Consider the following 72,089-nt stretch of genomic DNA (forward strand, 5'->3'; position numbering starts at 1 on the left):
TGGTACCCAGGGTGGAGGAGAGGAGACTCTCCTCCACGGACTGGGCACCATATAATTGGTCAAAAAGAAAGAATTAAAATAAAAAATAGTCCTATACTCACCCTCTGATGGCCGCCGAAGTGTTCCCGCCTCTCCGGTGCATGCTCTCCCTTCGGTTCCTATAGATGGTGTGGTTCAGGACCTGTGACGTCACTGTCTGGTGATTGGTCGCGTGACCGCTCATGTGACTCACGCGACCAATCACAAGCCGCGACGTCATCACAGGTCCTGAACCACACCGGCATCTATAGGAACGGACGCCGCTGAGGAGATCGTCTGGGTGAGTATAACCATTTTTTATTTTTTTTATTATTTTTAAACATTCTTTTACTATTGATGCTGCATAAGCAGCATCTATAGTAACAAGTTGGTCACACTTGTCAAACACTATGTTTGACAAGTGTGACCAACCTGTCAGTCAGTTATCCAAGCGATGCTACAGATCGCTTGGAAAACTTTAGCATTCTGCAAGCTAATTACGCTTGGAGAATGCTAAAAAACACAAAAAAAAGGGAAAAAAAAATGCAAAAAAAAATAAAAATGCGGATTTCTTGCAGAAAATTTCCGGTTTTCTTCAGGAAATTTCTGCAAGAAATCCGGACGTGTGCACATACCCTCAATGTTCAGTGGATGAGGCTGGGTGCTTGCTTGTTGTTTTGCTCTGTAACCCAAAGTTTTATAGACTCCACTGTGCCACAGATACAAGGATTTGATCACTACATATTGCATTAACTTGCACCGTTGTGGCAGGCCAGGTCCGATGGGCGTCGCGGTCCGGCACCTCCCATCTTCATACGATGACGTCCTCTTCCTTGTCACAGCTCCTGCACAAGCGTACCGATTTGCTCTGTAGTGCGCAGGCGCCGGATAGCTCAGAGAGGCCCTGCGCACTGCAGTACTTTACGTTGCCCTCAGAGCAAATCGGTACGCTTGTGCAGGAGCCGTGACAGGAAGGAAGAGGACGTCATCGTATGAAGATAGGAGGTGCTGGACGGGACCGCAACGCCCATCGGACCGGACCGCCACTGGGTGAGCATAATCAACTTGTTTTTCCTCATCTTTCAGGATTCCACGGGGGGCTACAGAATGCTGTAGATAAGCCCCTAATGGCGGTGGCCGCAGGTTATATACAAAAAAAATGAGGTGACAGATTCCCTTTAATGTGAATCCAGCATTACAGTACTTGTACAACCATGTACAAACTGATGGAAAGTTAAGCCTTCGTTTATCATTTGAGGGCTACATTAAAGGGGATATTTGTGACTTTAGAAAAAGTGCCCAAGCACTAACAAGCAGTTAATTGCTACCTACCTACCTGCTTTGCCAGTCATTCCAGGCTGACATGTCACAGACTTCCGCTGATGTCACGTCAGAGCAGCTGCTTTTCCTGCTGACAGAGCGGGACTACTGGCGTCATGCAGATTTCACAATGGCTTCCCGTCTGCCTTATTGGGCTGTCAAATCAGCATGATGGCATTAGACCCGCCTTGTCAGCAGTTAAAGAAACAGCAGCTCTGGTGACAGGAGAAGTTGAAGTTCTGGCAGGAGCGGTTAATAATGTTTTGAAACACTTCATCCGGCCATAGTCGACTACTAGAATGGCAAACCCACTAAACGCTGTAATTAGTGGAGTCACTATATAGTGGAGATTATGACTGCATCTGACTTCTCTATATCTAAGCATAGTGACGTACAACCAATTGTATGCGCATGCAGAAAACAAAGAAAAGAAACTAGCATAGTAATTAAAGACAATTGTATATACATATACAGTTCAAAGTGGGAACAATAGTATTTAGAGTTCATGATTAAAGTGGTCAAGTTTGTTTTTTGGCACATTGACAGTGCTGGTATTGCCCTTTGTAGTCTACCTCTCCAACAGAATGAAACCTACTACACAAACAGCAGAAACGGGAGTAAAGCCAATACACAAAGAAGCACAGAGCCCATTATAGTAGCAGAACAAGTCACCTCTACTTCTCAGTACAAAAGAGCTCCGATGCGATGCTGAAAAATATTAACGTGTAAAGTGAGACATTGCAGTAGTTACAGTACATCCATACCCCTCACACCACACATCTAAGAAGTTCAAGGGAACCTGTCAGGCGAATCATGCTGCCCAAACCGGCTGAGCCCATAGGCAATTGACCGATTCCTCATACATGCTCTCGGAAACGCTGGAGCATTTCAAAGAGTATCAGGTTGTTATTGAGCACGCAAGGCTTCCATTAGTGTGGCCTGCCTCTGGGCTACATTAATCACCCGACAGCTTTATTTTAATGAGAACCTACAAGAAAAAAAAGTTATGCCCTATATTTCACTACTGATTTATGTTGTCAAGGACTCCTTTTCTTCACATGTACAGTACTGGTAGGAAAACAAATTTGCAATGATTTTCAATGTTCTTGGAATGTGCACATTGTGGAAGGAAACAGACAGCAGAAAAACAAAGGTGCACATGGAAACAAGGCGTAAAGAAGCGTGATACAAGCCAGAATTTGACCAAAATCCTAGATTCTGCAAAGTAGCCCCTTTTCACTCTGACAGCTTTACATACCCTTGACATTCTCTCAAGACGCCTCATCCTGTTGTCACCGGGAACAGCTTCAAGATAACAGGTAGGCCTAGTCAAAAAGTTCATTTGTTGAATCTCTGTCCCTCAGATTTGTTCGTCAGTGTTGGTACACCTTTGCATACTATAGTGATGAGCCCTATTTTACAACAGTTCTAGCACAGACAACTAGCAGATGCACCTCAAAAATCAACTGTTCAGGGAGGAAAGCAAGAAGTGGCCTTTGAGGTCAACTTGCCCAAGGAAGCCATTAATTTTGTTCACAAGTTAGGGGTCAAGCAACAAAAGATTAAAAAGAAGATCAGCAGAAATCTGTAATATAGTCTGACAAGTCAAAATTTGCTACCAACCACCTTGTCTTCATGAGATGAAGTGAACAGAAGTTTCTACATGTGTGGTGCTCACCATGAAGTGAGAGGTGTGACGTGGGGGTATTTTGCTGGTGGCACTTAATTTATTCCATATTCAAGGGCCACTTACTCAGCATGGCCACCACAGCATTCTGCAACACCTCATCTGGATTTCAATTTGTGGAATCATTTGTGTTGCAATAGGACAAAGACCTAAAACATACATCAAGGCTATGTAAGGGCTGTAAGCAAGAAAGTGAGGTATGGAGTTCAGCATCAGATGATATGGCCTTAACAATCACCCAACCTCAGCCAGAACAGAGATGGTGTTGGACGAGTAGGACTGCAGAGTGATGGCAAAGTCAAGTGCTCAGAAACGTCTGGGAACTCCTTAAGACTGTTGGAAGCCATTCCAGGTGAATATCTGGCAAAGCTGCTTGCGAGAGTGCAAAGCTGTAAGCGTAAAAGGGAGTACATTGAGGAACATAAGGTTTAACATGTTTTTTTTACTTATTTTCATGTGTGTTCCTTTGTGGTTTTGCTGCCTTCATTCTGAATTTACAACATGCACAGTCCAAAAAAAAGCATAAATAGTCATGTCCATACTGGTTAGGTGCCTGTACATATTAGTGGTTTTATCTAAAAAAAAAAAAAAAAAAGAAGTCAGGAGGTATGTGCACTTCGCTTTACAGCCCATGTACAAGATGCCGGTGTATCCTGCCATGTGGGCCAATCAGGCAAATGACCCAACCAGGAGAGATGCACTACTTCAATGAAATCATTTGCATGGGGTGAATACAATTTAAGAAAGGTACAGGACAGGTTTAGAAAAGTTCTTAAACATTAGAAGGCTGTGGTGGTGCTTCAGGGTGGATTTTGTCCACATAGGTTCCCATTAGTGCTTTTAAAATAAATGCTTATGGAGACCACCCATTCACCAAAGATGGCTACCCAGTGATTGTTACAGATACAGCTCTGAAAAGTTATTAACCCACCATAAATTAAAAAAGGCGTATACTACTGCAACCTGTAGATACCCTGAACGGACACCTGTGCCTGTACCCCCTACAGTTTACTAGCCCTCACCTACACAAGAGGCAATAACTGGTATATCTTATGTACATGTCCTAGGAGAAGAGTGATGCAAGTACATGCGCTCATAGCACTTAGCCCCAATGACAGGAATTTGCAAGAGATGAAGGGGAAGGTGGCGGAATAAAACTTGCGAATATATAAAAACCTGATACCTGATCTAAGAAGTCTGTCGATCCTTTCTATGCTGGGTGACTGCATGCGGACGCGGGGGCTTCCAGGTGTTGAGGTTTCGGAGCTCACATCTGTGGAGTCCTCCAGAGACATGAAGAGCAGCTCCTTCACACACTTGTGACAGATGCTGTGCTGACATGGTAAGATCAGTGGATGCGTGTACAACTCCTTACAAGCAGGACACAAAAGCTCACGCTCGATATTTTTTATGGCGACCTGGAGAATGGGGAAAATAAAATAAATTTAAAATCATGAGTCACCTTTTCATACTGTATCTAGAAACTGCAAATTATGTGAAGTAGAGAAAAAAAAAAATCCACCACCCCATATATACAAATATTCATTTTTACCCATTTTCAGAATTTATCCTTATATTGTTTAGACTACTTCCAAAACACTTAAAATGATCCCTACCCAAAAGGCAAACATTATATAATAGAAATACTCGGAAGATTATACATACTAAATTGGGACTTAACGCCAAAGTTAATCATTTACGGTACATTTTTGGTTTCTTAATCCCCATGTTTTCCTCCAGTACAATAACACCACCTATACTCATCTCTGGCTCTCCTGAGGCACGATTCCAGCAACCAATCAGTGCTGACGTCACTCACATCTTTCAGGCTAATCAAGACCCCCGGAGGAAGCAAGAGCAGCCACAGCTATAACTTCACTTTCATTTTTTGCTTATGGTACCAGATGCAGTTATGACCAACAAATTCATCAAGATGGCTTTTTTCCTGCCATAAATTCAGGACCTGTACTCTCGGTCCTGCCAGCACTTTCTCCCTCTTCCAAAATGGCCGCTAAGTGGTGCGCATGCGCAGTGAGCCTCCCGGCGGGCCGCGCCTCCAATGGCATCTTTAATCAGCGACGCCCAGACTGTCTGACGTCACGTGGATATTTCCCCTCTCTGGGCGCCTCTGAGATTGCCGGAAGGAGCGCGACACTGCTGGTGGAGCTCTCCTGCATGCGCTGCAACACACAGCGGTAATCAGCAGCAGCTGTGATAATGATATAAAAAACCCCATGTTTTATCCACATTCACATAGCCTCCCGAGGAAGCGATCAACGCGAAACGTGCGTCGGGGCTTCATTTTTGTGGACACTCTGCATTGAAGACAGCACATATGGGTAAGCTCAGCTTATGGTTCATGGCTTAGCCACATTATATACTATTATTTTCTCCGGGCATTTTGCAATAGGTGCAGGGGGCAGCGGTTACTAGGGTGTTCCCTCCAATGAGGTGTCTTGGTCATTGTACCTTAAATTCCCCTGTTTCCTCTTACGTGTGCCTGCACTCTGCACTTTACTGCCCGGACTAGGGTGAATATATATAGTAATCATAGTCTCACCATTATACCCTTGGTACACTTTATGTGCTTACTTCTATGCAGATGTCTTATGAGTCATACACCTTGTTCTCAAATCACCATTGTCATTCTTTTTGTATTGTACCAATAAATTTACCATTTTTTGCATAACTATCGATTATGCCTTGTATTTCTTGTCTTGGGGCATTATGCTCTCTTGTATTTATTTAGTCCATGATGTGGGAGTTTGGTCCCCCCCCTCTTTCCAATGGTGTGCAATGGGCACACCGTGTAGAAGGGATTTTTTCATTAGTTATATCCGCAAGGTTGGTGTATATTACAAATTAATATTGTTACTGTGTATTTTCACAGCGTCTCCTACCGATCGTATGGATCATAGAGCCCGTGAGAAACAGTGGCTCACTAAATTGGATGAGGTATTTGGTGATGACTCAAGCGTGGTTTTTAACTCAAGAGAAACAGAGGATTCTGTAACTAGATTGAAATCTTTATTTAATAAGAAAACGCGCCTGTGGTGGAACAGGGCATTCCTGGAACGTTACCTAGCCAAGGGTCTGATCCCAAGGGGATTAAGGGTACAAGTTTTTCCTTCTTTTACTGTAGAGGATGAATGCCTCAGAAAGGAATGGGAAGGACTGTCCACAAACTGTTCGAGAGGTTATATGGAACTACTGGTTAAATCAAATACTAACTCCTTACAAGAGGTGGAGAAGGAGATTAGCTCTCTACAAGAGTCCCTATATAACACCCTGTCGGTGACCGCTAAAAACAAACTTAATGATGAATTGGAGGGGGACTTTGTGAAATGGGAGAAGGATATCGTCACATCAAAAACTAAGAAATATCAAAGAGATGTGATGGATTATAAGAATAACCATGTGTATAGGTGGAGGAAGAAACAATCTATCCAATCAAAACCACCAATACACCGTAATTCCTTCTCATCCATATCATCGATGGAAGAGGAAGCAGCCAGTAGCAGCCAAACGAACAGTGTATACACTGAAAGGTTGGGAGTGGGGAAAGCAGGGAGCCGTAAAGGCAAGAATAAACGTTGGGTTACCCCACCCCAATCTGTGGAGAAAAAAATCTAAACCCACGAATCCCCTAGAGGTAATCAATCTGTCAGACCATGTGCTATCAAAAGATCAATTGAATGTTTTAAGTTTAGGATTAACCTTTGTCCCGACTAACAAATTCAATTACTTCACAGCCATGAAAGATACACAATTGTTTCTAAGGAAGGTCCTCCTACGTAAATTACACTCTAAGGGCCCCGTCTCACACAGCGACGCTGCAGCGATACAGACAACGATGCTGATCGCTGCAGCGTCGCTGTTTTGTCGCTGTGTGGTCGCTGGGGAGCTGTCACACAGACAGCTCTCTCCAGCGACCATCGATCAGGGGAACGACTTCGGCATCGTTGAAACTGTCTTCAACGATGCCGAAGTCCCCCTGCAGCACCCGGGTAACCAGGGTAAACATCGGGTTACTAAGCGCAGGGCCGCGCTTAGTAACCCGATGTTTACCCTGGTTACCAAAAAAACAAACACTACATACTCACCATCTGTTGCCCGTCAGGTCCCTTGCCGTCTGCTTCCTGCTCCGACTGAGCCGCCGTACAGTGAGAGCAGAGCGCAGTGGTGACTGCTGTGATCTGCTCTCACCTTACGGCGGCAGTCAGAGCAGGAAGCAGACGCCAAGGGACCTGACGGGCAACAGATGGTGAGTATGTACTGTTTGTTTTTTTTGGTAACCAGGGTAAACATCAGGTTACTAAGCGCGGCCCTGCGCTTAGTAACCCGATGTTTACCCTGGTTACCAGTGAAGACATCGCTGGATCGGTGTCACACACACCGATTCAGCGATGTCAGCGGGACCTCAACGACCAAAAAAGGTCCAGGCCATTCCGACACGACCAGCGATCTCGCAGCAGGGGCCTGATCGCTGGTACGTGTCACACATAGCGAGATCGCTACTGAGGTCGCTGTTGCGTCACAAAACTTGTGACTCAGCAGCGATCTCGCTAGCGATCTCGCTATGTGAGACGGGGCCTTAAGCCTCTGGACACCTTCACACCTGAGACTACTCTGGAACAGGAGGCACTATCTGCTTTAGAAGAACTTGCAGGAGAGACGGATTCATCGGTTACAGGTACCTTCCCTACCTCTGTCGTGCGTAAATGTACCACATTCCCCCCCTTCTCACTCTGTCCCCAGATTGACATTTTCAATAAATTAGTGCTGGAGGACCTTAAGAAAATCCCGAGTGATAAGAGGGGTAACAATCTTACACCTGCACAATGTAGGGCCTTGAAGGAATTGAGGTCTATGCAGGACATTGTTATAAAACCTGCAGACAAGGGGGGGAATGTGGTCATTTGGCCGACAGTCAAGTATGAGAGGGAGGCCTTCCGTCAGCTGAGGGACCGTGAGTCTTATACATCCCTCACATGTAGTCCTCTGTCTGGTTTCTCAAAGATTTTGTTTGAGATTCTTGATCGGGCCCTGACACGAGGCATTATATCTAAGAAAGTATTTGAAGGTCTTTTTGTAGAAAATCCGGTGATCCCTACCCTTTACCTCCTACCAAAGGTCCACAAGGATCCATTGGAGCCTGACGTCCGATTGTCTCTGGCATAGGAGGGCTATGCGACCCGGTTTGCAAATTTATTGAATTTTATCTGCACCCACTAGTAGAGTCGCTGCCCTCCTATGTCAGGGACACTACGGACGTCCTAAGAAAACTGGATGGTCTTACCCTTGAGCCAGATATGATTTTTGCCACCATTGACGTGGAATCTCTTTATACCAGCATTAAGCATGTTGATGGGCTGGAGGCAGCGGAGTTCTTCTTGGGCATGAGCAACCTTGACCCCTTGATGCGGGCCCTGATCCTGGAGCTACTCCACTTCATCTTAACACATAATTTCTTTTTATTTAAAGACCGGTATTTTTTACAGAACCGTGGCACTGCCATGGGCGCGGCGTGTGCGCCCTCGTACGCTAACCTCTTCCTTGGCCTTTGGGAAAGGGAGGTTTTTGGGGAGGACGCATACGCCGCTTCCCATGTGCAGTGCTGGTATCGTTATATTGATGATGTGTTGTTGATTTGGCAGGGTCCCGAGCCGGCTCTCTTGGATTTCATCCATGGGCTTAATCAGAACACTCGTAACATCCGACTCCCCCACCGTATAGCCACTAGTGATATAGATTTTTTGGATATTAAAATTATAAGATGCGAGGATGGTGTGATACAGACTGACGTATTCCGCAAGGAAACGTCGGTTAATGCTTTATTACACTCAAATTCAGCACATACAAGATCTACTATTAGGGCTATTCCGGTGGGTCAATTTTTGAGAATGAAGAGAGTCTGCTCTGAGGATGGAATCTTTGAGCGCCAGGCTCGGGACCTTGCTGGTCGGTTCCAGGATCGGGGCTACAGCAGAAGGACTATCAAGAAGGGCTATTTACGTGCCAAGAGTTCTTCGAGAGACCAGCTGCTCTGCAGACCTCCCGGAGTCACCCCCTATAAGAGAGAACAACCTCTTAGGTTCATCTCCACCTTTAACAACAGGTGGGATGACATTCGGGAGGTTCTGCAGAGACACTGGTCTGTTTTGAAAACAGAGCCCACCCTGAATAAAATTCTGTCGGAACGCCCCCTCCTTACAGCCAGAAGGGGTAAGAGCTTAAAAGATCAGTTGGTCAAGAGCCACTACGTTCCTGCTCCCTCTAGAATATTTGACTCAGGACCACAGAGAGTAGGTTGTTTTCCTTGTGGTTCTTGTAAAGCCTGTAGTAACATCATCAGAGCTACTTCTTTTTCTGCGGCGGGGGGGGGGGGGGGGGGGGTAGAGATTACCGGATCACAAGTTATATATCATGCAGCACCACCTACGTGGTATATTATGCCACTTGTGCGTGTAATTTAATCTACATAGGCCTTACATCCCGGGAGCTTCGTGTCAGGGTCCGAGAACATGTTACGGACATCATGGCAGCTAGGGATGTGGATAATGTCTTGGAGCTTAAAACAATTCCAAGACATTATAAATTATACCATAATTGTAATCCTGATACATTCAAGGTACGGGGTATTGACCGGGTCCACTCAGGAAGTAGGGGTGGTGACCTCAAATGCACCCTAGCACAAGTTGAGTGCCGCTGGATAGTGACCCTGGGGACTAGGCCCCAAACGGCTTAAATGAGAAACTATCCTTCGTTCCGTATTTATAGGCGCTCACATTAGTTTAATATATGTTCCTCTGTCTCAACTTGTTTTAAACTTTGTGGTTTTAATAATTGTTTTTTCCCCCTTTTTCTCTTATATTGATTTTCTAGTCTGTATCATACTCATACCCTCTGGCTGGGGATGCGACTGATTATTTCATTTATGTGGAGGTGGCTGTTTTTGTGCTGGGAGGACTTCTTTTGGAATAAACACCTTAAAGGGGAAGTGGCAGCAGTCCTAGCTTCAACCGCATCCTTTAAGTATGATGGACCACGCTGGGATATACATCTGGACATTTATGTGATGCATTTGCACCTTAATATCAAGTGGTTCTCATTTGTTTCTGCTAAAATATGTACACAATTGATGTAATGTCCTTTTTTCATACTTCACCTGTACTCTCGGTCCTGCCAGCACTTTCTCCCTCTTCCAAAATGGCCGCTAAGTGGTGCGCATGCGCAGTGAGCCTCCCGGCGGGCCGCGCCTCCAATGGCATCTTTAATCAGCGAAGCCCAGACTGTCTGACGTCACGGGGATATTTCCCCTCTCTGGGCGCCTCTGAGATTGCCGGAAGGAGCGCGACACTGCTGGTGGAGCTCTCCCGCATGCGCTGCAACACACAGCGGTAATCAGCAGCAGCTGTGATAATGATATAAAAAACCCCATGTTTTATCCACATTCACATAGCCTCCCGAGGAAGCGATCAACGCGAAACGTGCGTCGGGGCTTCATTTTTGTGGACACTCTGCATTGAAGACAGCACATATGGGTAAGCTCAGCTTATGGTTCATGGCTTAGCCACATTATATACTATTATTTTCTCTGGGCATTTTGCAATAGGTGCAGGGGGCAGCGGTTACTAGGGTGTTCCCTCCAATGAGGTGTCTTGGTCATTGTACCTTAAATTCCCCCGTTTCCTCTTACGTGTGCCTGCACTCTGCACTTTACTGCCCGGACTAGGGTGAATATATGTAGTAATCATAGTCTCACCATTATACCCTTGGTACACTATGTGCTTACTTCTATGCAGGTGTCTTATGAGTCATACACCTTGTTCTCAAATCACCATTGTCATTCTTTTTGTATTGTACCAATAAATTTACCATTTTTTGCATAACTATCGATTATGCCTTGTATTTCTTGTCTTGGGGCATTATGCTCTCTTGTATTTATTTAGTCCATGATGTGGGAGTTTGGTCCCCCCCCCTTTCCAATGGTGTGCAATGGGCACACCGTGTAGAAGGGATTTTTTCATTAGTTATATCCGCAAGGTTGGTGTATATTACACATAAATTCAGGGCTGTGGAGTCTGAATAGGACAATACAGTATGAGCTGTAAATGATTCCATAAAAATTTGGGAAAGTTATGAAATGTCCTATAAATGTTTGTTCTGTTCCTGATCCAAGGATGTCGGCTTTTAGTGGAGATGAATCTGTGCTGCACTTCATGCACATGCTCAGTAATGACCAGTGCTGGGGAGTTGAGAGTCAGGGACATTGAGGAGTCGGAGGATTGGATTACTGCCTCCACAGACCTGCCTAAACTGCTTTAATACCATTCGCAAAAATACACACAAAAAAAATATAAAATTTATATATATATATATATATATATATATATATATATATATATATATATATATATATATATATATATATTATATATATATATAGTCAGGAAAAACCATCTGAAATAACTCAACGTCGTCCAAAAAAAAAACAGGAAAAAAAATTGCAAATATAATAAATTGGGTGCAAAAAGAAAAAAAAAAGTTCCCACAAACAATGATGAATCAGAGCCCAAGTACAAGTGCTTCTCACCAAATTAGAATATCAAAAATTAAAATTTGAGTTCCTAAATACAAAGATAAACTCATACAGAGTCATTACAAACGGTGATCTATTTCAAGTGTTTATTTCTGTTAATGTTGATGATTATGGCTTACAGCCAATGAAAACTCTTAAGTCATTATCTCAGTAAATTAGAACAAAAAAAAAAAAAAAAAAAAACACCTGCAAAGGCCAAAAAGTCATAGTTACTCACAGATAACGGTGTTTCTCAGAGCCCATGACAGCACTACGGAGAGAGGGGATCCGCCCTTCAGGGACAGGAAACCTACAGATAAAAGGGCGGTACCTCTCCCTCACATCAGTTGGTTTACAGAGCATTGGAGGACCTCCAGGTTAGTTACAACAGAGAAAAAAACCATATTATAAAATTTCTTAAAAAAGGAACCCCGTGCCTAGACTATATTATATAAATCATATGTAATTAAAGGTGCTCACCGCACTCGTAATGGGAGGGAATAAGCGAGTGCGGTCATGGGCTCCGAGAACACAGTTATCGGTGAGTAACTGACTCTCGGTCCCCCATGACAGCACTACGGAGAGAATTGCAGAGACTAAGCTTAGGGAGGGACCACCGCCTCAAGAACCCTTCGACCGAAGGTCAAGTCAGACACAGAGGCTAGATTTAATCTATAGTGTCTAAAAAAGGTTGACGGTGATGACCAGGTGGCCGCCTTATAGATTTGTTCTATTGATACCTCTGACCTCTCAGCCCATGAGGTAGCTAACTGCTCTTGTGGAATGCGCTCTTATACCATCCGGGATCGCATTCCCCGTGGATGAATATGCCAACGCTGTTGCCTCTTTTATCCACCTTGCCAAAGTACCTTTAGATGCCCGGAATCCTTTTCTGGGACCCTGAAAACAGACAAAGCAAGCCTTCCTTCCTATACTCCCTGGTGGAGTCTAGGTATTGGACTAGGCATCTTCTGACATCTAGATTATGGAAGTTCTGCTCTCTCATTTCTGGGGTTCGGGCAGAAGGACGGCAGGGATATTTCTTGTGACCTATGGAATTTTGATGCCTCTTTTGGCAAATAGGCCGGGTCAGGTCTAAGTGACTCTCATCCATTATTTTCGTAGAGGGTGGGTTAGAGGATAAGGCTTGAATATCGCTTATTCTGCGCGCAGATGTTAAGGCTACCAGAAGAATGGTCTTAAGCGATAGTGTTTTAATGGGAATCATGTCTATGGGTTCAAATGGAGGACTAGATAAAACGCCGAGAGGACTAAATTTAAGTCCCATGGGGGCATCTTTTGGGTAACTACAGGTTTTGCTCTTGTTACCGCTTTAATGAATCTTATTATCCACGGGTTAGCTGCAATATTCTGGTTATAGAGTGCTCCCAGGGCTGCTATCTGTACCTTAAGAGTACTAACCGCTAACCCCTGTTCCAGACCTTTTTGTAGGAACTCAAGTATTTTATTAATTGAGGGTCCCTCCTGGATTTTTACTTTGGAGACACAAGAATTTTTTCCATGTTTTCCCATATATTTTAGTAGTAACAGGTTTTCTACATTTTAACAATGTTGCAACTAAGTTGTCTGAGAAGCCCCTTTCTTTTAATAGTCCCCGTTCAAAAGCCAGGCTGTCAAATGCAAGTTCGTCTCCTGTGGGTGGAAGATCGGTCCTTGCTGTAGTAAGTCTGGCAAATTCTGAGACAGATAGCATCCTTAGCCAGGAAAACCATATCCTCCTTTGGCCAGAACGGGGCAATAAGGATCATTTTTGTTTTGTCCTCTCCGACTTTCCGAATGACTGCCGGAATCAGAATGATTGGCAGAAAAGCGTATGTCAGCTTGTGTGTCCATGGGATCAGAAAGGCATCCAGAGCCTGGGGATTCCCTTCCGGGCTTAGTAAGCAAAATTTGCTTACTTTTTTGTTTTTGCAATTGGCGAACAAGTCTATTGTTGGGGTTCCCCACATTCCCGTGATCTGGTTGTAGACAGACTGATTCAGGGACCACTCGCCTTGTTTCAACTGGGTTCGACTCAAGTAATCTGCTTTCTCGTTTTTTGAACCCTGAATATGTAGCGCAGAAAGGGATAGTAGATTTTTTTCCGCAAGGCTGATAATTTTGGCGGAGGAGACCTTGTTCCTCCCTGGTGATTTATATATGCTACTGTTACTATGTTGTCCGAGAAAATTCGGACATGATGTCCCGGAATGTAGGTTAGGAAAGATAGAAGAGCACGATGCACCGCCCAAAGTTTTTTGGTTTGAGGATGCTGACCGTTCCTGAATTGACCAGTTGCCCTGAGCCACTCTGTCTTCCATGTGGGCCCCCCACCCCCTGGGACTCGCATCGGTTATTACCCGAGATATTTTTGGTACCCAAGGAATTCCTTTTGAAATATTCTGGTTCTTTCCCCACCAGAGAAGGGAATGAATAACAGAGGAATTTAGAATGACCCCGCTTTCCAAATTGTATTTTAATATTAACTGCCATTCTAGTATGTGCCACTGAAGCTCCCTTGTGTGGAATTGTGCGAAAGGTATCGCCGGCAGGCATGAAGATAGAGAGCCCAGCAGTGACATTGCCCTCCTTAGAGTCATGGAGGGGTTTTGTAGGGTCTGTGCTATCATGGTTAGTATTTTGTCTTTTTTGGGGCCCGGGAGTCGGCATTCTTGAACCTGGGAGTCTAACGTCAGTCCTAGGAACTCCTGTACTTGACAGGGTTCCAACTTTGATTTTTTTATATTTATGAGCCAACCCAAGTCCGTTAGAATAGACATTACCCGGTCTTTGTTGTCTGCAACTTTGAGCCGAGTCGCTTGCAATAAGAAAATCGTCCAAGTAAGGGACTATGATAATGTTTTGTTCCCTTATGTGGGCCATCATTTCCGCTACTATTTTCGTGAATATTCGCGGAGCAATTGAGATCCCGAACGGGAGGGCCCTGTACTGGAAGTTTCTTATTTTTCCCCTCTATGGAGACCGCCATCCTGAGAAATTTTTGAGATTGTTCATGGATGGGCACATGGTAGTATGCGTCGGTTAGGTCCATCACGACCATGTAGCAATTTGGGAAAATAATTTTTATTGTAGACTTTGTTTCCATTTTGAACTTGTGATTTCTTACATAATTGTTTAAGTTTCTTAAGTTTATAATCGTCCGAAAGGACCTGTCGGGTTTCGGTACTAGAAACAGAGGGAAGAAAAACCCTTCTTCCATTTCTTGAGGGGAGATTTCCTGTTGTGAATTCTGTTCTCGAACTCCCTCCGGTGGTTATGAATGGTACTTCGGCGAGTTCTGTCCATGGACTCCCTCTGGTGGCTGTGAGTGGAGCTGCTGGTTCTGAGGTTCTGTCCTCAGCTGACCTCGTTTAGTCCTAGGCTGGCTGCTCTATTTAACTCCACTTAGATCGTTACTTGATGCCAGCTGTCAATGTCCTAGTACTGGTTCAGTTTGCTCTTGGATCTTTCAGATGACCTGTCTACTCCAGCAAAAGCTAAGTCCCTGCTAGCTTATTTGTTTACCACTGTTTTTCTTGTCCAGCTTGCTATCATGATTCTGCCTGGCTAGCTGGAAGCTCTGGGATGCAGAGTGGCACCTCCACGCCGTGAGTCGGTGTGGGGGTCTCTTTTGCACACTCTGCGTGGTTTTTTGGTAGTTTTTTATGCTGACCGCAGAGATAACTAAACAGACTTGAGGATAGAAAAGGTAAGTCTGGCCTCCTTTGCTGAAACCTATTTCATTCCTGTGTTTGTGACTTCCATCTTAACTCACAGTCAATACGTGTGGGGGGCTGCCTATTTCTTTGGGGAATTTCTCTGAGGCAAGTTAGGCCTTATTTTCTATCTTTAGGGGTAGTTAGCTCTTAGGCTGTGAAGAGGCGTCTAGGCAGAGTCAGGTACGCTCCACGGCTATTTCTAGTTGTGATAGGATTAGGGGTTGCGGTCAGCAGAGCTCCCACTTCCCAGAGCTGGTCCTGTATTACTAGTTTGCTCATCAGGTCATTCCTAGTGCTCCTAACCATCAGGTCATCATAACAATTTCCTGAATTACGGATTTCTGCAGTAGGGAAATAATTTCCTTCTCTAATGCCGCTTGATCTGCTGCCGAAGACCTTGTTTTTGTCACTATGTAATTTCAGGGGGGGAGAGAAAATCTATTTTTAGACCGGATTGTATGAGTTTTAAAATCCAGGTGTTGTTGGATATTTTCTTCCAGGCAGGAAGAAAAGAGGTGAGCCTTCCCCCCACCGTAGGGAAAATGTCATTTGGAGGGCTTTTTGTCACGGGAGGTGTTGCCAAAATGGTAACCTCTATCTCGTCTTCTCCCTTCTTCCCATTTATTCTGTTCTCTGGGAGGTCTCCGACGAAAAAATTTTCGGTTCCGAAAGGACTGTTTAAATGGGGCTGGTCCCAGATTTGGAAACCTTTTTGTCTCCAGCTTTCTGGAGGATGTCATCCAGGGTTTCCCCAAATAAGAAATTCCCCTCACATGGGATAGAACACAATTTCACCTTTGTTCGGAGGTCCCCTGGCCAGCTCTTAAGCCATAGGGTTCTTCTAGCTGCATAGGGGAGGGCAGCGACCTTGGATGTTAAACGTACCGAGTCCGCTGAGGAGTCCGCTAGGAACGCTGCTGCTGCCCTAATTGCAGGGATTGAGTCTAGCAATTTACTCCTGGGTGACCCATCCTTAATCTGGCTTTCCAGCTGGTCAACCCACACCATCAAAGACCTGGAGGTGCAGGTCGCTGCAACTGCAGGTCTCAAGCTACCCCCCAGCCGATTCCCATGCCCCTTTAAGAAAGGTATCCGCTTTCTTATCTAAAGGGTCTTTGAGGGTACCCATATCCTCAAACGGGAGCGCAAATTTTTTCGAGGCTTTGGCCACTGCTACGTCCAATTTTGGTGCCTTGTCCCAAGAAGTGGACGCCTCGTCCTCAAAGGGATATTTTCTTTTAAGCGAGGGCACTGAAGAATTTCTCCTGTCCGGTTTCTCCCATTCTTTTTTGATCAGTGTCTGGACATTGGAATTTAATGGAAAAGTTCTCTGCTTTTTTTGTCCCAGACCTCCGAACATTATATCTTGAGCCGTTTTATCGGGTCTGGGATCCTCAACCCCCATAGTGGCTCTGACGGCTTTTACTAGAGCGTCCACTTCCTCTAGTGGGAAGCAATGACGGCCCAAATCTTCATCGGAGGAAGATAGGGAGGATTTAGAATCGTCAGAATCCACGTCCTCAGATGAGGATCGGACAGAGTGGGAATATACCGTCTCCTTCACCTTATCCTTCCCTTTTTTGGAAGATAACAGGGCATTCTGAACTTCAGATCTAATTATAGTTTTAAGTTCAGATGCGAAATCAGGGGTTTCTTCACACAATAAACGCTGAATGCAAGATTTACAAAGCTTTTTGCTCCATGTTACCGGCAAAGCTTTGCTACAGGTGGGGCAGGCCCTATTTTTCTTTTTCTCCAGGCTCTTACCCTAGTAAGGGAGAAGAGGGAACCCCATTATAAAATATGTACTTTCACGGAGATCACACCATTCGGATGTGGAGGCAGGTACCGGTTCTGGAGGAGGGCCCGGATCTGGTAGAGGAGTCTCTTGAGGAGGGGAGTTAGGGTCCCTTTCCACTTGCGAGGAAAACGGACGCGTGCAATCCGATAAAAAAATCGGATTGCACTCGGACCAATGTTAGTTAATAGGTGTCTTTTGATTTGCGATTTTTTTCTCAGCCGAAATCGGACTGAGAAAAATCTGGATCGGCTGAGAAAAAAAATCGCAGCATGCTGCGTATTGCTGCGATTCTCGGACGAGACTCGCCAATGCAAGTCAATGGGTGCGAGAGAAAAAAAAAAAAAAAAAAAAAAAACAAAAAAAAACGCACAGCACTCGCACCATGCGAGTTCTGTCCGATTTTTATGCACCGGTGTCCTTTGAAAAGCCGGTAATTCAGCGCGGTGTACAGTAAAATCACACTGACAGGTTAGAATAGACTAGATATATACACATAGAATGTGTCTATATATATATGTCAGTGAGACATCTATATATGTATATTTATATTTAATGCAGCACTAGATAGCATTAAAGCCGCTAATTCAATTGCCGGCTTCTCATTTCTCCTGCACAAACCCGACAGGATATGAGACATGGTTTACATACAGTAAACCATCTCATATCCCCTTTTTTTTTTGCATATTCCACATTACTAATGTTAGTAGTGTGTATGTGCAAAATTTCAGCGCTGTAGCTGCTGAAATAAAGGGTTAAATGGCGGAAAAAATTGGCGTGGGCTCCCGCGCAATTTTCTCCGCCAGAGCGGTAAAGCCAGTGACTGAGGGCAGATATTAATAGCCAGGAGAGGGTCCATGGTTATTGGCCCCCCCGTGGCTACAAACATCTGCCCCCAGCCACCCCAGAAAAGGCACATCTGGAAGTTGCGCCTATTCTGGCACTTGGCCACTCTCTTCCCACTCCCTGTAGCGGTGGGATATGGGGTAATGAAGGGTTAATGCCACCTTGCTATTGTAAGGTGACATTAAGCCAGATTAATAATGGAGAGGCGTCAATTATGACACCTATCCATTATTAATCCAATTGTAGGAAAGGGTTAAAAAACACCCACACACATGATTTAAAAGTAGTTTAATGAAATAAACACAGCGGTTGTTGTAATAATTTATTGTTCTCTCAATCCATCAGGAAACCCTCGCTTGGCAAAATAACCGCACAAGATACATACCTTCTGATGTCAGATCACGTCCAACGAGGTAATCCATCTGAAGGGGTTAACTAATATTACAGGCACGAGCTGCAATAAACCACTCGCTCGTGCCTGTAATCCCCGGGTGCTGAAAGGAAAGCAGGATCTGTACTTACATTGAGTCGCGGTGAGGCGCCCCTGGTGGATGTTCTCATGAACTGCAGCCTGGGAACTTTTTCCCACGCTCCAGGTCATATGAGGACATCCACCAGGGGGCGCATCACCGCGACTGAAGGAAATGTAGGTCAATGACCTACATTTCATTCATTCGCCGGGGAATTACAGGCACGAGCACACCGCTGCATTAGCAGGGCTCCTGCCTGTAATTAGTTAACCCCTTCAGATGGATTACATCGTGGGACGTGATCTGACATCTGAGGGTATGTATCTTGTGCGTTTATTATGTTGCCAAGCGAGGGTGTTCCTGATGGATTGAGAGAGCAATAAATTATTACAACAACCGCTGTGTTTATTTCATTAAACTACTTTGTAATCATATGTGTGTGTGTTTTTTAACCCTTTCCTACAATTGGATTAATAATGGATAGGTGTCATAATTGACGCCTCTCCATTATTAATCTGGCTTAATGTCACCTTACAATAGCAAGGTGGCATTAACCCTTCATTACCCCATATCCCACCGCTACAGGGAGTGGGAAGAGAGTGGCCAAGTGCCAGAATTGGCGCATCTTCCAGATGTGCCTTTTCTGGGGTGGCTGGGGGCAGATGTTTTTAGCCAGGGGGGGGGGGGCCAATAACCATGGACCCTCTCCTGGCTATTAATATCTGCCCTCAGTCACTGGCTTTACCGCTCTGGCGGAGAAAATTGCGCGGGAGCCCACGCCAATTTTTTCCGCGAGTTAACCCTTAAATTTAATAGCTACAGCGCTGAAATTTTGCACATACACACTACTAACATTAGTAGTGTGGAATATGCAAAAAAAAGGGGGATATGAGATGGTTTACTGTATGTAAACCATGTCTCATATCCTGTCGGGTTTGGGAAGGAGAAATTAAAAGCCGGCAATTGAATTAGCGGCTTTTATGCTATCTTGCGCTGCATTAAATATAAATATACATATATAGGTGTCTCACTGACATATATATATGTATATATACCTATTCTATGTGTATATATCTAGTCTATTCTAACCTGTCAGTGTGATTTTACTGTACACTGCGCTGAATTGCCGGCTTTTCAAAGGACACCGGTGCGTACAAATCGGACAGTAATACGGATGTCATACGGATGATGCGATTATAAAAAACGGATGATGCGATTAAAAATCGCATTGTACTCACATGACACTCGCATGAAAATCGCATACGTTCCATCCGTTTTTTCGGTCCAGATTACGGACCGTTTATCTCGCAAGTGGAAAGGGACCCTTAGTCCTTGCAGCAGATCTGCTGCGCTGCATGGACCGACTGCTAGACCCACTTCTTCTGGAGCTCTTGGGGTCCACCTTCTTATGGTGCTGCTGCCTGGGCTGCAGCTGCTGTGGATCGCTGTCCTCCATGGTTACAGGGAGATAGTTGTCGCACTATGTGTGCACCATCTCCCTATTTGAATCCGGCGCCACCTCCGGCGTTCTACCCGCACTTCCGGTCCTGCGCACATCCACCCGGGAGAGGAGATTACCGCGCATGCGCGCGGAGATGACCCGGGAGTTAATGCCGCATTTCCGGAGCGGCGGCCATCTTTCTGCACCCGGAGCGTGCAGTAGCCGGCACAGGAGCTCCGGGTGACCAGCGCCCCTTCCTCCCTCAGAGTCTGGCGGCGGTCTCTCCCCCTCACACCCTGAAGAAGGTTCCAGCGGTAGCGGCTTCGTGTGCCGGACAAGCCACGGCAGGAGCCTCCTCGCTGCCGGAACCCGACTGCCCGGTCCGTGATACGGCTTCTCAGGTACCACCGAGAAGAGGTTCCCCGTCAGGGACAGGAAACCAACTGATGCAAGGGAGAGGTACCGCCCTTTTATCTGTAGGTTTCCTGTCCCTGAAGGGCGGATCCCCTCTCTCCGTAGTGCTGTCATGGGGGACCGAGAAAAGGTGAATGCTAAAGAAGCTGGCTGATCATAGAGTGCTGTATCCAAGCATATTAATGGGGGAGATTCACAAGGAGTGGACTGCTGCTGGAGTCATTGCTTCAAGAGCCACCACACACAGACATATCCAGGACATGGGCTACAAGTGGCGCATTTCTTGTGTAAAGCCACTCATGACCAATACATAACAGCAGAAGCATCTTACCTGAACCAAGGAGAAAATGAACTGGACTGTTGCTCAGTGGTCCAAGGTGTCTTGAAAGAAAATTTTGCATTTCATTTGGAAATAAAAGGTCCCAGAGTCTGGAGGAAGAGTGGAGAGGCCACAATCCAAGCTGCCTGTGGTTTAGTGTGAAGTTTCCACATCAGTGATGGTTTGGGGAGCCCTGTCATCTGCTGCTGTAGGTCCACTGTTTTATCAAGACGAGTCAGTGCAGCCGTCTACTAGGGAATTTTTAGAACACTTCATGCTTCCCTCGGCCAACAAGCTTTTTGGAAAAGGAAATTTAATTCACCAGCAGGACTTGGCACCTGTCCACACTGCAAAAAGTTACCAATACCTGATTTAAAAACAGTATCACTGTGCTTGATTGGTCAGAAAACTCACCTGACCTTAACACCATAGAGAATCTATGGGATATTGTCAAGAGGACGATGAGACACCAAACCTAACAATGCAGACAAGCTAAAGGCTGATATCAAAAGGAACCTGGGCTTCCATAATACCCTAGAAGTGCCCATAGACTGATCGCCTCCATGACTCGCCGCATTGATGCAGTAATTGATGGAAAACAAGCCCCGACCAAGTATTGAGTGCATTTACTGAACATACATTTCAGTAGGCCAACATTTCAGATTTTAAAATAACACCAGCTTGAAAAATTATAAATTCTAATTTACTGAAATAATGACTTGGGTTTTCATTGGCTGTAAGCCATAATCATCAACATTAACAGAAAAACACTTGAAATAGATCACTGTGTAATTACCAATATATGAGTTTCACTTTTTGTATTGAAGAAATGAAATAACTTTTGGATGATATTCTAATTTTGTGAGAAGCACCTGCACTGTGATTTAAAGGGAGCTTGTCACCAGATGTTTGCCAGCTAGAAAACAGTATAATGTAGAGAGCTTGATTCCAGTGATGTGTTAGTTACTGGGCTGCTTACTTGCTGTAGTTTTGATAAGATCAGTTGTCAGCAGATGACTAAAAGACAAGTAAACCTGCTGCCATGTAGTTCTCCATATTGATAAGCTCTCTCTAAAGGTACCTTCACACTAAGCGACTTTACAACGATAGCGATCCGTGACGTTGCAGCGTCCTGGATAGCGATATCGTTGTGTTTGACACGCAGCAGCGATCAGGATCCCGCTGTGAGATCGCTGGTCGTTGCTGAAAGTCCAGAACTTTATTTCGTCGCTGGATCTCCCGCTGACATCGCTGAATCGGTGTGTGTGACACCCATCCAGCGATGTCTTCACTGGTAACCAGGGTAAACATCGGGTTACTAAGCGCAGGGCCGCGCTTAGTAACCCGATGTTTACCCTGGTTACCATTGTAAAAGTAAAAAAAAAAAAAAACACATCCTCACATTCCGGTGCCCGGCGTCCGCTTCCCTGCACTCCTCCTGCATCCTGTGTAAGTGCCGGCCGTAAAGCAGAGCGGTGACGTCACCGCTCTACTCTGTGGGAGATGCCGGAGATGTTCGGCGCTGACACAGGACGCCGGGCACCGGAATGTGAGTATGTGGGGTTTTTTTTTTACTTTTACAATGGTAACCAGGGTAAACATCGGGTTACTAAGCGCGGCCCTGCGCTTAGTAACCCGATGTTTACCCTGGTTACCAGGGGACTTCGGCATCGTTGGTCGCTGGAGAGCCGTCTGTGTGACAGCTCTCCAGCGACCACACAACGACTAAACAGCGAAGCTGCAGCGATCGGCATATATCGCTGCAGCGTCGCTTAGTGTGAAGGTACCTTAACACTGCTCCCCCCCCCCCCTTGATTGGCAGCTTTCTGTGTACACGTGACATGGGCAGGTCACTGCCAATCAGTGGTGTGAATTGGGTTAAACAGCGCTCAGCATTAGACCTGTAGCAGATAAAGCTGTGATTTTTATCAAAACTACAGCAAACACAGTAAATGATGTTGCTGAATCAAGGTCTCATGTTATGCTGCCCTCATTATGTAGCAGACTAAGGGTACTGTCACACAGTGCAGCTTTCCAACGATCACGACCAGCAATACGACCTGGCCGTGATCATTGGAAAGTCGTTGTGTGGTCGCTGGAGAACTGTCACACAGACCGCTCTCCAGCGACCAACGATGCCGAGGTCCCGGGTAACCATCGGGTTACTAAGCGCAGGGCCGCGCTTAGTAACCCGATGTTTACCATGGTTACCAGCGTAAAAGTTAAAAAAAAAAAAAACCGTACATACTCACATTCCGGTGTCCTTCAGGTCCCTTGCCGTCTGCTTCCCGCTCTGACTGAGTGCCGCCGTAAAGTGAAAGCAGATCACAGCGGTGACGTCACCGCTGTGCTCTGCTCCGGCCGGCAGTCAGTCAGAGCGGGAAGCAGACGGCAAGGGACCTGAAGGGCACCGGAATGTGAGTATGTACGGTTTGTTTGTTTTTTACTTTTACGCTGGTAACCACGGTAAACATCGGGTTACTAAGCGCGGCCCTGCGCTTACTAACCCGATGTTTACCCTGGTTACAAGCGAATGCATCGCTGGATCGCTGTCACACACAACGATCCAGCGATGACAGCGGGAGTTCCAGCATCGAAAGAAAGTTCCAAACGATCTGCTACGACGTACGATTCTCAGCAGGGTCCCTGATCCCCGCTGCGTGTCAGACACTGCGATATCGTATGGATATCGCTGGAACGTCACGGATCGTACCGTCGTAGCGACAAAAGTGCCACTGTGTGACAGCACCCTTAGTGCCACATTCCCTTTTGAAGAAAAAAGAAGTGTTAGTCTCAGTCTGCGAATAATACACTGATTCAAACGATTGCAGGTCCTGCACCTTCTCGAGTCAGTAGAACAATGAATTGATTGGTGATATATTGCTGCACAGCACCTTTACACCATTTAATTTTTTGATACACTGCAAACGATGGCAGTTTAACCCCTTTACTTCCAGTGACTGACATATCACACCATGAGCAAGTGTCAGTTCCCACACCATCACGTGCAATGTCAGTCATGTCTGAACTACCACTGCGTGTAAACTAATCCCGCAAAAAAAAAAGCGACTCCCCACTCAGGTCCATCATCTGTTAATGGAAATATAGGGGGCTTACACGTTTCTAGTAGCACAAAGGCTGTGGAAAAGCTAAATGGCTCCTTGATGCCGATGCCCCCCCAGAAGCAGTCCAGCAACTTCTGAGCTCCCAAAAACTATTCTAGGAAAATCTGTGCTCCATGAGGCAAATATCACTTTGTCCCTCCCAAGTCTCAAAGCGTGGCTAATTAGTAATGTACAGCCACATATGGGGTATTTATACATTCAGTAGAAATCGTGGGACACATTGTGGTGCCATTTTTTAAAAAAAAAAAATTGGTGCCAAAACAATTTATGGTAAAAATGTAAGTTTTTCTTCACTACCCATTGGTATAGAATTCTGTGAAACACCTGCGGGGTCAGTATGATCACTGCACCAATACACAACTTTATTGAGGTGTACTTTGTAAAATAGGGTCACACTTGGGGGGAGGGGGTGGGGGGTCTGCTGTTCTGACACCTCAGGGACTGCCAATGTGCCATGACACGCTCAAACCGTAAGAGTAAAATCTGCACTATAATATGGCCCTTTATCTTTTGAGCCTTTCACGGTTTCAAAAGTAGTTCCCGATAATAATGTAATATATTACATTGGTACAGTAGTATAGTGCATGATGTGCTGTTAAGGTTTTCATAAGAATTTGGGAAAGTTATGAAACGTCCTAGAAGTGTCTGTTTCTGATCTCAGGGTCTTGGCTGTTAGCCGAGATGAATCTGTGCTGCACTTTATGCACATGCTCAGTGGTGAGGCAGAGCTGTGGAGTCAAGAGTCGGCGGTTTGGCTTACCGACTGATATACAGCAAGTCCCATTTCCAGGACCACCATGTAGAGATCGGTGTGGATGCCAAAAGGGGGGGGGGGATAATATTTTCAATACCTCATACACATTTTCTGTGAGATGACCCCGTTATAGCCTGCCTTCTATTTAGGTTGGCTTCAACAGAGTTGGCCTAGCTGATCTACTGAACCAAATACCTTGGGTGCAAGCACCAGAAACCACCACGACAGTGTGTAGATGACATTTGGTGGCTGCAGGACGAGGATCTGTCTCCTTTATTTACTCAGAGACACAGCTCACAGAATTACAATGCGGATGAGCGAGTTAGGAGAAAGCGCCGGTCTGCAGTTAATCATTTGGAAGGGGAGTTGTGTCTACTACTTTTCCCATAGAAATCCTGAATTGGCAAAGGAGCAACGGGTGTAGAGCAAGCCATGCTCATCTGAGCAGACAGCGTCTGCAGCTCCTTCAGACATGTAATGCAATAATCAGCCATCATCACTGGTAAAAACAAAGCCCAAAGTGCAGAATTATCACATTCCCTGCTATGGAGGTTCCTCATAGAAAGCATCACATCAAAGCCAATCCAAATCTACAAGCTGTATATAACAATCTTGTTACTTATAGCTACATAGAGGTGGGTTTTCATAGCTTAAAGGGATTGTCATCACAAAATGACTGTTCAAACCAGGTTCAGATGGTACATGAAGGGGCCAATCACTTAAAGGGAACCTGACAGATTGGGCAGCATCAGGCACTAATTGTATGATCTCAGCCACATATGTCTGAAATACTGTGGAGTTTTAGAGTTAAACCATACTTTAAAAGCCGAGGACCAAGCCGTGCCAAGACTAGTCGGACAGGCTTCTTGCTACTGCCCTGGATTGACAGGTCTATCCTTGTGTAAGCGTATAGGCAGAGAATGGTCAGTCCAGGGCAGCGGCCTGGGAGAAGCTTTTCAAGTAGGTTTTTCTCTGAAACCTGGCTGAGATCATACAGACCGTGCCCGATGCATTCTGCTTGTGGATTGGCATGTTATCAGATGTCATGTTCACTTTAAGTGCACTCTCCCACCTGATGCCACCCCCCTCTTGACAGCCCGGGCTTCACAGAACCAGAGAAGGACAGAAATACAGCTGGTAACAAATACCAAACGCGTACATTTTCTATGTAAAAACATTTCTAAAGAGTTCTGAGCATGAGATTCTCAGCAGATGTCAGTAATAACCGATCCAATCCACAAGCAGAAAAACAAAAAAAGTATTCAACATGCTTTATAAAATGTATTTAATACAAAATCCTTTCATGGAAGAAAACGCATGTATTGCTCAAGTGACTTTTGGCCAATTCTTCCACACAAACTTCACACCTTGAGGCTTCAGTGGGCTCCTATGAACTCCAAGCTTTAGTTCCTTCCATACATTTTCTATTGGATTCAGGTCCGGTGATTGGCTGGGCCATTCTAGCAGCTCTATTTTCTCTTTGAAACCAATTGAGCTTTTACAGGTCTGTGTTTAGGATCATTGTCTTATTGAATTGTCCTGTCCACCCTCATTTCATCATCATCCTGGTAGATGGCAGATTTTTTTTTTAAAAAGTGAATGTGTCTGTACATTTGTCCATTCATCCTTCCTTCAATTATGAAGTTTGCCAGTGCCGTATGCCACACCATAATGTTCCCACCTCCAAACTCCACTGTTGGTATGATATTTATTATGGCATCCAAAAACTTTGATTTTGGTCTTATCTGACCAGTCTATATTCTCCCAGTATTTCATCATATTGTCTAAATGTTGAGAACATGTTAACTACGCATGAACATGCTTTTTGCTCAGCAATTGAGTCTTGCGTGGTGAGTGTACATGGAGGTATAGTTTTGTTTGAAACAATTGTACCTGCCGATTCCAGGCATTTCTGTAGCTTTCCACCGGTGGTCCTTAGCTCTTCGACAACTCTACCGAATTCTTTTCTCTGTCTGAAATCTTACCCGGAGCACCTTGTTATGGACGGCTTATGGTGAAATTATGTTCTTTCCACTTCCAAATGATGGCGCGCGCCCCCCCCAAACAGTGCTCGCAGAAACCTTCAGTAGTTTAGAAATTCTCCTGTCAATGCCATCAGTATGTCTTGCAAGGGTTTTGAGGCAGCTCACTGGTTTTACCCATCATGAGATGTTTGCGTGGCACCTTGGTAATGGATATTATAGACCAACCATTGAACCAGCTGATATTTTTCACTAAGTGGCAGAATTGCTTTCTAATTACTGATAGATTTCAGCTTGTGTCACGACTTTCAAAGGCTTTTTTGCATCTCTATGGCATCAGGTGTTCAGTACTTTCTCCTTGTGTCATGTCTCAATATTACACAATTTATGGTTTGCAGGCTTTGCATGAGAATTTCAAGTCAAGAGCACCTTCAGAAATATATTCACTTAGAAAAATGGTGACATGTTCAATACTTAATTCACCCGTCAGCAATGGAAAATAAGCAGGTGTGAAGGGGCATATATAAATCATTGGCCCCACCGTGAACAACCGAGCACCTGTACCGGGTTTGAACAGTCATTATATGCCGACAGTCCCTTTAAATTAAATTCCAGGCACCACTTTATTATGACTTCTCTGTAAGATCTCTTTAAGGCTACTTTCACATTAGCGTCGTGCACTGCTGTTTTTCAACACATCTGCTGCCCCATTGTGAGGTGCGGGGAGGCAGGGGGCGGAATTCCGGCCGCGCATGCGCGGTCAGAAATGCTGGACACGACGCACCAAAAAACGTTACATGCAACGTTTTTTGGTGGCGACGGTCCGACACAACGCAACCGTCGCTTGACGGTTGCGACGTGTGGCAATGCGTCGCTAATACAAGTCAATGGAGAAAAAAAAAACGCATCCTGCAAGCACTTTTGCAGGATGCGTTTTTTCAACAAAACGACGCATAGCGACGTGCAGTGCATGACGCTAGTGTGAAAGTAGCATAAAACTATAGTGTGTTCTCCCCATATGTCTCAAGTTTAATGAGTAAGACAGTATTTTTATTTATATTTCCCCTACTTTGTTAGCATCTGCAAGCATGTAATGAGCACAGTAACACTCACCCGATGCCGTGTGACCTGCAAATCCCACAGTTCTTGTTGAATGGAGGTCACTTTCCAATTTAGGTCTAAAGCCCGCCATACACAGAGGTCTGTCCAGTAAAAATCTCAGCTGACCCTCCCATACACAGGAGTACTTGCTCGGTCAAGCCCGTGTTCCATGAAAAAGCCACCGTTTAACCCTTCAGCAGGCTGCATATGTCTGGGAGAACAAGACGATAGGCAGTCCGAAAGCAGACATTCAATCCAAATCTCCCGACCATCAACTGGCCGGCACTCCCAAACACAGAATCTAGACCAAAAATCCATCAGCCGACATTAGTCTAATGTGGAAGGGAGCTTTCAAGGGGATGTTCAGGCTTGGGGCTAAAGTTCTGCAGTCACTATGCAATTGCAGGCTTGAATTCTCAACACGCAAGCTGTGCACCATCGGGATTCTAAGGTGCGAGAGCTGGTAGGCGCGTGACTGCAAGTATGCGGGTGCGTGACCACCCACTCCCAGCGTCAGCGTACGGACCATGCGCAGTGACTGCAGACTTTAGCCACAAGCCTGGACAACTTTTTTAGGACTCAAAAAAAGGTTACCTAGCCTCTGTCTTTGGCTATGGTCACAAGTTGAGCATTTTACATCGGTATGTGTAAGCCAAAGCCAGGTGATGAACAAATCAGAAGTATAATAGAAGCCAATGCACCAATTTTGTATTTTTGATATACTGATGTGAAATACTGGCCAAATATGGATAGTGAGATAAATCACAGACCCACAATGAGAAAATTCAAGAAATGATCTCTGTGCCACACAATTTGGTAGGTCACAACTAGCGCCACGTGATGCCAGAAGAAGTCAACCGGTGAGCATGTTAGTGTGCTCATTACTCATACACTTGATTGCTAACAAAAAGGAAAATACCATCACTGAAGTGGTCCTCTTAGAGGAGGGCGAGTTTCACAGGGGGACACATACATGTTGCAGTTGCCTCATCTACTATATAATTGTCTAAGGGTCACTTCTGTCTGTCCTGTCTAACGGTTATTCGTTCGCTGATTGGTCTCGCCAGCTGCCTGTCATGGCTGCCGCGACCAATCAGCAACGCGCATAGTCCGGAAGAAAATGGCCGCTCCTTACTCCCCGCACTCACTGCCCGACGCCCGCATACTCCCCTCCGCTCATACAGGGTTAATGCCAGCGGTAACGGACCGCGTTATGCCGCGGGTAACGCACTCTGTTACCGCTGCTATTAACCCTGTGTGACCAAGTTTTTTTTTTTTTTTTTTTACTATTGACGCAGCCTATGCAGCGCCAATAGTAAAAACATCTAATGTTAAAAATAATTTAAAAAAAATAAAAAACGATTATATACTCAAATACGCTGCCTCTCCCACTCCTCGCGATGCAACCGGCACGTTCCGGTGGCACAGATGGTCTGGCAGAAGGACCTGCCGTGACGTCACGGTCACGTGACCGTGACGTCATCACACCCTGGGACCGGCCTGCACCCCACACAGGCGACAGAGCTACAACGCGCCTGCAGAAGTTGAGTATATGTTTATTTTTTTAACCTGTGTCATACGTGGCTGGGCAATATACTACGTCGCTGGGCAATATACTACGTGGACATACATATTCTAGAATACCCAATGCGTTAGAATCGGGCAACCATCTAGTAACACAAATAAAGCTCCAAATCACTGCAATTTAAGACTTCCAGGATATTCCAATTTTCTTCTAGAAAAACAAATGACAATTAGAGGAGAAAAAAAACACTAGCGCCATATTTTAAATTTTGTTGGACACAGCAGCTCTGCATACATGGTCCCTAAATAAAAGGATTCCCACCAGGGGTCTTAATAGATTAATACCAGTAAAATAAAGCAGGCGAATCTGAAACTTGTATAAATCCGGGAGGCTCAGAGCTGCGGACCTAGGGTGCCATATTAGTGACCCAAAATACAGTCCTAGACAAGAGGCAAATACTGAGTGCTGAGAAGACGGCGGAGCTCTCCAGAGCAAGACACGGCTCCCACAGCAGTGATGCAGCAGATCAAACTGGACATGAACTGGTTTTGTATAATTGATGGCTGAGATGCTGCTGGGACCAGGAGACGCCTTGTTTTGCTGCAGACTGATGATGATGGTGCAAAGTGGCCATTACTAATACTAGATGTATGGGTGAGGCTGTACGAGTGCTACTAACGCTGAGGACACCCGAGAGTGAAAAATAAGTGAAATCACGGGGCCAAAGCAACAGCACAAAAAAACTGGAGGACCATCCCAGTGTGGCCGGCGCGTGCCCTCCAATTATACATCCCGCAGTAATAGGGATCACGAGAAATTGGCCATAGTCGGGAGACCAAATCTTAGGCCACAAAAAAAAAAAAAATATTCTACATATATACACACACACACACACACACACACAGTGTGAACGACAATGTACCATAAGTCTTAAAAAGTGACAGTTTGACAGGAAAAAAAAAATCCAGACAGGTCACAAGGAAGTGTCCAGGTCACACATTGCAGTCTGTGGTGGCACAGTGGTGGGGACTCGCTGCCCGTTCCTTCCCACGCCGCACCGCCAGAATCCACGATACTGGACCCTACATGCGCTGCAGTCACAGACTGGTCTGTAGGGTTTGGGTTTTTTGTGTGTTTCTTGCCATCATGACACCAGATTGTGAAGGGTTTTATAAGAAGAAGATTTTACACCTGTTGGTAAGAAGTTTAGAAACGGCAGAATGTGAGGCCCCCGGAGCGGTAATCACTGCTGTCCACTGCACATCGCAATGTGGACCCGGACCAGAAACGGACGGCAGCCCCCCCAAACCCAACAGGTGCACACAAATCCTATCTATCTCCCTCCGTCTCCTGCACACACAGTATAGGGCCCTTACACCGGCGGGCAGTGACCATGACCACCGGAGCGGATCTGCCAGATCGGTCACCCAGACACACCCCGTGAGCCCCGGACAGTACCCGCACGATAGCGGCCACCCCGCGCTCTGCACACCATGACGTGCCGGCCAGTACCGCGGACCCCGCAGCCTCCACACACTGGTGCATCTCACAGACCCGCAGCACACAAGCTCCGCACGTCCCGTCTCACCCACACTCTCGTCCCCACGGTCACCTACTTTGCTGTCCCCAGACTCCGTCGGATTCTCCATCCTCTGAGCGGTCACCCACAGACAGCGGGGCGCGGTCAGGAACCCCAGAGCCCAACAGTGAGTGGCCGCTGTAAAAATACGTATAGAACCGCGGCACAGGAGCGACCACCAAAACACGTCTGCACCCAGCACGGACACCGCGCTCTATAACTGTCCAGCGTCCAACTCTGCCCGGAAGCCGCCCTCATCTACATAATGGGCGTGGGAGACTGCATGCTAACGCTACTATTGGATAATTAAATAAGTGGGCGTTTCTAAGGCCTCGTGGCTTGGGCGGGACTGTAGAAGACTGAGCCGGCACAGAGGTGCTGTGTCTGCGCCGGCGAAGAGGGAGAGTCACGTGGTAATGAGAGGCAGAATGGTAAGCAAAGGGTGAGCAGACAAACCAGTGATAAACCACATTACACATGCATTCCCCATTCTGTAAGCATTGTTACTGGGTCAGCGCTTGTGACAGAAAACCGGATTGACATTGGCATAAATTATTTCATTTTTACCTCTTTATTTATTCTTTAGGTATTTTGCACATTGTGCTTCCCATAAAGTCCGAAAAAACTCTGAGAGGGGATTTAAATATTAACCCCTTTACCTCCGAGGGTGGTTTGCACATTAATGACTGGGCCAATTTGTACAATTCTGACCACTGTCCCTATATGAGGTTACTAGATGATGGCCCGATTCTAACGCATCGGGTTTCTAGAATATGCATGTCCACGTAGTGTATTGCACAGCCCACGTAGTATATTGCCCAGTCACGTAGTATATTGCCCAGTCACGTAGTATATTGCCCAGTCACGTAGTATATTGCCCAGTTACGTAGTATATTGCCCAGTTACGTAGTATATTGCCCAGTCACGTAGTATATTGCCCAGTGATGTAGTATATTGCCCAGTAACGTAGTATATTGCCCAGCCACGTAGTATATTGCTCAGTCACGTAGTATACAGCACAGCCACGTACAGTAGTATATTGCCCAGTCACGTAGTATACAGCACAGAGCCACGTAGTATATTGCCCAGTGACGTAGTATATTGCCCAGTTACGTAGTATATTGCCCAGTTACGTAGTATATTGCCCAGTCACGTAGTATATTGCCCAGTGATGTAGTATATTGCCCAGTAACGTAGTATATTGCCCAGCCACGTAGTATATTGCTCAGTCACGTAGTATACAGCACAGCCACGTACAGTAGTATATTGCCCAGTCACGTAGTATACAGCACAGAGCCACGTAGTATATTGCCCAGTGACGTAGTATATTGCCCAGCCACGTAGTATATTGCGCAGTTACGTAGTATATTGCCCAGTGACGTAGTATACAGCACAGAGCCACGTAGTATATTGCCTAGCCACGTAGTAGATTGGCCAGTCACGTAGTATATTGCCCAGCCACGTATGTCACAGGTTAAAAAAATAAAAAATAAACATATACTCACCTTCCGAAGGCGCGTTGTAGTTCTGTCGCCTGTGTGGGATGCAGGCGGCAGCTTCCGGTCCCAGGGTTGGTATGAGCGCAGGACCTGTGATGACGTCGCGGTCACATGACCGTGACGTCATGGCAGGTCCTTCTCGCACAGGGCCTGTGACGAAGTCGCGGTCACATGACCGTGACGTCATGGCAGGTCCTTCTCGCGCAGGGCCTGTGATGACGTCGCGGTCACATGACCGTGACGTCATGGCAGGTCCTTCTCGCATACCATCCTTGCCAGCGGAACCTGCCGCTTCCATGAAGCGGTTACCGGAGCGTCGCAAGGAGCGGGAAAGGCGGCGGAAGGTGAGTATATAATGATTTTTAATTTTTTTTAATTATTTTTAACATTAGATCTTTTTACTATTGACACTGCATAGGCAGCGTCAATAGTAAAACTTGGTCACACAGGGTTAATAGCGGCGGTAACGGAGTGAGTTACCCGTGGCATAACGCAGTCCGTTACCGCTGGCATTAACCCTGTGTGAGCGGTGACTGCGGGGAGTATGGAGCGGGCGCCGGGCACTGACTGCAGGGGAGTAGGGAGGGACTAATCGGACTGTGGCCGTCGCTGATTGGTCGCGACAGCCATGACAGGCAGCTGGCGAGACCAATCAGTGACTTGGATTCCATGACCGACAGAGGCCTCGACCAATGAATATCCATGACAGACAGAAGGACAGACAGACGGAAGTGACCCTTAGACAATTATATAGTAGATACCTCTGGAACGTTTCAACGGATCCTGATGATTCTGAAACTGTTTTCTCGTGACATATTGTACTTCATGATAGTGGTAAAATTTCTTCGATATGACTTGTGTTTATTTGTGAAAAAAAACGGAAATTTGGCAACAATTTTGAAAATTTTGCAATTTTCCAACTGAATTTTCATGCCCTTAAATCCCAGAGATATGTCACACAAAATACTTAATGAGTAACATTTCCCACATGTCTACTTTACATCAGCACAATTTTGGAATTAATTTTTTTTTGTTGTTAGGAAGTTATAAGGGTTAAAAGTTGACCAGCGATTTCTCATTTTTACAACACTTTTATTTTAGGGACCACCTCACATTTGAACTCACTTTGAACTGCACCCCTCAAGTATCTCAAAACCACATTCATGATGTTTATTAACCCTTCAGGTGCTTCACAGGAATTTTTTGAATGTTTAAAAAAAAAATTAACATTAAACTTTTTTCCACAAAAAATTTACTTTAGATACAATTTTTTTTATTTTATCAAAGGTAACAGGAGAAATTGGACCACAAAAGTTGTTGTGCAATTTGTCCTGAGTACGCTGATACCCCATATGTGGGGGTAAACCACTGTTTGGGCGCACAGCAAAGCTCGGAAGGGAAGGAGCGCCGGTTGACATTTTCAACGCAAAATTGGCTGGAATTACGATTGGACCCGATGTCGCGTTTGGAGAGACCCTGATGTGACTAAACAATGGAAACCCCCCACAAGTGACACCATTTTAGAAACTAGACCCCCCCAAGGAACCTATCTAGATGTGTGGTGAGCACTTTGAACCCCCAGGGGCTTCACAGAAGTTTATAACGTAGAGCCATAAAAATAAAAAAATCATATTTTTTCCACAAAAAAAGATCTTTTCATCCCCAATTTTTATTTTCCCAAGGGTATCAGGACCCCAAAAGTTATTGTGCAATTTGTCCTGAGTACGTTGATGCCCCATATGTGGGGGTAAACCACTGTTTGGGTGCATGGCAGAGCTCGGAAGGGAAGGTGCGCCGTTTGACTTTTTCAACGCAAAATTGGCTGGAATTGAGATCGGATGCCATGTCGCGTTTGGAGAGCCCCTGATGTGCCTAAACAGTGGAAACTCCCCCACAAGTGACCCCATTTTGGAAACTAGACCCCCCCAAGGAACTTAACTAGATGTGTGGTGAGAACTTTGAATTCCCAGGTGTTTTACTAAAGTTTATAATGCCTGAGCGTGAAAATTAAAAAAATTATATTTTTTCCACAAACATGATCTTTTAATTCCCAATTTTTTATTTTCCCAAGGGTAACAGGAGAAATTGGACCCCAAAAGTTGTTGTCCAATTTGTCCTGAGTACGCTGATACCCCATATCTGGGAGAAAACTACTGTTTGGGTGCACGTCAGGGCTCGGAAGGGAAGGAGCGCCGTTTGGAATGCAGACTTTGATGGAATGGTCTGCGGGCATCATGTCGCATTTGGAGATCCCCTGATGTGCCTAAACAGTGGAAACCCCCAAGTCACCCCATTTTGGAAACTAGCCCCCCCAAGGAACTTACCTAGATGTGTGGTGAGCACTTTGAACCCCAAAGTGCTTCACAGAAGTTTATAACGTAGAGCCGTAAAAATAAATCATATTTTTTCCACAAAAAATGATCTTTTCGCCCCCAATTTTTTATTTTCCCAAGGGTAACAGAAGAAATTGGACCCCAAGAGTTTTTGTGCAATTTGTCCTGAGAACGCTGATACGCCATATGTGGGGGTAAACCACTGTTTGGGCACATGGCAGAGCTCAGAAGGGAAGCGCCAGATTTTACTGTTATGGCTTGCTGGTGCCATATCCACTGGGTGAGCCCATGAGGTGACAAAACAGCAGAACCCCCCATAAGTGACTCCATTTTACAAATTGCACTTCTCAATTCATGTAGGGGTGCAGTGATCATATTGACACCATGGGTGTGTCACAGAATTTTATACCATTAGGCAGCCATGCGGAGAGACTCGGGAGGAACAGAGTTCTATTTGCCTATTCAAGTGAATGGATTTGTGCACGTCAGTGTGTTTCCACATGGACCATGTGTCCGTGGGCAAACACACTGACATGTTCGTTTTTTATTGTCAGCACGGACCACAAAACATTTAGCACACGTGCATACGCATAACACACATGGATGTATCAATGTGACACGTATCGGCGCAGGGGAAGAAGCGTTATTGTAAGCGCTATTCCCTGGCGTCAGGTGCTGAACACGGCTCTCATCATTCTCCCCTGCTCTGCTGGCAATCGGCACAAACAGGGAAGAATGATGAGAGCCGTTTTCAGCACCTGGCGCCGGGGAACAGCGCTTACTGTAATGCTTCTTCCCTGGAGCCGGTCCTTGTGGTACTGATGCGGCACACGCATGCCACACGTGTGCCGCAAGTATTACACACACGGACACTGACATCTCCGGTACCGGAAATATCAGCACGTGTGAAAGAGGCTTTATAGCGGTTTTTATGTTTTGCTGCTGTCACACACTAAAAGATGTTTTTTATTGCAAAAAATAGTTTTTGCATTACCATATTTTGAGAGCTATAATTTTTACATATTTTGGCCCACAGAGTCATGTGATGTCTTGTTTTTTGCGGGACGAGTTGACGTTTTCATTGGTGACATTTTCAGGCACATGACATTGTTTGATCGCTTTTATTCCGATTTTTGGGAGGCAGAATGAACAAAAACCAACAATTCATTAATTTATTTTGGGGGGGCGTTTATACCGTTCCATGTGTGGTAAAATTGATAAAGCAGTTTCATTCTTTGGGTCAGTACGATTACAGCAATACCTCATTTATATCATTTTTTATGTTTTGGCGCTTTAATACAATAAAAACTATTTTATATAAAAAATAATTATTTTTGCATCGCTTTATTCTGAGAGCTATAACTTTTTTTATTTTTCCGGTGATGGAGCTATAGGGCAGCTTGTTTTTTGCAAACAAGATGAAGTTTTCAGCGGTACCATGTTTATTTATATCCGTCTTTTTGATCGCGTGTTATTCCACTTTTTGTTTGGCAGTATGATGATAAAGCGTTGTTTTTTGCCTTGGGTTTTTTTCTATGGTGTTCACTAAAGGGGTTAACTAGACAGTTTTATAGGGCGGGTCATTACTGATGCGGCGATACCAAATATGTGTACTTTTATTGTTTAGATTTTTTTTTCATTCAAATATTTATTAATAGAATAAATAATTATTTTGTTATTATTTTGTTTAAATATTTTTACAATTATTTAAAAAACATTTTTTAATTAATTCTAACGTTTACATTGTCTTCCACTATGGGACAATCATTTTGTGCAGGCTGATCGCTTCTGTAGCATGCAGATCTGCAAGTTATAGAAGTTGTCAGCGCTGCACGTAGTGTACACTGACCTGAGAGACTTCCTGACATGCACTGCGCATGACAGGAAGTTTCTCAACTTTGGAGACCCAAATGTCGTCATGACGACATCGGGTCTCCATGGCAGCGATCGGGACCTCGCATCACGCCGTGGGTTCTCCGATCCAAAGGCAGGGGGGCTGTCAGCCCCTGTGCCAGATCCGGAATGCTGTGATCGTGTTCGATCACAGCATTTTGGGGGTTAAAGTGTCTGTGACTGCTCCTGGCACTTAGTGCCGGGTGTCAGGGTGTCAACTGTGAGAATCAGCTGACACCCAGCCGTGATCGGCCGCACACCACCCGTGTGCGCGGCCGATCGCTATGACATACTATCCCGTCCATGGTCAGATGAGCCCAGGGCACACAGACGGAATAGTAAGTCAATGTCAGAAAGGGGTTAAAATATTTTTCTTTTCATCTTCTTTTCCTTGTATCTGGGGCTGGTTTATTAGTTCCATTTACAAGGGCAATACAGAATAGCGGAGTTGTCCGTGTGACCCATCACCCAGCAGCTCCTGCTCCATCTCCAGGGCTGCCACTAGGAATTTCGGGGCCCCATAATGGCAACATTTTTGGGCCCCCTTGAAACTCCGCGCAGGCTCCACCCCAGCTCTGCCTGCACCCAGTAGCGTAGCTACCGGGGGGCAGAGGGTGCGGGCGCCCCGGGCCCGGTGCTCTGAGGGGGCCCACCCAGAGCTAAACTACTGTAACTGTATACAGTTACATTCTGCGGCAGAGCAGGGAGAATCGATCTCCCCGCTCTGCCGCCCGGCCGCTATGGGGCCCCTGAACAGGCGGGGGGGGCCCGGTGCCAGCAGTGGGCCCCCACGCCGTCATCGGAAGATCAGCTGTAGCGGCATTTAGCTGATACAGCTGATTGCAATGATGGGAGAAGGAGCGCTGCGCTCCTCCCATCATCCCCCTGTCAGTATCGGCGTCTGACGTCGCCGACACTGACAGCCGGTGCGATGACATCACTGCCCGGCCTCCGCTGTCAGGAGATCAGCGGGAGCAGCACAGGAACCAGGAAGAAGAGAGGTGAGTATTTATTTTATTTGTTTTTTTTTTATGGGTGCTGCTGCCTTATTACAGGGTCTGCCTATGGGGGGGTGCCTTATTACAGGGTCTGCCTCTGGGGGGGCTGCCTTATTACAGGGTCTGACTGTATTGGTGCTGCCTCATTACAGGGTCTGACTATGGGGGTGCTGCCTTATTACAGGGTCTGACTATAGGGGTGCTGTCTTATTACAGGGGCTGCCTTTTTACAGGGTCTGACTATGGGGGTGCTGCCTTATTACAGGGGCTGCCTATGGGGGTGCTTCCTCATTACAGGGTCTGACTAAGGGGGTGCTGCCTTATTACAGGGTCTGACTATATTGGTGCTGCCTCATTACAGGGTCTGACTATGGGGGTGCTGCCTCATTACAGGGTCTGCCTATAGGGGTGCTGCCTCATTACAGGGTCTGACTATGGGGGTACTGCCTTATTACAGGGTCTGACTATGGGGGGTGCTCCTTATTACAGGGTCTGCCTTTTTACAGGGTCTGACTATGGGGGTGCTGCCTTATTACAGTGTCTGACTATAGGGGTGCTGCCTCATTACAGGGTCTGACTATGGAGGTGCTGCCTTATTACAGGGTCTCACTATGAGGGTGCTGCCTTATTACGGGGCTGCCTTTTTACAGGATCTGACTATGGGGGCTGCCTTATTACAGGGTCTGCCTTTTTACAGGGTCTGACTATGGGGGTGCTGCCTTATTACAGTGTCTGACTATAGGGGTGCTGCCTCATTACAGGGTCTGACTATGGAGGTGCTGCCTTATTACAGGGTCTCACTATGGAGGTGCTGCCTTATTACAGGGGCTGCCTTTTTACAGGATCTGACTATGGGGGTGCTGCCTTATTACAGGGTCTGACTATGGGGGTGCTGCCTTATTACAGGGTCTGCCTATGGGGGTGCTGCCTCATTACAGGGTCTGACTATGGTGGTGCTGCCTTATTACAGGGTCTGCCGCCTTATTACAGGGTCTGGCTATGGGGGTGCTGCCATATACTACAGAGTCTACCTATGGGGGTACTGCCTTATTACAGGGTCTGCCTATATGGGGGTGCTGCCTTATTACAGTGTCTGCCTATGGGGGCTGCCGTATGCTAATGAGTCTGCCTATGGGGAGTGCATTATACTATATTGTGGACTATTTGGTGCATTATGCTACTGTAGATGGAGGCTATCTAGGGGGCCATCATACAGTATGGAGATTACAGTGTGGGGGTCATTATACATTGTTGGAGCCATCAAAAAGTTTGGGGGCTACTAAGGAGTCAGTATACTGTGTATAAGAGAGCATCATGCTGTATATAGGGGAGCTGTACAGCGGGAGACTCGGGACTTTATTAAATGTAAAGTGGGCATTTATTGTTATAGGGGAACTCAGGTTACTGTGGCTATGAAAGGGGCACACAGGGCATTATTACTTTCTAGGGGCAAAATATGGGCACTGTTTTCTAGGGCAGTTGAAACCGGCATTACTATATTATAGAGAGGTGGTTTAGAATTTAGAGGGCACAGAGAACCACACAGCAGGTGCAGTAATAGGGGCACATATGGAAGCAGCGGCTCAGTATTGGGGTATCAGGAGCAGTAATAGGGACACATACGGCAGCAGCGGCTCAGTATTGGGGTACCAGGTGCAGTAATAGGGACACATATGGCAGCAGCGGCTCAGTATTGGGGTATCAGGGGCAGTAATAGGGACACATACGGCAGCAGCGGCTCTGTATTGGGGTATCAACAGGATGAGGAGTTTGTGCAGGTTGGGAATAGATGGTAATGGGGCTGGAATATGAGAAGTGAAATGTGTCTTTGTTGTATTCTCTGCAGACGTGTCCTGGCTGGAAGAAGTTGTCATAAGGGTCTGGGCCAGATGGAAAAGACGGTAAAAATGACCGATTCCATCAGAAAGGACATCAGCAGTAAGACATTATCTGTAACTGTGCAGTGATCTGTTATATGTTCTGTAGGACTGGTATCTACCACTGACCATATGGCGGTAATATCCAAATTGGTCTTTATATAGAGATTATCTTCAGTAACAGCGCGGTCATCTGCTGAGGTTCTCCTCCAGTATTAGGGCGCGTCACCGAGTTGTAATCAAAGTTACCTGGTTAGGGGCCCACAGAAGCTTTGCCCCCACCGGACCAAAACCCTAGCTACACCTCTGCCTGCACCATCCCACCACCCACTCTTGAAAAAACTCAACTTCTTCACCACATCCTCACCAATCAGGTATTAACAGTTCCCAGCAAACACCAGATCACATTCATAAGTAGCAGCTTTTGCTCTGGCCAAAATAATTTTTAAGCCGCCACCATGACACGGTAGACTCTTTTAGCCGGGCCCTACTCTACTCTAAACTATTAAATATAAATATATTTTTATGTATTTTTCTTGAATGGAATTTGTCACACACATGTTTTCTTAAAACGGCCATTAATACCGTATAAAAGGATCAAATACTGTCACACCATGACCAGACCATATATTACCACCACATAGTGACCAAATACTACTAGATACAAGGGAGAAATGCTGCCACACAATGACCAGATCACATATTCCCACCACATAGTGACGGAATAATACCACATACAAGGAACAAATACCACCACATAGTGACTGAATACTACAATACTGATCATTAATTAAAAAAAAAACCACAATACTAAGTGCCATTATACACAGGAACTCTGTATTTACAGGTAATGCAATGATCACCAGTGACATTATACACAGAAGCTCTGTATACAGTGTCAGTGTACAGGTAATGCAGTGATCACAAGTGACACTATACACAGGAGCTCTGTATATAGGGTCAGTGTACAGGTAATACAGTGATAACCGGTGACATTGTACACAGGAGCTCTCTATATAGTGTCAGTGTAGTTAGTACAGTGATCACTGGTGACATTGTACACAGGAGATCTGTGTATAGTGTCAGTTACAGGTAATACAGTGATCATCAGTGACATTATACACAGGAGCCCTGTATATAGTGTCAGTGTACAGGTAATACAGGGATCACCAGTTACATTATACACAGGACCTCTGTATATAGTATACAGTGTATAGTGTCAGTATACAGATAACACACTGGCTCACCAGTGATGTTTCTAGCTGAAGTCCTTCATCTTTGCTTTTTCATCAAACACAGACTGCCGTCACTTCTTCCAGCTAGGACTTGTCTCTGCATAGATTAACACAGTTATCTAGAGCACCACTTCCAGAGCACTTTCCCCACTTTTTTCCTTTCTTCTAAACTACACATCTGAATACAGACATGCACCCACCATCAATATATAATTGGTTATTATGCAAGCCACCATTCCAAATATAAATTATAATCTGCCACTGTGCCCCCTCTAACTATAAATAGCCACTTTCCCCATTTAATATATAAATTAATTAGCATCTGTACTCTCCCCCAATTCATTACCAGTCACTTCATCCTCAACGCCCCCGCTATGCACCTCCCGCTCTAACCCTAACCTCGATTCATTATATTTACATGCCCCTCCCAATTCATTGTCATGTCTTTCTCTCCCACCCTCGATTCATTATCAACTTCTCTTCCCCACATTCAATACATCATTTACTCCTTCACCCTCAAAATTCATCATTATTTGTTCTCCCATTAGATCATAATTTGCCCTCTTAACCCCCACCTTCAATTTATCATTTGCTCTTCTAACCCCCACCTTCAATTCAATTGCTGTCCCCCGTCCCTCACACTGAATTAATCATTTGCAGTCCCCTCACCCCCACTTCATCATATGCAGTCCCCCGTCCCCTCCCCCACTTCATCATTTGCAGTCCCCTCCCCTCACTTTAATTTACAGTCCCCCTTCATCAATTGCAGTTCCCTATCACCCCCTCACTTCTTCTGCAGTGCCCCTTACTTCATCATTTGCAGCCCCCTATCCCCCTCTCGTTTCAACATGTGCAGTTCCCCCTCGGACACACTTTATCATGTGCAGTCCCCCTCCCCCACTTCATCATGTGCAGTCCCCCTCCCCCACTTCATCATGTGCAGTCTCCTTCCCCAACTTCGTCATGTGCAGTCCCCCTTACACTCCCACTTCATCATGTGTAGTCCCCCTTACCACCCCACTTCATCATGTGCAGTCCCCTTCCAATTCATCATGCCCTTCCCCCCACTTCATCATGTGCAGCAGTCCCCTTCCCCCACTTCGTCATGTGCAGTCCCCCTTACACTTACACTTCATCATGTGTATTCCCCCTTACCCCCCACTTCATCATATGTAGTCCCCCTTACCACCCCACTTCATCATGTGCATCCCCAATCCCCCAATTCATCATGTGTAGTCCCCTTTACACCCCACTTCATCATGTGCAGTCCCCCTTACCCACCCACTTCATCATGCGCAGTCGCCCTTACCCCCCACTTCATCATGCCCAGTCCCCCTTACCCCCCATTTCATCATGTGTAGTCCCCCTTGCCCCCCCCCCCACTTCTTCATGTGCAGTCACCATAACCCCCCCCCCCCCCCCCCCGCATCACACTAACCACTGAGGCAATTCTACAGTAAGATTTCCTGTTCTTTCAGGAAAGTTCTATATTTTGTATTGAAATATCTAATCAACATGTGCAAAAGTCACTGACAAGTGAAAAGGAGCAGGGTCAGCTGTGACATTGACTATTGTGTTTGGTGGATCCTGTGTTATCAACTGTGTATGAAGGTGTTACCTGTCATTGTAATCCTGACTCTGCTGATACTGAGACTACTGTAAACTCTTCCTGAAAGAATGTCATAAAACAACCCCAAACTATTTAACACAAAATCCTGATTTTAAAATAAGTACATTTCTAATAGTACATTGCAGTTTGTGGAATCTGGGATTTTCACTGCATGAAAGCTGCAGGTCTGCTCTTGGGCTGTAGATTGTGGAGATGAAAACCTGCAGTTATGGAGAATGGTATTGCCTGTGAATGTTAGATTTAGAGAATCTGAATTTATTTGCTCAGTATTTTACATTAATGTTTGTACAATGTACAATTTCTAATATATACATATAATATCTCTTATTAGTTGATGTGATCTATGAAGTGTGGCTCCAGCAGCTTGTAATTACATACTGTTCAATGTTCCTGGAAACATAATATGAGCACAGCATTATCTGATGAACAGCTCAAGACCTCTATAGTTCAGTCCTCTCCTGTTACTCTACCCCTCCGAATCGAACTCCAAAAACTCCTAGGAAAGTTGTATAAAGAAGGCGATGCCGGTTGTCCATCTATTTACACAGGCAGCAATATGGTAATGAAACAATAATCAGCTCATATAATGTGTTGCTCGGTAGAGGTGCTATAAAATGTTTAAGAGGTAGGGGTCCAATTGCTAAAAGTTAAGGGGCTGGCTTGCTGTGCTGAGACATTATAGCCCAGCAGAGTCTTCACTATCGAGCCAACAGAGATGTCTGAAATCGGGTCATCCATAAAGATGACAAAAATAAAGTACAAGGTTAAAGAGAATTGTCATTTTGGATTAACCCTTCTAATCTGTCTACATAGGCATGTAAGTCATAGAAAGTTGATTCAGTTGTTACCTTCGATCAAATGTTTTATTCCGGAGAAATCCACATTTTTCTTAATTTGTAAAGAAACTTTTAAGATCTATAGGCCATACATAGAACTCCTTGACAATCTGCCTCCAGAGTATATTGTAAATGAAAGAGGGAGTTACCAGTGTGAGAGCAGGAAAGCTAAGTGTCATTACATGTCTCACACTAGTAATGTCTCTTTTCATTTAAAATAAGCTCTGGAGGCAGAATCTCAGATCTATGTCCGGTCCGTAGCCCTTAAAGGGAACCTGTCAGCAGGATTGTGCACAGTAACCTACAGACAGTGTCAGGTCGGCGTCGTTATACTGATTAAAATAATACCTCTTTATTTGTAGTTTTCAGCCTGTGGGAGTCTTCATGTGGTGCTCTGATTAGGTATTCACCAGTATGGCTTCTGACAGGTCACTGATCCCTCAGTAACCTGCCCCCTATTTTACATAATGAATATTATATATATCTTGGGGAAAAAAAAATCCCCTTCTGCAGGCTGGTGCCAGCGTTGGCGCCTGCGCTGCAGCCGGATCGCATACGTAATGTGTATATAATTCATTTGTTTGAAGTTATCCTGAAATTCAATAAAAAAAAAAAAAAAGTTTGAAAATGGTGTCAGAAGCACCTGCACAGTAGCATCTATCGGTCTATATAGAGGAGATCCGATAGCTGCTACTGTGCAGGCGCCGGAGGTGCTATCTTGGAGAAGTACTTTTTTTCAATAGCAGAATGGCGGTGCCTGCGCAATAGCAGCTATCGGCGATCAAACTGATTTTTTTTTTTTTTTGTGAATTTCAGGATAACTTAAAATAAATTAATTATGTACACATTACACGCTGGCGCCGGCCTGCAGAAGAGGATTTTTTTTTCTCAAGATATACAGTATATCTATATACAGTGGGTATGGAAAATGTTCAGACCCCTTTAAATTTTTCACTTTTTGATTCATTGCAGCCATTTGGTAAATTGAAAAAAGTTCATTTTTTTCACATTAATGTACACTGCACCCCATCTTGACTGAAAAAAACAGAAATGTAGAAATTTTTGCAAATTTCTTAAAAAGAAAAACTGAAATATCACATGGTCATAAGTATTCAGACCCTTTGCTCATTATTGAGTAGAAGCACCCTTTTGAGCTAGTACAGCCATGAGTCTTCTTGGGAATGATGCAACAAGTTTTTCACACCTGGATTTGGGGATCCTCTGCCATTCTACCTTGCAGATCCTCTTCATTTACGTCAGGTTGGATGTTGAGCGTTGCTGGACAGCCATTTTCAGGTCTCTCCAGAGATGCTAAATTGGGTTTAGGTCAGGGCTCTGGCTGGGCCAGTCAAGAATGGTCACAGAGTTGTTCTGTAGCCATTCCTTTGTTATTTTAGCTGTGTGCTTAGGGTCACTGTCTGGTTGGAAGATGAACCTTCGGCCAAGTCTGAGGTCCAGAGCACTCTGGGAGAGGTTTTCATCCAGGATATCTCAGTACTTGGCCTCATTCATATTTCCTTCAATGGCAACTAGTCATCCTGTTCCTGCAGCTGAAAAACACCCCCATAGCATGATGCTACCAGCACCATGTTTCACTGTTGGGATTGTATTGGGAAGGTGATGAGCAGTGCTTAATTTTCTCCACACATACCGCTTAGAATTATCACCAAAAAGGTCTATCTTTATCTTCATCTCATCATACCAGATAATCTTATTTCTCATAGTCTGGGTTTCCTTCATGTGTTTTTTAGCGAACTCTATGCAGGCTTTCATATGTCTTGCACTGAAAAGAGGCTTCCATCGGGCCACTCTGCCATAAAGGCCTGACTGGTGGAGGGTTGAAGTGATAATTGACTTTTTGGAACTTTTTCCCATCTGCCTACTGCATCTCTAGAGCTCAGCCACAGTGATCTTGGGGTTCTTCTTTACCTCTCTCACCAAGGCTCTTCTCCCACGATTGCTCAGTTTAGCTGGATGGCCAGGTCTAGGAAGATGTCTGGTAGTTCCAAACTTCTTCCATTTAAGGATTATGGAGGCCACCTTGCTCAAAAGGAACCTTGAGTACTGCAGAAATTCTTTTGTAACCTTTGCCAGATCTGTGCTTTGCCACAATTCTGTCTCTGAGCTCCTTGGCCAGTTCCTTTGACCTCATGATTCTCATTTGGTCTAACATGCACTGTGAGCTGTGAGGTCTTATATAGACAGGTGTGTGCCTTTCCAAATCAAGTCCTCTCAGTTTAATTAAACACAGCTGGACTCCAATGAAGGAAGGAGGAAAAAAGTGTTTTTTTCAGTCAAGATGGGGTGCAGAGTGTACATTAATGAGAAAAAAAAATGAACTTTTTTGAATTTACCAAACTGCTGCAATGAAACAGTTAACAATTTAAAGGGGTCTGAATACTGGCCTTCAGGAGGTGATTGCGACTATCAGATGTTTTAAAAGAGGCAGTATTGGTGGATAGTTCCATACAGTGCGGAGCCCTATTCTACAACTGTTGTAAGTCAGAATATGGCAAAAACCATTCAAATAAGTAAAGAGAAACTACAGTCCATCATTTCTTTAAAACATAAAAGTCAGTCAATTTTGAATATTTCTAGAATCTTGAAATATCCTCAAGTGCACTTTTTAAAACCATCAATTGCAATGAGACATTGGCTTTCTTGAGGGCCGCTCAATGAAAAAAATACCAAGAATTACCCCTGCTGCAGAGGATAAGTTCATCAGATTTGTCAGCCTCAGAAAACACAAATTGACAGGACCTCAGATAATGGCCCTCATAAATGAGGCCAGACTTTAGCTGCCTAGAGAAGGCTGCAACAATTAAGCATTTATGGGTGAATTATTTCAAAGAAGCCGCAATTAAGGACTGCATACAAGAAATGGTTTGGGCCAAGCAACACAAGGAGTGGACATTAGCTCGGTAAAAATATCTGTTGTGTGTTGAGTCAAAATGTGAGATTTTGCTATCAATCACCATGCCTTTGTGAGATGCAGAAAAAGTGAGTAGATGGTTTCTATATGTGCGGTGCCCACTGGGAGGCATGGATTGGGAGATCTGATGGTGTGGGCCTGCTTTGCTCGTCACACTCTAAGGTGATTTATTAAATTCCATAGCCATCATGACAACCAAAGCATTCTGCAATGACATCCCATCTGGTTTGCACTAGTGGGACCATTAATTTTATTGCAACAGGACTATGACCCGAAAAACACTTTTGAGATATGTAACCAAGAAGGAGAGGGAAGTAAGACTGCAACAGATGACATGACCTCCCCAATCACCTGTCCTCTACCCAAATGAAATGGAGAAACATGAGTGGATCAATCTGAGGAGGATTGAGTTTGAGTCGAATTTCCTGATACATGCTGGTTCCCATAAATTGGAACACTTTGAGATTCAATTTGACACCATTTCTAACACTGATGCATCATTACAGAGAGCACTAATAGCAGTTTGTGCAGCAACTTACTTCTCAGCAGCTATGACATTAGATCCCAGTTTAGCAAGCGGATTTTTATACCTTTTACGGTGGTGGTCAGTAGATCAGCAGTTTCCAGTGGAGCACAGTCGGGCGCAGTATAGTAGTATGTATGACAGAGTTGGATTCCATCTCTAGATTCACTGGGTAAGTGGATTAGATGTATTATTCTTGTGGTCTCACTCTAGCTCTACCTCCCTTTCCAGTATTGAGATCACCGTAAATCAAATTTTAGTGGAACATTCTTTGAAATAGGCGAATTTAAGTTTCAAAAAAGCATCTCCTCTCTAATTGGGATGATTGTGAACATAGACTAATGGCAAAGCAGCCAACAAGTGTTCAACATCTCTAGGAACATCTTCAAGATAGTTAGAAAGCAATTCCAGGTGACTTTTATCCAACAAATTAGGAGAAAATCTATACCCTAAATATATGTTAGTAAGTTTCAAGTAGATACATATGAATATCCAAGAAAAAATAAGCTACTTGAAAAAATTATTTCTCAAATTGTATATTAAAATTCAATAAATCTTTTATTTAAACACCAAACAAAGACAGTACACAAAAAAAGAAGTTAAAAACAAGAGTGGCAGGTCAATATGTATAATATTGGTACAACAAGTCTCAGCAATTACTAGCAACATAGCGTTATGTGTTTTCCTCTTCCCCATTCATTCTCATCCATTGAATCTTATATTTTCCCAGTGATCAGTGTTGTGGAATTGAAACTCTATTATTGAGACTTGTTGTACCAATATTATACATATTGACCTTCCCCTCTTGTTTTTAACTTCTTTTTTTGTGTACTGTCTTTGTTTGGTGTTTAAATAAAAGATTTATTGAATTTTAATATAAAATGTGAGAAATAATTTTTTCAAGAAGCTTTTTTTTTCTTGAATTCCAGGTGACTACCTGATTAAGCCACTTAACCATCCCCTTGGCATTTTTTCAGCTGTCATCAGAGCAAAAGTGGGGTACTTACTTGTATAAAAGAAGAAAAATGTCCAACTTCACTGAAGCTTACTTGTATACCTATAATCAGGTGTGCAATAATTGCACCCCCTAAAACTGATACATCATACTGATGATGGGGGTGGGACACCCAACTGGGCCAGAGCTTCCTTCAACTGGAGTTATGTAATTGATGTAACTGCATGCTCTGTAGCTGCAGGATTCTGATAGGACTGTGGCTGTTAAGTAAATGCAAGCTGGAAGGAAAAGGACAGAGCCGCTCGGTATCTGAGTAGGGACAGGTGAGAGAAATGTGGGAGCATTACATCCAGATGGAGGCCACATGTCATGACACAGTTGTCGGGTGACCTGGGACCAGGGGCTCCTTTTCTGGCCCTAACACGAGTGGGCACCCTAGCACACCCTGTTCCCTGGGATACTTCAGATGACGAAGATGCCGGGGCCTCAGCCCTTGCCTTATCTCCTAAATTAGCCCTCCATCTGTTTTCTTCCCCCACCCAGGGAGAAGGGGGCGCTACTGTGCACCGCAGTACACAAACCCCACAAACATTGCGACAAAGACAAGGGGAAACTGAAAAAGCCACACACAAAAAAAATTCACTCACATATAACAGAGGAATCCACCAGGGTGTGCGGGAAGGGGAAGAAACCAAAACAGGAAAGAATAAGGAATTACCACACATACAAACCAAACAACAGTCACTTATAACTCCTCCAGCACTCCTTCTCATACCAACTTCTCTCCCTCCTTTAGCTATGCAGCAAAAAGCTAACTCTGACGAGGATTAATAATAGACCAGATTATATATTGACAAGGAGTAGCTAACCGAGCACAGCTAAGCACAGGGAATTCCAATATGGCCAATTAACCCCTATTCTGCTAGAAGAAATAAACACATTAAAAAGCAGGAGAGGTGCTTCTTCTCATCGCCAGAGTTGAAGCAATCAGATGCTGCGGTCCTCGGGCTCAGTAACCCCTTGACACCACATACAGCAAAAGTATTAATCTATGGAGGCTACATAGGTAGTCATTATTACTATATTAGGGCCACATACAGGGTCATTATTACTTAGGGCAGTATTAATGTATTGGGGCTACAGTTATTTAAGAGGACAGTATTAATGTATGGGGTCCACATGGGGGACATTATTACTATAAGGCTATGTTCACATTTGCGTTGTGCGCTGCAGCGTCGGCGCCGCAACGCACAACGCAAACAAAAACGCAGCAAAACGCATGCACAACGCTGCGTTTTGCGCCGCATGTGTCCTTTTTTTCATTGATTTTGGACGCAGCAAAAATGCAACTTGCTGCGTCCTCTGCGCCCGGACGCGGGCGCCGCAGGGACGCATGCGGCGCAAAACGCAAGTGCGACACCTGTCCATGCGCCCCCATGTTAAATATAGGGGCGCATGACGCATGCGGCGCCGCTGCGGCGCCCGGCGCTGCGGCGCCTACCGCAAATGTGAACGTAGCCTTAGATAGCCACATAGGAGGGACAATAATTTCTTAGGGCCACACTGAGTACATTATTACTATATGGGGGCCAGATACATTACTTAATGGGAGCTACATTGGGGGACATTATTACTATATGGGGGCTAAGAAAAATGACATTATTACCCAATTTAGAAATGCTGTGGAATATGGTAGCACTATAAAAATACAATTATTATGGTATATGGGGCTACATACAGAACAGACCAAAAGTTTGGACACATATTCTCATTGAAAGATTTTTCTGTATTTTCATGACTATGAAAATTGTACATTCACACTGAAAGCATCAAAACTATGAATTAACACATGTGGAATTATGGACTTATCAAAAAAGTGTGAAACAACTGAAATTATGTCTTATATTCTAGGTTCTTCAAAGTAGCCACCTTTTGCTTTGATGACTGCTTTGCACACTCTTGGCATTCTCTTGATAAGCTTCAAAAGGTAGTCACCGGGAATGGTTTTCACTTCACAGGTGTGCCCTGTCAGGTTTAATAAGTGGGATTTCTTGCCTTATAAATGGGGTTGGGACCATCAGGTGTGTTGTGCAGAAGTCTGGTGGATACACTGCTGATAATCCTACTGAATAGACTGTTGGAATTTGTATTATGGCAAGAAAAAAGCAGCTAGGTAAAGAAAAACGAGTGGCCATCATTACTTTAAGAAATGAAGGTCAGTCAGTCCAAAAAATAGGGCAAACTTTGAAAGTGTCCCCAAGTGCAGTGGCAAAAACCATCAAGCGCTATAAAGAAACTTGCTCACATGAGGACCGCCCCAGGAAAGGAAGACCAAGAGTCACCTCTGCTTCTGAGGATAAGTTTATCCGAGTCACCAGCCTCAGAAATCGCAGGTTAACAGAAGCTCAGATTAGAGACCAGGTCAGTGCCACACAGAGTTCTAGCAGCAGACACATCTCTACAACAACTGTTAAGAGGAGACTTTGTGCAGCAGGCCTTCATGGTAAAATGGCTGCTAGGAAACCACTGCTAAGGACCGGCACCAAGCAGAAGAGACTTGTTTGGGCTAAAGAACACAAGGAATGGACATTAGACCAGTGGAAATCTGTGCTTTGGTCTGATGAGTCCAAATTTGAGATCTTTGGTTCCAACCACCGTGTCTTTGTGCGACGCAAAAAAGGTGAACGGATGGACTCTACATGCCAGGTTCCCACCGTGAAGCATGGAGGAGGAGGTGTGACGGTGTGGGGGTGCTTTGCTGGTGACACTGTTGGGGATTTATTCAAAATTGAAGGCACACTGAACCAGCATGGCTACCACAGCATCTTGCAGCGGCATGCTATTCCATCTGGTTTGCGTTTAGTTGGACCATCATTTATTTTTCAACAGGACAATGACCCCAAACACACCTGCAGGCTGTGTAAGGGCTATTTGACCAAGAAGGAGAGTGATGGGCTGCTACGCCAGATGACCTGGCCTCCACAGTCACCAGACCTGAACCCAATCAAGATGGTTTGGGGTGAGCTGGACCGCAGAGTGAAGGCAAAAGGGCCAACAAGTACTAAGCATCTCTGGGAACTCCTTCAAGATTGTTGGAAGACCATTTCCGGTGACTACCTCTTGAAGCTCATCAAGAGAATGCCAAGAGTGTGCAAAGCAGTCATCAAAGCAAAAGGTGGCTATTTTGAAGAACCTAGAATACAAGACATAATTTCAGTTGTTTCACACTTTTTTTTTAACCCCTTTCTGCCATTGGACGTACTATTCCGTCCATGTTGGGTGGGCCCTACTTCCCAAGGGCGGAATAGTACGTCCAGAGCAATCAGCCGCGCTCACGGGGGGAGCGCGGCCGATCGCGGCCGGGTGTCAGCTGACTATCGCAGCTGACATCCGGCACTATGTGCCAGGAGCGGTCACGGACCGCCCCCGGCACATTAACCCCCGACACACTGCGATCAAACATGATCGCAGTGTTCTGGCGGTATAGGGAAGCATTGCACAGAGAGGGGGCTCCCTGCAGGCTTCCCTGAGACCCTCGGAGCAACGCGATGTGATCGCGTTGCTGTGAGGGTCTCTTACCTCCTCCTCCCTGCAGGCCCGGATCCAAAATGGCCTGGTCCTGCAGGGAGGTGGCTTCCAAGCGCCTGCTCAGAGCAGGTGCCGGGAAGCCTCCCTGCTGTGCATGTCAGATCGCTGATCTGACACAGTGCACAGCAAAGTGTCAGATCAGCGATCTGTCACTTTACTGTGATGTCCTCCCCTGGGGCAAAGTAAAAAAGTAATAAGAAAAAAATTGCATGTGTGAAAAAAAAAAAAAATCCTAAATAAATAATAATAAAAAAATATATATTGTTTCAATAAATACATTCCTTTATCTAAATAAAAAAAAAAAACAATAAGAGTACACATATTTAGTATCGCCGCGTCCGTAACATAAAAAAATGATATAAATGAGGCATCGCTGTAATCGTACTGTCCCGAAGAATAAAACTGCTTTATCCATTTTACCAAACGCGGAACGGTATAAACGCCCACCCCCCACACAAAAAAGAAATTCATAAATAGCTGGTTTTTGGTCATTCTGCCTCACAAAAATCGGAACAAAAAGCGATCAAAAAAGTCACGTGCCCGAAAATGTTACTAATAAAAACGTCAACTCGTCCTGCAAAAAACAAGACATCACATGACTCTGTGGACCAAAATATGGAAAAATTATAGTTCTCAAAATGTGGTAACGCAGAAAATATTTTTTGCAATAAAAAGCGTCTTTTCGTGTGACGGCTGCCAATCATAAAAATCCGCTAAAAAACCCGCTATAAAAGTAAATCAAACCCCCCTTCATCACCCCCTTAGTTAGGGAAAAATTTAAAAAATGTATTTATTTCCATTTTTCCATTAGGGTTAGGCTAGGGTTACGGTTAGGGTTAGGGTTGAGGCTAGGGTTAGGGCTACAGTTAGGGTTGGGGTTTGGATTACATTTACGGTTGGGAATAGGGTTGGAATTGGGGTTAGGGGTGTGTCAGGGTTAGGGGTGTGGTTAGGGTTACCGTTGAGATTAGGGTTAGGGGTGTGTTTGGATTAGGGTTGCAGTTATAATTGGGGGGTTTCCACTGTTTAGGCACATCAGGGGCTCTCCAAACGCGACATGGCGTCCGATCTCAATTCCAGCCAATTCTGCGTTGAAAAAGTAAAACAGTGCTCCTTCCCTTCCGAGCTCTCCCGTGTGCCCAAACAGGGGTTTACCCCAACATATGGAGTATCAGCGTACTCAGGACACATTGGACAACAAATTTTGGGGTCCAATTTCTCCTGTTACCCTTGGGAAAATACAAAACTGGGGGCTAAAAAATAATTTTTGTGGAAATTTTTTTTTATTTTCACGGCTCTGCGTTATAAACTGTAGTGAAACACCTGTGGGTTCAAAGTTCTCACAACACATCTAGATAAGTTCCTTGGGGGGTCTAGTTTCCAATATGGGGTCACTTGTGGGGGGTTTCTACTGTTTAGTTACATCAGGGGCTCTGCAAATGCAACGTGACGCCTGCAGACCAATCCATCTAAGTCTGCATTCCAAATGGCGCTCCTTCCCTTCCGAGCTCTGCCATGCGCCCAAACGGTGGTTCCTCCACATATTGGGTATCAGCGTACTCAGGACAAATTGGACAACAACTTTTGGGGTTCAATTTCAACTGATACCCTTGGAAAAATACAAAACTGGGGGCTAAAAAATAATTTTTGCTGAAAAAAAAAGATTTTTTATTTTCACGGCTCTGCGTTATAAACTGTAGTGAAACACTTGGGGGTTCAGAGTTCTCACAACACATCTAGATAAGTTCCTTGGGGGTCTAGTTTCCAATATGGGGTCACTTGTGGGGGGTTTCTACTGTTTAGGTACATTAGGGACTCTGCAAACGCAATGTGATGCCTGCAGACCATTCCATCTAAGTCTGCATTCCAAATGGCGCTCCTTCCCTTTCGAGCTCTCCCATGCGCCCAAACGGTGGTTCCTCCCACATATGGGATATCAGCGTACTCAGGACAAACAGGACAACAACTTTTGGGGTCCAATTTCTCCTGTTACCCTTGAGAAAATACAAAACTGGGGGCTAAAAAATAATTTTTGTGGGAAAATTTTTATTTTTTATTTTTACGGCTCTACATTATAAACTTCTGTGAAGCACTTGGTGAGTCAAAGTGCTCACCACACATCTAGATAAGTTCCTTAGGGGACTACTTTCCAAAATGGTGTCACTTGTGGGGGGTTTCAATGTTTAGGCACATCAGTAGCTCTCCAAATGCAACATGGCGTCCAATCTTAATTCCTGTCAATTTTGCATTGAAAAGTCAAACGGCGCTCCTTCCCTTCCGAGCTCTCCCTTGCGCCCAAACAGTGGTTTACCCCCACATATGGGGTATCATCGTACTCAGGACAAATTGTACAACAACTTTTGTGGTCCCGTTTCTTCTCTTACCCTTGGGAAAATAAAAAATTGGTGGCAAAAATATCATTTTGGTGAAAAAATATGATTTTTTATTTTTACGGCACTGCATTATAAACTTCTGTGAAGCACTTGGTTGGTCAAAGTGCTCACCACACATCTAGATAAATTCCTTAGGGGGTCTACTTTCCAAAATGGTGTCACTTGTGGGGGGTTTCAATGTTTAGGCACGTCAGGGGCTCTCCAAACGCAACATGGCGTCCCATCTCAATTCCAGTCAATTTTGCATTGAAAAGTCAAATGGCGCTCCTTCCCTTCCGAGCTCTGCCATGTGCCCAAACAGTGGTTTACCCCACATATGGGGTATCGGCGTACTCAGGACAAATTGTACAACAACTTTTGGGGTCCATTTTCTCCTGTTACCCTTGATAAAATAAAACAAATTGGAGCTGAAGTTAATTTTTTGTGAAAAAAAGTTAAATGTTCATTTTTTTTTAAACATTCCAAAAATTCCTGTGAAACACCTGAAGGGTTAATAAACTTCTTGAATGCGGTTTTGAGCACCTTGAGGGGTGCAGTTTTTAGAATGGTGTCACACTTGGTTATTTTTTATCATATAGACCCCTCAAAATGACTTCAAATGTGATGTGGTCCCTAAAAAAAATGGTGTTGTAAAAATGAGAAATTGCTGGTCAACTTTTAACCCTTATAACTCCCTAACAAAAAAAAATTTTGGTTCCCAAATTGTGCTGATGTAAAGTAGACATGTGGGAAATGTTACTTATTAAGTATTTTGTGTGACATATCTCTGTGATTTAAGGGCATAAAAATTCAAAGTTGGAAAATTGCGAAATTTTCAATCTTTTTGACAAATTTCCATTTTTTTCACAGATAAACACAGGTAATATCAAATACATTTTACCACTATCATGAAGCCCAATATGTCTTGAGAAAACATTGTCAGAATCACCGGGATCTATTGAAGTATTCCAGAGTTATAACCTCATAAAGGGACAGTGGTCAGAATTGTAAAAATTGGCCCGGTCATTAATGTGCAAACCACCCTTGGGGGTAAAGGGGTTAAGTATATAATTCCACATGTGTTAATTCGTAGTTTTGATGCCTTCAGTGTGAATGTACAATTTTCATAGTCATGAAAATACAGAAAAATCTTTAAATGAGAAGGTGTGTCCAAACATTTGATCTGTACTATAGAGAAACATTATTAACCCTCAACTGGTGAGGTGGGGTTTTTGTCATGCAACTGGTGATGTTGAGTTTCCTATACCCCAGTGTTTAGAAATCTTTTATTTTTACAGAAGATGCAAAGATCACTTTTGTTTTAATCGTTTTCTTATTGGCGATTGATTACACACGAGTATAACAAATTTTTGACACCCACAAGTATCGGAAAATGTAATACTTAAAAATAAAGAAGTTTTCAAAATTTGAAAATGTGTTAAAAAGAATTACATGAATGGTGATGTGGGGTTCAGCAAGGCCAAGACAGCACTTAGCGACAACTAGCTCTGTTATGCGTGGCCAGAAGAGAGAGGCCTTGACAATATCCTGTTGACAAAGAAATGGATGGAAGCTATTGAGACACGTATCTTCATACCAGCATTTTTCAATGAATGGCAGCCGAACAAAAATTCCCTGGGGTGTGGCAAACCCCACCTCACCAGTTGAGGGTTAATATACAAGGGCAATATCTATATATAGGTACCATGTAAAGGGACATAATTTCAATATGGGTGCACAAAGTGGGACATCATTGATGTAGCAGGGCCGGCTGCAGGTTTTTGAGGGCCCCGGGCAAAAGAGTCTCAGTGCCCCCCCCCTTAACACAAACCACGATTCATGATGCACGTAGTATATAACACAGCCCACGTAGTATATAACACAGGCACCCCACGTAGTATATAGCACAACCATGTAGTACATAACAGGCAGCCCACGTATTATATAACACAGCCACGTAGTATATAACACAGGCACCCCACGTAGTATATAACACAGCCCACATAGTACATAACACAGGCAGTCCACGTAGTATATAGCACAGCCACGTAGTATATAACAGCCCCGTGACGTAGTATAACAGCCCACGTAGTATATAACACAGGCAGCCCACGTAGTATATAACACAGGCAGCCCACGTAGTATATAGCACACAGCCACATAGTATATAACACAGCCCCGTGAAGTAGTATAAAACACAGCCCCGTGACGTAGTATATAACACAGCCCCGTGACATAGTATATAACACAGCCCACGTAGTATATAACATAGGCAGCCCACATAGTATATAGCACAGCCAGCCATGTAGTATATAGTCTACAAGTCCCAGCATCACTCAGATGCCATACTGTAGGTCTGTGTAGTGTAGGACTACAAGTCCCAGGCAGGCTGCATCCCCGCAATGCTTTGGGACCAGTAAGGAAGACTCACTGCTTCACTTTCACAGTCACTCATGACTCATGCCATCGCCGTCGCCCCTGACCGTTGTGGACACAGGGTGCACTGACTGCTGTTCGTCTTTCTGCTGCTTGGCGCTGCCGCGCTGGACCTGGATGGTGGACCGTGTCATTACAATCTGTGAGCTCTTAGCATGACGAGCTCGTCCTCACTCTCACCCGTAAGTGACGACCGCCGGCAGGAAGTGACTCCCAATGGTGAGTATTCCTGCAGCTGCGCAGCATCAGTCCCCAGAGAGCTCTGTGTGCCGCCTCCTGCTGCCGGGGATGTCATCTCCAGCTCCGCCTCCGAGTCCTGGCTGGGAGTTGACTGTGTAGTCACACAGCACACTAGCACAGGGATGTAGTCCGGCTTCGGGGCCCCCCCCAGGACCGCATGATGCGCATCAGTGACAATCGGTGTCGTACTGTTATGCCCCCCCATCTCGCCAGGGCCCCGGCACTTGCCCGGGTGTGTCGGGTGCTGAAGCCGGCCCTGATGTATGGTAACCACGTTTATTGATGAAAATGTCAACATTTTGGCTACAATTTGCCATTTTAACACTTTCAATTTTTATATCCTTAAAGGGAACCTGTTGGCAGGATTGTGCACAGTAACCTACAGACAGTGTCAGGTCGGCGCCGTTATACTGATTAAAATGATACCTTGGTTGATGAAATCCATCTTGTGGTTGTTGTGTAATCTTTATTTGCAGTTTTGAGTTAATGATATGCTCGTGCTCCGGGGCGGCCTGTGGGGGTTCTTCATGTGATGCTCTGCTTAAAGGGAACCTGTCACCCCCCCCAGTCATTTCAAACTAAAAGAGCCACCTTGTTCAGCAGTAATGCTGCATTCTGACAAGGTGGCTCTTTTAGTTCTGGGTGCTGTAACTAGAGAAATAATCAGTTTTATAATTTGTCTGAAATACCTGGTCTTCAGTCAAGGAGCTGGCGTTTCCCCCCTGCTTCAGACAGCACACAGCTGTCACTCACATCTTCTTGGCGCCGGGCGCCGCCTCCTCCTCGCCGCTGTTTTCAAAATAGCCGGCGCCTGCGCTCTTATCCCCTGCCTGGTGCAGGCGCAGTGAGCGCTGGCCGTCTTTCCTCATATGCAGTCCAGCTGACTGCGCCTGCGCGGCCGCCCTGCCTGTGAATCCCAGCCCCGCAATGTGAATAAATCATAAGTCACTGCGGGGCTGGGAATCATAAGCAGGGCGGCTGCACAGGCACAGTCAGCTGGGCTGCATATGAGGAAAGATGGCCAGCGCTCACTGCGCCTGCCCAAAGCAGGAGAAAAGAGCGCAGGCGCCGGCTATTTTGAAAACAGCGGCGAGGAGGAGGCGGCGCCCGGCGCCAGGAAGATGTGAGTGACAGCTGTGTGGCGTCTGAAGCAGGGGGGAAACGCCGGCCTCCTTGACTGAGGACCAGGTATTTCAGACAAATTATAAAACTGATTATTTTTGCAGTTACAGCACCCAGAGCTAAAAGAGCCACCTTGTCAGAATGCAGCATTACTGCTGCACAAGGTGGCTCTTTTAGTTTGAAAAGACTGGGGGGGGGGGGGGGGGTGACGGGTTCCCTTTAAGTATTAATCTGTATGGCTTATTACAGGTCATTGATCCTTCACTGACCTGCCCCCTATTTTACATACTGATTGTTTGGGAAAAAAAATACATTCATCATGCAGGCAGCACCTGTGCTGTAGCTTGATCGGATTTATAATATCCACATATTCATTGTATTTAGTGATAACAAATTTCCTCAAAATGACGCCGGCTATGCCTATGCAGTAGCATAATTCGGAACACGATAGATGCTACTGCACAGGCACCACTGCCGGCGCCATTTTGCTAGAGGAAAAACAAGTTGTCAGCACCAAGATGAGCGCCTGCGCAGAAGCATTTATCGGATCACCGATAAAGTGATTTTGAGGGGCCTATATGACATGTGACAGACAATCAGGCCATCGCGATGGCGTTTCGGGAGCGCCGATCGGACAGGAGAAGGAGCCCCTCCCTCTCCCAGCCTCCTAAATCTTGCCATCGATTGCAGCAGTGAGGGGGTCAAACAGCTGGGGGGATGCAGGGAACTGATCCTGACTATGAGAGACGGGTCTCAGCTGTCATGTAAGCAGAGCTCCCAGCGGCCGTCATGTGTGCACAGCTTCTGTGCCACGCGTGATCGCCATGATGTAATTATACGCCATTGATCGGGAACCCCTTCTATGACTTATAGGAACGTCAAATGTCGTGAAGTGGTTAAAATATGGGGGGCTTTCAGTTTGAAATGATATGCCACTCACCCATTCAAGTCTATGGATGCTCAGACAATATCGGACTGCACTCAGGTAACCTCAAGGTGCAGTCTGATTTCCATGGACTCACAGAATGGAGAAGATGGAGAAATTCTATTCTCTGTCTTCTCCATACAGTGCGCCCCAATACTCTCATCTGGGAGAATCAGATCACACTATGCTGACAGGCTGACCAGAGTTTGATCGGAGTGTCATTAGAATAATTGGCCCGATTCTTTCGGATGAGAGAACTACATCCCACTGACCGTAGCCTTAGGCATATCAACACTGTGCTTCCACATGGGGCTTCTGAACAAGGCATTTTTTATTCTTATGGCCCCTAATGCGCTTGTTGAAATACTTTGTCCTTGTATTCTGGTTTACATATGCAGTGATGAATATTGGCTCACAAATTATTGATCTGTACATAAAACCTTGCTAGGAAGCATTCCTGGGATTTAGTGGTTTCTTTTAAAGCGATCTGCAGAGAGAGGCTGCAGTAGAGGAGGCTTAGGCATCTGCTAATTTAGTTTGATCGAAGGAAGCTTTTCCATTAAGTACTACTTCTGATCATACAGTAAAAAGATTTCATCTAATTACTTGTATCCGTTACCTGGAAAAAGGCAGCAACTGGCAGAAAGAGCAAGAAACAAAGCCCAATTATTGACACAACGACCTTTTCAATGTGATAAATGTCTTTGATTTGCAGCTGTACAATGCAGAATTTTACAGTCCTACATAGTTGCCCAAATAATTCCAGGCAATAAACCAGTAATAATTAAAAAATGCTTCCTGAATAAGTATTAACCTCCTTCATACCAATAGTTAGATGATAAATATACATCAGTGAGAACCTCCAAATGCAAAAAGTTTGAACTGAGCGGCAGTGAAGTGTGTGACCTGCTGCTCCATTCAAAGTATATTGCACTTATGAAAACCAGCAAGGAAAGGGCTTGGCTGATTTTGTCAGTGCCATAGACTTTGGATAGAGCTGCAGGGCACATCATTTTCAACCAGGGTGCAATGGCAATCCAGTGGATAAGTGATACATGCTTCTTGATAAAGTGTGTGGGGGACATTAGACTGTGTACAGAAGGTTGTGGGGGCCATCATACTGTGTGTGGGAGGCTGTGGAACCATCATACTGTGTCTGGGGGGCGGTGGAGGCCATCATACTGTGTGTGGGGAACTGTGGTGACCATCATCCTGTGTGTAGGAGGCTGTGGAACCATCATACATTCTTGAGGGACCATGGCTCCATCATACAGTTTGTGGGGACATCATATTATGTCTGGGGGCTATACAAATCATCATACTGTATGGAATGCCATGAGATCCATCATACTGTGTGTGGGAGGCTGTGGGGGATCACATTGTGAGTTGGGGCCATAATTTTGTGTGTGGGGCTGGGACTTTAGGGCCATCTTACCATGTGGGGGACTTTGGGGGCATCAGGGAACATTTTAGACTCACACATGACAATACTTAATATTAAAGGGAACCTGTCACCCCAGAATTCGCCTGTAAGCTAAGGGTACTGTCACACTAAACGATTTACCAACGATCACGACCAGCGATACGACCTGGCCGTGATCGTTGGTAAGTGGTTGTGTGGTCGCTGGGGAGCTGTCACACAGTCAGCTCTCCAGCGACCAACGATGCCGAAGTCCCCGGGTAACCAGGGTAAACATCGGGTTACTAAGCGCAGGGCCGCGCTTAGTAACCCGATGTTTACCGTGGTTACCAGCGTAAACGTAAAAAAACCCAAACAGTACATACTTACATTCCGGTGTCTGTCCCCTGGCGTCCGCTTCTCTGCACTGTGTCTGCCAGCCGGAAAGCACAGCGGTGACGTCACCGCTGTGCTCGCTTTCCGGCCGGCCGGCGCTCACAGTGCGGAGAAGCAGAACGCCGGGGGACAGACACCGGAATGTGAGTATGTACGGTTTTTTTTTTTTTACTTTTACGCTGGTAACCAGGGTAAACATCGGGTTACTAAGCGCGGCCCTGCGCTTAGTAACCCGATGTTTACCCTGGTTACAAGCGAACGCATCGCTGGATCGCTGTCACACACAACGATCCAGCGATGACAGCGGGAGATCCAGCGACGAAAGAAAGTTCCAAACGATCTGCTACGACGTACGATTCTCAGCAGGGTCCCTGATCGCTGCTGCGTGTCAGACACAGCGATATCGTATGGATATCGCTGGAACATCACGGATCGTACCGTCGTAGCGATCAAAGTGCCACTGTGTGACAGTACCCTAAGGCCACCGGCATCAGGGGCTTATCTACAGTATTCTGTAATGCTGTAGATAAGCCCCCGATGTAACCTGAAAGATAAGAAAAACAGGTTATATTATAATCACCCAGGGGCAGTCCCGGTGCGGTCCAGTCCGATGGGTGTCGCAGTCCGGTCCGGGGCCTCCCATCTTCATGCAATGACGTCTTCTTCTTTTCTTCCTGCCGCGGCTCCTGCGCAGGCGTACTTTATCTGACCTGTTGAGGGCAGAGCAAAGTACTGCAGTGCGCAGGCGCCGGGAATGGTCAGAGAGGCCCAGCGCCTGCGCACTGCAGTACTTTGCTCTGCCCTCAACAGGGCAGATAAAGTACGCCTGTGCAGGAGCAGCGACAGCAAGAAGCAAAGAAGAGGACGTCATCGTATGACGATGAGAGGCGCCGGACCGCAGTGGGACAGCCCCTGGGTGAGTATAATCTAACTTGCTTTTCTTATCTTTCAGGTTACATCGGGGGCTTATCTACAGCATTACAGAATGCTGTAGATAAGCCCCTGATGCCGGTGGCCTTAGCTTATAGGTGAATTTTGGGGTGACAGATTCCCTCTAAAGAGGCACTTACTGTAAGTGGCATTATTACTCTTAGGCTGCTGTCACTGTAAGTGGCATTATTACTCTTAGGCTGCTGTCACACTAGCAGTATTTGGTCAGTATTTTACCTCAGTATTTGTAAGCCAAAACCAGGAGTGGGTGATAAATACAGAAGTGGTGCATATGTTTCTATTATACTTTTCCTCTAATTGTTCCACTCCTGGTTTTGGCTTACAAATTCTGAGGTAAAATACTGACCAAATACTGATAGTGTGACAGCAGCCTTAGGGTATTGTAACTGTAGTACTTTGTAGGACATTCTCTGAGGGCACTAATATAGGGAGCATTTTACTTTGTATGGAACACAGTGGTGGCCATTATTTTGCGAGGCTCAAAGGTGAGCACTGTTATCATACAAAACAGTAGGTCCAGTACTAGGGACACATACGGCATCAGCAGCTCAGCATTGGGGTATCAGCAAGATGGGGGGGTGTTGGGAATAGTGCTGGAAATGTGTGAAGTTAAATGTGTCTTTGTTGTAAACTCTGCAAAGTCATCATGGTGGTCTGTCCTGTCTGTACTCTAAACTATTAATATATTCTGCAGAGCTAGTATCTACCACTGTATGGTCACCATATGACAGTAATATTGGTATTAGCCTGATCCCCCCTAGATTTAAAGGGAACCTGTCACCACGTTTTTGGAAGATGGGATAAAAATAGCGTTAAATAGGGGCAGAGGTGGGCGTTACATTAGTGTGTTTGTTATGCGTTTATTACCCACCTAAGTTGCCGAAATACCTTTGCAAAGTCTCCGTTTTCGCCTGTCAATCAGGCTGGTCTGGTCAAAAGGGCGTTGTCTTCCCCCAGATTTTGCGTAGTTTTCCGTTGGTGGCGTAGTGGTGTGCGCATGCCCAAGGTCCCGAATCCACTGCCAGGGGATTTAAAAGAGCGCGCTGTTCGTTATTTCCTTGGTGATCGGTGGGCGCGGCCATCTTCCTTTGGCCGCGCGTGCGCAGAAGCGGCGCTCTGCTGGCCGCGGCTTCAGGAAAATGGCCGCCGCGATATCCATCTGCGCACGCGCGGCATCCCGCAGCCATTTTCCTGAAGCCGCGGCCAGCAGAGCGCCGCTTCTGCGCACGCGCGGCCAAAGGAAGATGGCCGCGCCCACCGATCACCAATGAAATCACGAACAGCGCGCTTTTTTAAATCCCCTGGCAGAGGATTCGGGACCTTGGGCATGCGCACACCACTACGCCACCAACGGAAAACTACGCAAAATCTGGGGGAAGACAAGACGCCCTTTTGACCAGACCAGCCTGATTGACAGGCGAAAACGGAGACTTTGCAAAGGTATTTCGGCAACTTAGGTGGGTAATAAACGCATAACAAACACACTAATGTAATGCCCACCTCTGCCCCTATTTAACGCTATTTTTATCCCATCTTCCAAAAACGTGGTGACAGGTTCCCTTTAAAAAAAAGAATGGGCAAAAATTTCAGATGTGCAAACTTAGTAGAGACATACCCCAAAAGACTTGCAGCAAGTGGTGGTCCTACAAAGTATTGAATTAGGGGACTCTATATAAATGCACATCCCAATTTTAACATTTTATATTTATAAACTAATTAGAAAACAATGTATAATTTCCTTTACACTTCACAAATACTTACTACTTTGTGTTTGTATATCACATAAAATCGTTAATACAATATAAGAAGCACTCCTCCTATCAAAATGTTAAACCTCTTCATCCATTGAAATCATATAAAGCATTGTGTACCTACAATTGCTCATTCTGTCCTTCTTCCCAGCTAAATCTTCTCTCTTCAATCTCATCTCATGATTATACACTGATTAGCTGAATCCTAAGCTCCATGTAGAAACAGGAGGTCGGTTTTCCCTATATGAGTCTAAAGTCACAGCAAAAGTCCAGGGCAGGTGGGAGCAGAGCAGCTGGGTCAGGGGGAAAGGGGAATGATAAATGCAGGGACAAGAGACTTCCTGTTTCAACATAGAGCAGAGAAAAGAATTTACTGGGTAGAAAGGTAAAATGAGCAATTGTAAGTACACAGTGAAATACAATATGATGACTGCACTATATGAAGAGGATAAAAACTTTGATACGAGTGCTTCTTTAAGTTTGTGGGTGTATCATGAAAACATGTGGAAAAGTTCACAGGGTATGAATACTTTAAAGGCACTGTAGTGATTGGCAGTGTCTGGGAGGGGTGAAGGCACACGTTACCACAGAGGATTGTGGACAAACGCCCAACTGGAATGCGAGCAGAAATCTTATATGACATCTGCCAAAGTAACAAATGCGAATAGCTCCACAATGGAGAGATTGAGAACAAAAAGAAAAACCGTGTCATAATCAGGGGAGCTCGATTTGTAGACGCCATTTTTCGAGCAAGTGATGGGTCTTCGTTAAGAGACTCAGTGTGTGCTATGCTTTATACTGCAGCTCAACATTTTTTAGATTGACAGCTGTGTATTACTACAAGACCACTATATGCCTACTACATGTCTCTTTTATGCTTGCAGAGACGGCGTTGCAAATCAGTATACCATAGCTCTGTACATTCACACCTACACTTAGCGTTGCAGACACAGTAGGGACAAGGTTAAAATCAAGTTTCCTACCAATGCACTTGGTTGAAGCAAAGCTGAGCCTCTTGTGTTTTTCTGACTATTTCTGTAGCAACATAACAGAAGTGACACAGAAAGGGATTGTCTCACACTGGAAGATCATGGGCAGTAAGTCTGGGCAGTTTCTAAGGACGTTTTGCTTTCCATATTGCGTATTTCTGAAGGGGAAGTGAAAGTCTCTTTACATAGAGGAATGGAACAAATGACATGATGAATCACTCAGAATATTTGCAGGCAGACTTGCTAGAAACACATCCACAGGCGCCTTGTAAATATGAGCTCATTCCCAGCAATTAAAGGGATCTTCTCATCATGATGGTGTCCCAGGCCATGGACACTGACCTCACCACATAGAAGGGTGAAGGACAGAGTGAGCTGATTCCCTCCATGGTATCATTTCATTTCTGACAATGATTTCCCTATAAAATGCCTTGTGAACCTGACCTATGCAATATTAATATTTATCCCCTTTCCAACATGGCCAATTTGTTAGAGCATTTTTGTTTTTTTCCTCCCCTTCTTTCAAAACAATAACTGTTTTATTTTTCTGTCCACATTTGGGGCTTGTTTTTTGCAGGATGAGTTGTACTTTGGAATGACAGCATTCATTGTATCACATAATGTACTGGAAAACAGGAATAAAATACAATGTGCAGTGAAATTGTGAGAAAAAAACCTGCAATTCTCACATTGTTGGGCCAGTTTCACAAGTCCTGATATTTCCGGTACCGAAAAAAAAACGGTACCGGAGATGACAGTGTCAGTGTGTGTAATAGCTGCGGCACACGTGTGGCATCCATGTTCCGCCCATGTGCTACATCAGTGCAGGTGGCACTGACTTCACAGCAGATCACGGTGAGAAATATTTTGGGGTCACCAGCCCTCAGCTGTCAGCTTCAGCAAGGCTGGTTATCAAGCATAGAGGGGTCTCCACACTATTTTTTTAATTATTTAAATAAATAATTTAAAAAAAAAAATGATGTGGGGTCCCCCACATTTTGGCAACCAGCCTTGCTAAAGCTGACAGCTGAGGGCTGGTGTTCTTAAAATATTTCTCACAGTGATCTGCTGTGAAGTCAGTGATTTTGAACTGCGGTGACCTCATCACTGGCTTTTTCCCACGGTGTTGAGGTCACTGCAGTACATCCCTGCTGGGATCCCTGCCTCACTGACCGGCGGTAACCACAATGACGTCACTGATGCTGCGCTCGCAGCAGCTCATTCACCAGTGGATCTCAGCCTGGATTGTCGCATCTTGGAACCATCCAGGTTGAAAACTATTTATCCCCAGATATGGATTACGGCGTGGGACAGAACGACAGAGAGGTGAAGGATATTGTTTTTTTATTTTTAATTTATTACAGGAGAAAAGGGCTTCTGTGGAATTAGGCGTTAGGTGAGTATAACTGTGTTTATTATTTTTAAATGCAAATGGAAAACTGTGTTTTGTTTCATTTCTAATAAAATACTTTATTCTGGCTGTGTCTTTATTTACCATACAACTATAGGATTAGTAATGGATAGGTGTCTTATAGATGTCTTTCCATTACTAAGCCGTGGGTTTGATGTTACCTGACTGATACAAAGGTGACATCAACCCCACAAACATGAACCCCACTTGCCACCGCTACAGGGTGCTCCTTTTCTGGGCAGCTGTGGGCTACTATTTTTAGGCTGGGGGGCTTATATCAATGGCCCCCTACCAGCCTGAGAATTTCCAGCCCCCAACTGTCTGCTTTAGCAAGGCTGGCTGTAAAAAATGGGGTGTACCCCACGCCGTTTATTTTAACTATTTAAATAATTTAAAAACCAGCATGGGGACCCCTGTCTTCTTGATAACCAGCCTTGTTGAAGCTGACAGTTGAGGGTTGCAGCCCCCAGCTGTGAGTTTTGCCTGACTGGTTATAGAAAATACAGGGGAACCCATGCCGTTTTTTATTATTTATTTACAGCGCAGGCAATGGGTGATGAATACTCCCATCAGCCGCTCCTGCTGTCACTGTTATTAGCAGCAGCAGGTGTAGGCTGATGGGAGTAATAGTCCCATCAGCCGCCGCCTGCTGTCATTGTTATCACTTGAATGTAAATGTTCTCATTCTCCCCTGCTCGCGCTGATCGGCGGCACATCAAGAGAGAATGATGAGAGCCATCTTCAGCACCCGGCACCAGGGAGCAGTGCATATTGTAGCGCTTCTTTCCTGGCACCGATGCGTGTCACACAGATGACATCCATGTGTGTTCTCCGTGTGCCGCCCGTGCTGACAGTAAAAAACGGATATGCCAGCGTGTTTTGCCCACAGACACATGGTCCGTGGAAACACACTGACATGTGCACTGACTGGGTCTACGTATGTCGGTGTCTCCAGTACGTGTGAAAACTGTCACCACACAAATCGGAGACAGTGATGTGAGAAAGAGCCCTTAAGTAGGTTTCTGTTTACGACATATATTGTCTGGTAAAAAGGACTTGGCAATATGATTATCTTCATCAGTGTTATTATGGCGATACCAAACATGTCCATTTTTTTATTATTTGGTACTGGTCAAAAAAAAATTTGTAAAAGAAACACATTTTGGTTAAGTCGCCATTTTCCAATACCCCAAATGTTTTCATTTTTTAGTCGATAGAGCTGTGTGATGGCTAATGTTTTGCAAGGTGAGACATTGTTTTTATTAATATTCGTTTTCTATACCTAAAAACCTGACCAGCACCTCCCAATTGTGAATTAGTGCAAGCTGTAGTGACTACAAAATATGTACAAAAAAAGCACAGCAGCACTCTGTGAATGCCAAGACATATAGTGTCAATGAAAATAACTTCCAACCGCATTGTCCCTCAGCAAGATGTACTTACAAAGAAAGCACAGGTTCTTAGCGCATAAATTGGCCAATTTATGTGTGCCCATCAACCATGGCCAGGTGATACTTCTCTGATGGGTCCTATCATAATCCTTCCTTTTCCTACTATACATGCCACTTTCAGGCTAACAAGCCTACAATAATGGACACACATGTCTCTCCTGGGCAGCAAGCCTACAATTTGAATGGGCAAGTAGTCACTACAGCTTGCACCTATTCACACTTGGGAGGTGCTGGTCAGGCTTTTTTGTATAGCTAGTTTGGAGGGTGTGGCTCCCTCTGCTCTGACACTGCACTCCTCCTATTGACCTGCAGGTGTTCTCAACCATTTCTACTTGCCTATACAAATTATAGGATTGTAGCCCAGGAGAGACATGTTTGTCCATTATTGTATGCTTTTTAGCCCGAAAGTGGCATGTACAGTAGAATAGGGAAAGGTTATGATAGGACCCATCAGAGAAATGTCACCTTACTGTGGTTGATGGGCACACATGAATTGTCCAATTTATCCCCTAAGAACCTTTGCTCTTTTTGTAAGTACATCTTGCTGAGGGACAAGTTGTTATTTCCATTGACACTATATGTCTTGGCATTCAAAGAGTGCTGCTGTACATACTCTTTTTCTATAGATATGAGATTTTGATTACTTTCTACAGCATTTTTTGCAGTATTGTGGCAACGAAAAAATAGGGGAAGCATTCTTCTAAATTTCAATAACTAACCTTGCAGTGTCTAAAGATTAAAGATTGCAGAATATTTTACCATATCACAGGTGATAGTTGAGTTAGCATATACAGTACAGACAAAAAGTCTGGACTACCTCTTGAAGCTCATCAAGAGAATGCCAAGAGAGTGCAAAGCAGTCATCAAAGCAAAAGGTGGCTACTTTGAAGAACCTAGAATATAAGACAATTTCAGTTGTTTCACACTTTTTTGTTAAGTATATAATTCCACATGTGTATTCATAGTTTTGATGCCTTCAGTGTGAATGTGTACAATTTTCATAGTCATGAAAATACAGAAAAATCTTTAAATGAGAGGGTGTGTCTAAACTTTTGGTCTGTTCTGTATAACTATGTAATCATTTGGACTGATTCATCAAGAATGGCATAGCACATGCTCGCGCTTCACCAGTCTTGATAGAGTAGAAGAGGCACTAAATTCATTAATAGGCGCATGCTACTTAATGAATTTGGCGCTCCATCTGAAAGGCATATGACGCACCTTACCAGAAATGCTATTTCAGTCATAGACTAGAGTAGCGTTTTGGGCATAAAAAAACGCTGCCAATTTTCATGAATCAGATGGGTGGGTATGGCCATGCCCCATCCCGATTCCACCCCAGCTCTGCCCGTTTTTGGAAGAGCTGATCCAAAATGGCTAAAAAAAGTCGCAAATGTTTTGTATAACTCCGTATTACGTAAAAAAATTGCAATTTTAAAAAATTATTTTATGGCACTTTTGTGGTGTACAAGCTTTGATGAATAGGCCTCATTGTTTTCACTGGAAATACCCAGCCAGTTTAACCAACATTTTCCATAATAAGTATGTGTAGATTTTTGAATACTTACCTGGTGAAGGCTCTGGTACGGAGCTGAAAACCAGATTTTGGCTATAACATATACAATAAAAGAATTGCCTAAAACCCTTAAGGACCAGGGGTATTTCTGCTTTTGCGTCTCCGTTTTTTGCTCCCCTTCTTCCCAGAGATATAATTTTTTTATTTTTCTGTCAATATGGCCATAAGGGCTTGTTTTTTGCAGGACGAGTTGTACTTTTGAACAATATGATTGGTTTTTACCAAATAGTGTACTGGAAAAGGAGACAAAAAAATCAAAGTGCGGTGACATTGCAAAAAAAGTGCAATTCTACAATTGTTTTTTTCTTTACCATGTTCACTAAATGCTACAAGTGACCTGCCATTATGATTCTGCAGGTCATTACGAGTTCCTAGATACCAAACATGTATAGGTTCTTTTTTACTTCAGCAGTGAAAAAAAAAAAAATTTGTAAAAAAAAATTAAATAAAAAAAATTGCCGACACGCCAGTAATTTTTAAGTTATCTTATTATTTCACAGAAAACGTGGATATGGAATGCGCAAACTTGCTGCTGCAGATTTCAGCCTTTCAGCACATTCATAAGGACATTGTGGGAGAATTATCTTTTTAGCTTGGCACATACAGTTTCTTCATCACAACATGTAGGATTACAGGAAGAGAACACACAAAAAGAGAGAGGTCATACAATATAGTCCAGAACACAGCATCTGCTAAACATAATCTCTCCACAGCCTTAGGGTATGTTTCCACGTTCAGTTTTGCTTCAGGCTTTGGTCAGGATTTTATGCAAGTAAAATCCTGACCAAAACTGCACCTGAGGTCACTGGCAGGTCACCTGCGGTGTACCTGCGTGTTTTGCTCATAGTAGCAACATGCTGCGTTTCGAAAAAACGCGCCACGCATGCGTTTTCGCGGCAAAAACGCATGCGTTTTTTAACGCATAGTGGAGTCTGGATTTCAAGAAATCCCATCCACTATGCTGTAACATCTGGACGCTGCGTTTTTGACGCTGCGGAAAAACGCAGCGTCAAAAACGCAGCGTTTCCTGAACGTGGAAACATACCCTAAGGCTGTTTTCACACATCTGGACCACAATGCACAGACTGGCCGTGAGTCTCCTTTCCCAAATCTTCCAGCCCCATATATGCCTACGAGTCTGATGATTTCGGGATGTGAGACTCTTGGCTGCTCCGTGAATCAGGAGCGTGACACACAGATGTGTGAAGCAGTGTATGCCTGCAGTTGGATATTCCATTATTTGTATCCTTAACCCTTTACAGACACCCGAGTATATGTATGGGTCATGTTGGAAGCAGGTATATAGAGCGAGCTCACAGTATGAGGCCACCCCATATCCAGCAGATGATGTCTGTGAGCCAGGATCTGCCTCTAAGGGTACCGTCACAGTGCCATTTTCATCACTACGACGGCACGATTCGTGACGTTCTAGCGATATCGTTACGATATCGTTGTGTCTGACACGCTACTGCGATCAGACATCACGCTGAGAATCGTACGTCGTAGCAGATCGTTTGGAACTTTCTTTCGTCGCTTGATCACCCGCTGACATCGCTGGATCGTTGTGTGTGACACCGATACAGCGATGTGTTCGCTTGTAACCAGGGTAAACATCGGGTAACTAAGCGCAGGGCCGCGCTTAGTAACCCGATGTTTACCCTGGTTACCAGCGTAAAAGTAAAAAAAAAAAAAACCGTACATACTCACATTCCGGTGTCTGTCCTCCGGCGTCTCAGCTTCTCTGCACAGTGAGCGCCTGCCGGCCGGAAAGCGAGCACAGCGGTGACGTCACCGCTCTGCTTTCCGGCCGCTGTGCTTACACAGTGCAGAGAAGCAGAACGCCGGGGGACAGACACCGGAATGTAAGTATGTACTGTTTTTTTTTTTTTACGTTTACGCTGGTAACCAGGGTAAACATCGGGTTACTAAGCGCGGCCCTGCGCTTAGTAACCCGATGTTTACCCTGGTTACCCGGGGACTTCGGCATCGCTCCAGCGCCGTGATTGCAAAGTGTGACCGCAGTCTACGACGCTGCGACGTCACGGATCGTGCCGTCGTAGCGATGAAAATTGCACTGTGTGACGGTACCCTAACAGCCTGTTACCTGTTAAATACCGTGGTCAAACTTGGCAACATTAACCGCCATGGGGGAGAAGTTCTCTTTTGTCTTTAGTTGTAAGTGGCTACAGAAGGGGCCTGTCCCACTGTTCTGTCTGCAATCCAAAAACAGAAGCCCAGCCCCCAGACATCAATACGGAAAGCTTGCCATTGCAAATTTGATGTTGAAAACATGTTTGCATCTCAGAATAAGGCTATGTTGACAACAGTATTTGTCAGTATTTCATATCAACATTTGGAAGCCAAAACCAGGAGTGGGTCAAAATTGCAGAAGTGATGCATGTTTTTATTATACTATTTATCTGATTGATCTCCTGTTGGTTTTGGCTTACAAATACTGATGTAGAATACCAACCAAATATTGAACGTGTGAACAAGTCCTAATACTTGCAATCAATCCCATATACTGTATTTAGTTTTCCTCAGTCTAGCCTTATGCTGTACTATTACTGGTAAATGTACACTCGGTCGAAAAAAAAAAATCGGGATTATCATGAAATGAACCCATCTGCTCTCAGTAGGATTTCTGTAAGGCCTCGTTCTCATCTGCGTATAAATAGGGTGAGTGCAATCCGATAAAAAATCTGACTAATTTTATTCAATGATTCTGTGCTGTTCTGTTATTTTCTTATCTTGAATCTGGATGAGAAAAAAATATCAGCATGCTGCGAGTGGACGCGTATAGCGGACGAGACTCTCAAATGCAAGTCAATGGGGGTTAGAAAAAAAATTGCATGGCACACAGACCATGCGTGTGCTGTCCTATTTTTACATCCACATCTCAAAGGAAACCCAACATTTCATCAGCCAAGTACAGTAGATTCACAGGCCGATCTATCAGAATAAAATATATAGAATGGATGTCACAACTCTGTTATCGGAATACCCGTGGTCAGGTGCTCCTTTCCTGCTCCTAACGTTAGGGCCGCCCTAGCTATCCTTGCCCCACAGATTACATCAGATGGTGAAGACGCCAGAGCAACAGCAGCGACTCCCAGTTCTCAAGCTGCGTAGCGCAAAAACCCGGCCGCTGTGATGAGTGGTGACGTCAGTAAGGTTGTCGCAGTTCTCAGCCGCTGAACTGCAGTAACGTTACTAACATCACCACTCATCACAGCAGCCGGCTTCTCGCGCAGAGCAGCGTGAGAACCGGTAGTGACTACTGCTCTAGTCTATGGAGCTTCGTTCTCTGAATGGGGCTCCATAGACTGGACGAAGAAGACGGGGATCATCGTGGGACCTGAATATTATGGATTACAGAAGACAGGTGTGGATTACCTTTTTTTTTTTGGTTAATAAATGCGTAAAAGAGGGTAATTGTCGGAGAGTGCTTTTTATAATTAAATGACTTTTCGGTGTGTTTGTATTTCTTTTGTGTGAGTGCACTGATATGAGACTGCACTTGGATGTTACCTGAGTACAGTCCGATGCTTTTCACACACCCATAGACTTTAATGGGTGAGTGCGATCCAATTTTTGCACAGCAACTCCACGCATGCTGCAATAATTTTTCTCATACTGAATCGATCTGCTGATCTGCACTGCCCTATAAAATAACATAACTCCATAACTTGAACAAGGATTATTGGCAAATTTGTCGGTGTGGGGGAAAATGGTGACAAATAAGAAGATTCACTTTCCCTGCAAACACGTGGGTGTGGCGAAGGCCATAAACACGTTATCTGCTGCGACTCCGGCGGTTGTAAAAATACTGCAGCAGTTGGTTTTTCTAGCTTAATTTATGGATTGCGGCGGAGGATAGGGCGGGTGCGTTTAATCCCGTTGCTGATGCTCTTTCATTCACAGTGGGATCGGTTTCGGGAGTTGGTACCTTGAGCGGATTCGTCGGGCCTGGAATGTCCAGCGGAGTTGTGGAACCTGCCCTGTGGGCCGTAAGGGAATTGTTTTCTAGGTCACTGTCTGACAGGTCTTGGAAGCAGTACGGTCAGGTTTGGAACATGTAGGATGTTTGGA

At 44.9% G+C, this 72,089-nt stretch overlaps 1 long non-coding RNA gene across 1 annotated transcript; it reads right to left on the minus strand.

Annotated features, from left to right (window-relative positions):
* Positions 1-1,994: 1,994 nt before the first annotated feature.
* On the minus strand, positions 1,995-30,930 carry LOC143808169 (uncharacterized). Its single transcript, XR_013221902.1, has 3 exons — positions 30,717-30,930; positions 4,209-4,443; positions 1,995-2,046 (listed from the first exon to the last, which is right to left on the minus strand). It is a non-coding gene; the product is annotated as an uncharacterized LOC143808169 (long non-coding RNA).
* Between the last annotated feature and the right edge of the window lie 41,159 nt (positions 30,931-72,089).

The sequence above is a fragment of the Ranitomeya variabilis genome, chromosome 1, assembly GCF_051348905.1.
Source record: "Ranitomeya variabilis isolate aRanVar5 chromosome 1, aRanVar5.hap1, whole genome shotgun sequence".
Taxonomy (NCBI): Eukaryota; Metazoa; Chordata; class Amphibia; order Anura; family Dendrobatidae; genus Ranitomeya; species Ranitomeya variabilis.